Source organism: Vulpes vulpes, chromosome 10, assembly GCF_048418805.1.
Source record: "Vulpes vulpes isolate BD-2025 chromosome 10, VulVul3, whole genome shotgun sequence".
Taxonomy (NCBI): domain Eukaryota; kingdom Metazoa; phylum Chordata; class Mammalia; order Carnivora; family Canidae; genus Vulpes; species Vulpes vulpes.
In genome coordinates this window covers 1,591,927-1,652,417 of record NC_132789.1, presented here as the reverse complement: position 1 = coordinate 1,652,417, position 60,491 = coordinate 1,591,927, and the positions used below count along the sequence as shown (strand labels likewise).

Sequence of the window (60,491 nt, the reverse complement as noted above, 5' to 3'; positions counted from 1 at the left end):
GGTGGAAGGAGTCCTGGGAAGTGTTTTGCTTTCCTGATGAAGTTAGTGTTGTCCCTCTTTCTCCTATTTCCTTTCCTGAATACAGATTTGATGGCTGGAGCTGTGGCAGCTGTCTTGCAATTATGCAAGATGAAGAAAGGCCAAGAGAAGTATAACGACAGCCCTGATATCCTTGACCATTAAATCACGGCCAGCAGCTGCCTGGTGCCATGTGAGAAACTTCTTCTCACGCGAGAAAAATGAAGCCTTATTTGTTGAAGGCACTGTTAGCTGTGTATTGTTTTTGTCAAACCCATTTTTGATTGATATGACAATATTTTCTTTCCTTTTTCATCTTGGGCTCCAGAGAAGGGTTGTGATAAAGTACACTGCATCATAGTCTCTTAGGGTTCCTTCCTGTTCTCCCTCCCATGAGAAGGTAATTTTCACTTAAACTCTGGGCTAATTCGCAAGTCCTCAAACAGGCAGCACTCCCGTGGGGAATGTTCTCTGCATAAAGCTGATGATTCCTCCTTTCCTTCCCCAAACCCGGGATTTTCCACTTCCATTTAATTATTAATATGCTGCAGGTATATTTAAGATGCGACCCTAGCATAAAGTATATTTAAAATTCCAGCGAGGGTTTCCATTACGCTGATGAATAAGGGATGAACTGCTCCCGCCGGCCTTCCCCTGGCTCCCAGCTGCCCTCCCACACTCTCCTCAGTCGGCGGCCCGCCGCCTGGTCTGTTTGTGCAGCCAGCTGCTAGGTGGTAGTAAGGACCACACTCAGAACAGTTAGGAGCTCAGGGCTCCACGGGGAATAGCCAGTGCTAACGCCAACCAAGAAGCGGTGCACGAGGTTCGTTTGTCGACACAGGTGCGAAAAAGGAAGGAGACATCTGGAAACAGATTCTGTCCAGCCCATCTCGAGATGGGGCACAGGAAAGAGTCAACGTGGTGCTCGCTGCTTCCTCCAGAGCCTAGTGCATGACCCAGAAACAAGAGTAACCGCAACACCCAGGACTGGATCAGAAACGACAAAGTGGAGCAGAGCACCGGGAAAGCCCCACAAAGAAACAGCAGGGCAGGTGGGTCTCGTTCGGCTGATTGCTCATGGGCCGAAAATTCTGCCACTGACCAGTATTCATCTGGGTTTAGGTGTTATGATCCCCAAAGGCCCAAATAATTGGAACTTTCTCTAGATAGATTACAGAAGAAAGGTCTCAGGAACTCTACAGTGCTTTTATCAAATAAGGCAGAGAGCTAACCATGGAGGAATGGAGTACAGAATGGGCAAATTCTGGTAAAAGTAGAAAAATAACTAGTTTATCGGGTGGAGAAGCGATCATTGCACAGAGGCTCCTGTGGCACCAGGGGGACAGGCATAGCTGGCAGAGGTCTAGGGGCTGGGAGGTGTTATGGGAACAGACTCCACCAGAGATCCCGGGGACGCCAGGGCAGCAGGCGCCACTCCCCCGGATCCTGGGGACACCAGGGCAGCCGGCCTCCCTGATGACGATCCTTGCGGCATCAGAGGCTGACCAGATCAGATGTGTGAAAGATGTTTACCCAACTGGGCTTCCTCTTTTGCACCCCCTGTGTTGTCACACAAGGACCATGCCCTTGATAGCAGCTATGCTGTCAGCCCGTACCCCAGAGTGAGACAGGTGGCTGAGACCCTCACTGACCACGGAGCATGAGGCAGAGCCATCCCTGGGTGGCCAGCGTGTGCCACTGACCTTCAGCTGACCTCCACATCCCTGATCTGAGAGTTGATCTGGTCTTGGAGTGTTTGCCCTGGGGCAGCCCCAACCTGGCCCCTTCCTCCCTGGAGATGGGCTGCCCGAGCCATGGAAGGGCACAAAGCCGGTTGTGATCTGTGCTGGGCAGCGGCAGCCCTACTTGAGGTTTCCTGCTTCCATCTGCCTGTGGGAGGCAGAAAAATCATTATATGGTAGTGTTAGAGATTTGGGGCTCCACATGGTGATTTCCCCAAGGCATGCTGTTACACGTTCACAAACCAAGTATTTGTGTGTGTCACATGTGTCTGTGAGTGGGAGCTAAGGCCACCACGTGCTATCTGCTGGGTTACTGAGCACGCAGGGCATGGAGCCGGCAGGTGGCCCCGCAGCCTGGCTCGGCCATGACCCGGAGCCCTAAGCGCCTCATCCTCATGGGGGAGGGGGGTGGTTGCTGCTGGTCGTTCCCTAAACTCCGGTGGACCACCTCCAGGACACGCAGCCCTGGTCTCTCATCCTTTATTTGGAGCCGGGAACTCAAGAATTTGTGAAAATTTCACAGCTGGATCATATGGTCCACTCCTTTGCATGGGGGGGGGGGGTCCTCCATGTCAGAAGCTCTGCGCAAAATTCCACCGCCCCCCAGGATTTCTTTCCTTTTATTTTACTTTGGAAGAGATAATATGTGCTACACACCAACCCAGACACCCTAGCCACGTTCCCACAACATAACTAAGAAACAACAGAAGTCCCCCATACACAGACAGACTGTCACATCAGCAGCTAAAAAGTCATAAAACATCACTCCTGACTATCAGACGATTCACGTCATTGTTGTAACTGTGGGTTTGAAAGCGGTACCTCTGGTTTGAAAACGGTATCTGAGGTGTTTGGCCCTTCTGCCGACACCAGGCAGCCTTTCCAAAATACCTACGCACAACTTTAAGTTCCTGCCAATTGCATTTTAAGTGTATTTTGAGACCATGGATGCTTATTTTGCTTAAAATATTATTCGGGGGGATCCCTGGGTGGCGCAGCGGTTTGGCGCCTGCCTTTGGCCCAGGGCGCGATCCTGGAGACCCGGGATCGAATCCCACGTCAGGCTCCCGGTGCATGGAGCCTGCTTCTCCCTCTGCCTGTGTCTCTGCCTCTCTCTCTCTCTCTCTGACTATCATGAATAAATAGATAAAATCTTTAAAAAAAAATATTATTCGGGGATCCAGAATTTATTTTCTGGTTAAATACATATCTGAGAACTGATTATGTTTCTAGTGCACGCATGTCTATGAAGGAAAGGTGGGAAGTACAGTGCAGCAGGTGTGCTTCTGGGAGCGTCCTCACCAGTGAGGTGCTCTGGACAGAGCTCCACAGCTAGATTCTGGACTCTACCAGCGCTGAGTGTGAACCATGTGACTTCTACTCACAGGCTGCAGGACCCAAGGCAAGCTGTGCACACGGCTTCCTCTTGCTGAGAACAGAAGTAATCCCAGTGCCTACCCATGGCACCTCGACAGCTCAGAGAGGTACTACATCTGTCCCATGACAGGTGCTTCCCTTCCCGAGAGCATGGCACATCTGGAACATCCCTCTATTGACCGACCAGAGCCATGTGCTGTGCTTGGGCCAATGCTCTGGGGGGAGCTCTTCTTGGAGGGGGGCGCACCAGGTAAATGCTTTCAGAGCCCACAGTGCTTTTCCATGATCTACTTTCCTTGTGTCTATGACCACAGAAACATGACTGAGATGGACTTCCTCCAGCCCGGGTCCCTCAGAGCTGCACTGAGCAGAGCCCAGGGGCTTGAGACGGGCACACAGTGAGCAAGCAGTCGTCCTATTTCTAAGGCCCTGAGCCTTTCAGTATGCTTATTACGGCAGCACAAGCTACCCTACCCCGGCTGATTCCGCATAACTCGTGTTATGTGTACAATAAATTCCAGCTTTGGGTCCCCCCTGCAAAGGTCTTTCCAGTTTTACAGGATTCCATTCATCCCCTGTGTTGTGGAGGTGACAACAGCGCACCTGCCTCCTGGGAACCAGATGCAGCAGCGTGGGAAGCATGCAGCTGGGCCTGCATTCTGGGAAATGACGGTGGTAATCCGAGCTGCTATTACCATCATCATCATCATCATTTCAAACGTATTCAGTGAACATTTCTAGAATTTAGATGACCAAGACTTATCTATTCTTATTAATGGGGAAAAATTCTATCCCATTTCTTCCAAGAGGCCCAACCCATGCATATCATGTCCCCGCATCCAGCTCCAGGTGCCTGAATGGCCACACCCTGTAGACTGCACCTGTCCCATCGTCATCATCATTACAATTGCCGTTCCTCACAGGTAAGGGTCTAGACCAATGAGGTCCACTCTTGGTTTTCCCCGGTTACACTTCTTTTCCCTCAGAAAATAAGGCTGCCCAAAATCCTCAGCAACACTGCCCACTGTTCATCTCCATCAATCATCTTGATTTCTCTCGTCCACTATGTCATGTGTGCCTGAGATTATCTGATGTTTAAGGGCAGGCGTCTATAAAACCTTAGGTGCACCCGGGTGCACTTGATGATAGCTATTTGTCCTTATCTAGCTTGGCATTTCCCTGCGGCAGCCTCACTGCCAGCTTTGCCTGCATCACCTGGACCGGGGACTGCGCCCCGCTGGGGCTCTTGCACGCTCGCCCACTGGCACACCCACTACTGCATGGGCCACGGCTTGACAAGACCACTACCCTCTGGCGCCACCTGCTGATTCCCCTGCCCCTCCTCCCAAAGCCACCTTGCACTCAGAAATAAGAAAAAAAGTTCATTATTATTTTTTTAATGAAAAACAGTTTAGGGGATCCCTGGGGTGGCGCAGCGGTTTGGCGCCTGCCTTTGGCCTAGGGCGCGATCCTGGAGACCCGGGATCGAATCCCACGTCGGGCTCCCGGTGCATGGAGCCTGCTTCTCCCTCTGCCTGTGTCTCTGCCTCTCTCTCTCTGTCTATCATAAATAAATAAAAAATAAAAAAAAATTTAAAAAAAAAGAAAAACAGTTTAGACTGAGTTGCCTACATTCCCTTTTACCTGTTATGGGAGCAGAGGGAAGGCACCCCATTCCTAACCTAGTCCATTGACGCACGCCCACTGCAGAAAACACAAACAATCCCAAGATAAACAGCAACTACAACCACCCCCGCCCCCAGAAAGCCCCACTTGGAAATAATTACTGTTCACATTGTTTGGTATCTATCTTTCCAGTTTATTCTATTGTGTGTATTATTATTTTGTGTAGTTTATGCATTTTACATTTGTTAAGCATGTTTTCTATGCACATACAACATGAGAGGAAGATTATTGTTACTTCATTTCTCCTGGATTTTGTTTTGTAATCAGATATGTGCTATTTAACACTTCCCTGTAATACGAGCCTTCTTTTAAGACCATGGTGTTTGAACATTGTTGTTACAGAAACATTCCAGAACATCACTGAGTCTACAGTGAATATCCCTGGGTGCAAAGTTGGCTACACGTCTTTCATGGCAATGCTTTCCTAGGAGCCAATGACACAGGCATTTCTGTGGCTCCTGACTCACTTTGCCAAACTGCCTTCCAGGGTGTGTCAATGTGCATCCCATGAGCAGAGCTTCTTCCCTACATCCACACTGACAACTTGGCATTCACTACATTTTAGAAGTCATAGCCACCTGGTATGTCAGAAATGGTGCCCCTTTGCTTCCATCTGTGTGGGTGCCATGTGCAAACCAGCACTGGCCAGGTGTGCAGCCCTGGGCAAGCCGCCAGAACACTCTGTGCCTTGGTCTCCTCATCTGTAAAATGGGAGAACAGGTGCCTCACAGGTTTGCATGAGCCTGAGACGGGTCTGTTGAGGGTGCTCTCTCAACAGCCGGCTCAGGGGTCTGCATTTTTCACCCTGACTCATGGCAGCAATCCTAAAACCACATCATTTATTTGTGAGCAACATTGGGTCCGATGACCCATTAGGGAGATGCGATCTAAACTTGATGCAATGGCAATTAGAAACGACAAATACCCACCATTTGCTTCAACGTGGATGGAACTGGAGGGTATTATGCTGAGTGAAATAAGTCAATCGGAGAAGGACAAACAGTGTATGTTCTCATTCATTTGGGGAATATAAATAATAGTGAAAGGGAATATAAAGGAAGGGAAAAGAAATGTTGGGAAATATCAGGAAGGGAGACAGAACATGGAGACTCCTAACTCGGGGAAACGAACTAGGGGTGGTGGAGGGGAGGAGGGCAGGGGGTGGAGGGGAATGGGTGACGGGCACTGAGGCGGACACTTGACGGGATGAGCACTGGGTGTTTTTCTGTATGTTGGTAAATTGAACACCAATAAAAATTAATTTAAAAAAATAAAAAATAAACTTGATGCAATGGAGTGGAAAAGATGCTAACATGAGCCAGTAGCTTTCAATTGTGGGGCATGTTAGAATCTGAAAAGCTGTTTTCAATTAAAAATGATAATGATAAGATGATGAATTCCCAGACAGTGCGATGGCCAGGTGGCTAAATGTACGCAAAAGCAAATAGAGCAAAGTGCTCATTGTAGAATCTAGATGGTGGGCGTACCTGTGTTCCTGAACAATTCATTCCCGTGTTCTTTATGTTCGGAAATTGCCATAAAAATGGTTGATGAGGGAGCCACGTTGATGCCCTAATTCATTTCTTTGCTCTCGGACTCTGAACGTCAGGGGGCCTCACCTTTTCTCGATCTGCTTCCTCCAGCAAGACCACTCCTCGGGGGCTGTAGCCACGTGGCCCCGCTGACAATTGTGTCCTGTCTCCCAGCGAGGGCCACACAGCCAGCCAAGGTCCGCAGTCCCACTGGATCCCCACAGTCTTCAGCACCCTGGGTTGTGGCCGCGCAGGCCCACCCCGCGTCTCCCGTGGCTGAGAACTCGCTCTGGGCCGTTCACGCTGCAGCGGCCCTCAGCCACCTTCTCCTCAGGGCCGCCGGGAAGCAGCTCCGTCCTACTGAAGCAAGGCAGGCGCCCATCCCCATCCCCATCCCCATCCCCCTCCCCATCATCTCCATCCCCATCCCCATCCCCATCCCCATCCCCATCCCCATCATCTCCATCCCCATCCTCATCCCCATCCCCATCATCTCCATCCCCATCCCCATCCCCATCATCTCCATCCCCCTCCCCATCATCTCCATCCCCATCCCCATCCCCATCCCCATCCCCATCCCTCCCACCAACACCCTGAAGGGGCAAGTTCGTGCTCTTCATGTCACGCCAAGGGAAGGTGATTAGCAAGACGGCCGTCAGGGCCTTGAGTACACGTATGTGGCACAGGCGATTGGTTTTTGTGTTTTTAATCTTGGGAATTCTCAAGGGGCTCAGATTCCCACAGGGCCTCGGGCCAAGCCAACCGCTAAACCCTCAGCTCCTGCTGCGGTCACCCCCACGCCTCCCGCCGGCCGCGCCCATCTCCAGTGGGATCACTGGACGCCACTAAGCATTGTGGGAAACTCCCCGAAGCCACGTCTCAGGAGGCCTGGCTTATCAGAGCCCAGGCCCAGCCTCTCCTTTCACCCCTTGACCAGAGTCCCCGCTGTCGGGGGGATCCTGTGCCGGCCTGAACGTCCGACTGACAAAGGCGCCCCCGCAGGGGTCCTCCACGAGGGGCGAGGGGCGTCCTCCAGGTGACAGCGGTGAATTATTCACGTCCCGCTGGCTGAGACTCGGTAAGCAGCTCTTAAAGGGTCGGCAGGTCAGTGAGGAAATGGGATTTGATTGGCACAGATTCGATTAACCCCGCGGTTTCTAAGAAAACAGTTGCCAAGGACAAAAAGGAGCCGCGTCCCGCGGCTGGCGCAGAGCCTGGCCCGGGCCGGGCGTGACGGGGCGCCCCAGCTGCCCGCGGGCCACCAGCCCACGCAGGGAGGAAGTCCAGAGCGTGTCCTCGGGCCGCCGCGGACTCCCGAGTCCGGGGGGGGGGGGGCGACCACGGCTTCCTGAACACACCAGAGAGACTGTCTCCACACCATGCGGCACACCTGCTGGAAGGTAGCACCCAGCTCTCCGCCCATCTCCCTGGCCCAGAAAGCCCCCTCCCACCTGCAGCCCTACCCAGCCTCGGGCAGCCACTGTTCTAGTGGGGCCTCCGCGGCCTCTTGCGTCTGCCTCCCTTCACCTCGCTGGCTTGGGCTGGGTGGGTTCACTCCCCGAAGTGCTGGTGGTGTCTCGCTGCGTGGACAGACCATGTCTAGTGTCCCCTCTCCCTGGCCACGGGCATCTGAGGCGTCTCCAGTCTAGGGCCCCTATGCAAAGTGCTGTCGCAAAGTTTCATATGCAGGCCTTTATGGGTATGTACGTTTTCTCTCCCTGTGGGCAAATATCTAGGAGTAAATTCTGAGTCAGATGAGACCACGTTCACTCTTTTAAGAAATGGGCCAAATTTCTCTCCAAAGTAGCCACCCCATGAAACATTCCTACCAGCGGTCCTGCCTCCTGCCTCCTGCCTCCCACGGACAGGTCCCTTTGTCTGCATTCTCCCCAACCTGGGAGCTAGGGCACCACTGCAGAGGTTAACCCCAGGCTGCCCCACCTCTGACTCATATAAGGGAGTGGTTCTTTTTTTTTAATTTTTATTTATTTATGATAGTCACAGAGAGAGAGAGAGAGGCAGAGACACAGGCAGAGGGAGAAGCAGGCTCCATGCACCGGGAGCCCGATGTGGGATTCGATCCCGGGTCTCCAGGATCGCGCCCTGGGCCAAAGGCAGGCGCCAAACCACTGCGCCACCCAGGGATCCCCTAAGGGAGTGGTTCTTAAAAATTAAATCAGTTGCAACAAGATCCAGATGTCCAGCTTCTGAAACCTCAGAGGTGGATGGTTGGTGGAACAAGCTGGAGCTGGGACCAGGGGGCAGCTGCTTCTTCAGGTGGGGCTTGCATTTGCCCTGCTCCCTGCTGCCTCCCCATCACTGAGGCTGGGCACTAGCCACTTGTCCAGCTGTTTTACTTACCACCAGGTTATAATAAAATGAGACCTTTCCCATACTCCCATGTCTATCAATATTGGGAGGCAGAACAGCCCAGAGCTCCATCTATTTGGAGAAAAGGTGGGAGAAAACATAATTCCCTTGTGGAAGTGAAGGTCATATCTCTGTTCCATGCACCTGTTCCAGACGCTTATTTAAGGGGACGTTTGGGTTGGCAACTCCTAGCTCTGAGCCTTGACTGTTTTGCTCTTCTAACAAATATGCACTGAGTTTTAGAAAGTCCAAAATATGGCACAAAAAAATACACCAGCAATGGGTCATCAAATGCAGCCAGATTGCCTCATCTGAATGCTACTATCCACTTGGATGTGAGCCCTGCCCTGCTTCCTTCCAGCACCTGCTCTGAGCTATATCCCCTCACTTTGCTTGTCTTCCTCTTTTACCAAGAGACTGGTTTTAAAAGTTTCCTTCAGCCACAGGCTATTTAAATATCGTGCAGTAACTTCAAAAGCTTCGTTTTCAATTATTCATGCTTTATTCTCCAGTTTCAACACTCACTTCCGTGGAGGTGAGCAGGTCCCACGCTACAGACGTGTAAGGTAACAGCCCCAAATCAGGTAACAGGACCATGATCTCCACCCCTTTGGCCAGGTCCACAGGGAAGTATTCAAGCCGTCCCGTCCATGGGGTGTGGCCACACTAGGACATGCGGAGGCCAGCAGGGCACTGAAGGGTCAGCGTGGGCCCCTCTGAGGCGGGGCCTCCCTCGGGAAGCTGCCCCACCCCTGCCCTGAGCTCCTGGTACTGGACACCTCTGACGTCCCCTCTTGAGCCTGCACCCCCCCCACTCTGCAACAGCCCCCCAATTGTCTCCTGAGGAGCTTCCCCCAACTTACACGGTGCATTCTTTGGCTCTGCAGTCGTCCCATCTCATTTCTCTGGCACAGGGATGGGAAGGTGACCCCACCTGGGCGTGCTTGGCGGACAGCGGCGTGGGATAGAAGGAGGCAGGTGGGATGGACCAGCTGGGCCTCTGACACCCCACGAGAAATTCCAGTTTGATGGGGATCCCTGGGTGGCGCAGCGATTTGGCGCCTGCCTTTGGCCCAGGGCGCGATCCTGGAGACCCGGGATCGAGTCCCACGTCGGGCTCCTGGTGCATGGAGCCTGCTTCTCCCTCTGCCTGTGTCTCTGCTTCTCTCTCCCTCTCTCTGTGACTATCATAAATAAAAATTAAAAAAAAAAATTCCAGTTTGAGAAAATCATACATACTGTCTTGTTCACTGGCTACCATAAGGAAGCACACAAACCGGGCAGCTGGAAGGGAACGTATCCTCCTCCAGTTCAGAAGCTAAAAGTTCAAAATCTGGGTGTGGGAGGCACCAGGTCCCCCTCCTGGTGGAGGGTTTTTTTCCCCCTGTAAGAGCTTTATTATAATATAATTCATACACCATATGATTAACGCATTTAAAGTATAAAAGTCAATGGTTTTTAGTATATAAGCCTGCAGGGGACCCCCTCCACGTCCTCCCGCCCCTGGGAGTCCCCTCTCTGCCTGCACCCCCATGGGGCCTCTGTCCCTTGGTGACTTTCTCCATGAACTTCTTCCCACGAGGCCGCCAGCCACTGGGCTAGGACCTCATCTTGATGTGATCACATCTACAAAGACACTAGTCCCACAGGAGGTCGTGCTCATGTGTCCCACGGCTTAGTACGGGGACATACCCTTTCATGGGTGGAGGGCGCCATCTACCCCCACGGGCGTACTCCGGCCTGGGTCACGGAGGTTCTGCTGGAGGAAGCCTCCCGCACACCAGGCCAGCAGCCAGCGCACCAGACAGACCCTGGTTTCCAAGAAGCCCGCACTGCCCTGTCCCCTGGGGTCTCCTTACAAGGATGTCACCGCTGCTGCTGTGCAGAGGTGGTGTCTGTGCTCCCACCACTCGGACGCGAGCTGGCCAGTGATTATGCCGAAGTGACACTGTGTGACTTCCGAGCCTGGGTCATAGGGGAGAGCTGCTGCCTGGTCCTTCGGAGACGCTCACTTTGGGATCCACGGCCACGCTGTGTGGAAGCCCAGGCCACACAGGGAGGCCACGCACAGGAGTTCCAGCTGCTCCCAGCGTTGGCCGCCGGGACCTGCCAAACAGGAGAGACGAGGTCTCTGTGCAGACTCTACTCCAGCCGTCCCCCGGAGAGCAGGGTGGGAGGCCGTCAGCCCCAGTCGCAGGGGGTGTAGGGACAGGGCCACCGTGGTCGTGCACTTGCTGTGTCCTGGCATGGCGCCGGGGTCTGTTTTATAAGGGGGTTAATCCTGCCATGGGGGCCCCACCCTCAGGACTTCAGCCCCTTGCCCAGCCCCCACCTCCCAATACCACCGCACTCGGGGTTAGGTTTCAACACATGAATTTGGGATGCACAATCTTGCACCCAGTACCCATTCCACCATCTTACGGACACAAGGTCCCTCCTTCCTCTGAGAACCAGTGTCTGCCATGCTCCGTCCATGAACACAGGGGCCGCTGACCCCACGCCCCAGCTCCGGGCAGAGCACAGGACCGTGTCCCCCTGGCCGTGGTGGGACAACCATCCCGTGAAGTCTTCCCTTGAGAGTCGACCACAGAATCGGCTGGTGCCATTTGGAAACGGAGTGGTCTCTCCAAGCATTACGGGGACAGGGACACTACCCTGAGCAGCCGGGGCTCAGAGAAACTGCTGAGCATGAGACCCAGGAGGACACGAGGGTCTGGGGGGTGAGGGGGAGGTGGTCACCAGAGTCTGGACCCTGCAACAGAGCCAGGCCTTGGTGTCCAGCCGGCCGAAGCCAGGGCTACCCTTTGGACCTGTCAGTCACAGGAGCCAAAAAACTCCCTCCTTTGGCTCATGCCCTTTGACCTCACCATTTAGGCTGCAGAACCCCAAGCCCTGAACAACATGGAACAAATGAAGGGAGGCCCTGGGGAACAGGCCCTGGCGCTCCCAGCTCTGCCGAGGGGCTCGCCCATCGTCCATCAGGCTGGTGAGGAAGCTTCCAAACCTCACTTGTGCTCCAGTTCCTGCTACATCAGGCACGACCCCAGCTTCAGACCACTTCCCTGTGTGCCTCCTATCCACGGAGACCCAGTGCAAACTGGAGCGTGGTTAGGGAGTCTCATGCACTGGGGCCAAACACAGCGGAGAAGTGTGCCCACGGGTCTGCAGGCCAGAGGTCCGAAGTCAGGTGTGCGCAGAAGCTTCCTCCCGGGACTCAGCTGTAGGGCCCACTCCTCGTTCCTCACCAGCTTCTGGCGGCTGTTGGCTCCCCTGCACCCGGGCATGTGGACACATCACTCCCATCCCTGCATCCGGCCTCAGGGGCCACTCCCTGCGTCTCCTCTATGTGGACAGGTCTGAGTCTTTTCTCGTGTGAAGACACCAGTCATTGGATCAGGACCCACTCACCGCCGTGTGACCTGGTCTTAACTTCCATCTGCATAGACGCTATCCCCAAACTAGGTCCCGGGGGCTAGGGCTCCTCAGGACAGCTGATTCCATGCACTGGCTGGCTGCAAAACACTCATTGCTTCTCCTACCCCCCTACTTTCAGCAATGAAATGTCCCGACCACTCCCCTCTTGTCCCCTCAGGGAGGAAGGATCACTTTGGATGTGCCTATTGTATGAGTGGGAATTGAAACTAGTGGGCTCACAGCTCTCTCCCTGTGCTGGCATGGGGATGCCCCAAGGCCATAGAACCCAGTCTTTGGCCCCACTGTCCCTAGCACGTGGCCACATTTCCATGACTCCAAGAAAGCTGCCTCACTTCCTGCAAGAGAAACCAGGAGCTGAGCCCACGTGGCACCTCCCGCTCGCCCCTCACCAGCTGGGCATGTCACCTGCCTGACCCTGGCAGGAAGGAAGGCAGGACACCACCTGACCCCGCCAATCATGCCACTGTCCTCACTGGTCCTGCCTCCAGCAGCTGCTCCCCACTCCCATAGAGCTGGTCCCACCCCAGAAAGCACACTGGGCAGATGGCTCCCTCCTGCTTGTCATGCTGCCCCACTTGACCCTGCCTACGAGCCCAGAATTCCCTGGGCTCTGACCCCACACCACCCAGCAGAACAGGGTGCTTCCAGGGTCTATGCAGAGAGCAGCCTGTCAAGGAGCAGCGGGACCAGGGGGACATCTCCATGTGAGTTCAGTAGTTACCTGGTGAATGAACAGGTGAGTGTATGGTCTGTTGAGCTCTGGAGAGATCAGCACATGTCCCTACACCCATCCCCAGTAAAACAGGGACACCCCTGGACAAGCAAGCTCCCCAAGGCTGCGTTCTGCACAACACCCAACTTATGAGCATCCAAAGTCCATCTCTCTGCCAGAGCACAAGTTGTGAGCAACAGCGTCCTGCCCTGTCCATCCCCGGGATCCTCCTGCCCTGTCTGTCCACGGCCCCTAGGAGGTGGCAGGTGAAGGCCATCACCTGCTGGGTGGCCGGACACAACAGGTGGTCCCATCTGGCTGCAGACAGCAGCAGGGTCCACCAGGTGGTGCTGTCTCTAAGGAGTGCAGTGGAGCCGGGGTACCTGCAGGTGGGGGGTTTCCTGCAGGTGGTGAGGACCTCACTTGGGGAGAAGGAGGCTGGGGGGGAAAGACACAGGGTGTGACCCAACACACGCACAGCAGGCAAATCCACGCAGACAGTAGGTGAGAGGCTGTGGGGCACAGGGTTCCTCCAGTGGACAACACCAGGGCCCAGCGAGCCCAGTTGCCTGCACAACAGTGTCAACGCACCAAGTGCAACGATTTCCTCACTTTGACACAGTAAATAAAATGTCTAAGTTATGTGTTCCCCCTCAACAAAAACAACTATAAATAATATTAACTCTGTGTAAATCAGATAGAATCACGAAGTAGAATGGAAAACAGACCTTGTTGCCTGCTTCCTGTTTGCAGCGACTACAGCCGACCTCTTCCAAATAACCACCACAAGTGCATGCAACCGTCTCCACAAGGCCGGTGCCATCATCTCCATCAGATCCAACTCACAGACCAGGAAACTGAGGCCCAGGGAGTTGAGGCAACCCGGCCAAGGATGCACGTGGACGGTGAGGATGCAAACGGTAGACCTGGCACAGACGGGCAGATGTGGCGCAGGAATGGGGACGTCATGGGAGGGGACGTCACAGGCCATCAAACCTGCTAGAAAGTTCCAGTGATTTCCTCACTGCTTCCTATGCCCCGCCACTGACACCACGCTGAACCGTCTTCTTTATTGTGTCACAATACCTTTCAATGTTATTTATGGGAGATCCTTCCTTATTAGCTTTTATCATCAGAAATCTCATTTTCAGGGATCCCTGGTGGCGCAGCGGTTTGGCGCCTGCCTTTGGCCCAGGGCGCGATCCTGGAGACCCGGGATCGAATCCTACATCAGGCTCCCGGTGCATGGAGCCTGCTTCTCCCTCTGCCTGTGTCTCTGCCTCTCTCTCTCTCTCTGTGACTATCATAAATAAACAAAGATTTAAAAAAATGTTAAAAAAAAAAAAAAGAAATCTCATTTTCACTTTTCCTAGACGAATTGGAGAATCACTGGGTGGGGCGCCTGGGGGGCTCAGAGTTTGAGTGTCTGCCTTCAGCTCAGGTTGTTATCCCAGGGTCCTGGGATCGAATCCTGCAATGGGCTCCCCACAGGGAGCCTACTTCTCCCTCTGCCTACGTCTCTGCCTCTCTCTGTGTCTCTCATGAATAAATAGATAAAATCTTTAAAAAGAGAGAGAATCACTGGGTGGCATTTTCAAAAATATGGGAGGAAAAAAATCGCTCCTAAAATATCTTTCTACCCAGAATGCTGAAGCTTATCTCCATCCACTTTAAAGTCCCCTTATACCCCTGTTGCCTCTTGGTCTTCGTCAAACAAGCAAGCCATCCTCTGTCCTGCATACTCAGAAGTTCTCTCACTGACACCCATGTTAGCGAGACAGTCAAAATTGAAAACACTGTTTAGAAATGAACAAGGGTGGGCATCCGGGTCAAAGGACGATCATATCTACACATTTAAGACCCCAAAATGTAGATTCTTAGCTTCAAAGAATAAAGGTATGAATCATTGCTATAGGTTTTCAATATTCTGCAAAGGGAACGAACCCTCCCCTTCTATCTCGGGCCTTCCTGCCTCCCCAGACCTAACATCCCACACGTCCCCCTGATACCCATTGCCAGGGCCCACCTCACCCTTCACCTCCCCAACTCGGTCATCACCCATCCCATGAGCCCTGCCACCTTCCTTCACCCCGAATGCGAATGCGCCCCTTGGGGCCAACGCCCAAGAGTCTTTCTCTCCCCCTGATGCCAACAAGAGGCAACACTTCCTTGCTAATTTTTCTGCTTTTGGCTTTTTGAAAACGTGGAGCAGATGATATTCTGGATACTTTTTTTAAAAAAGGACACAGACTTTTTATTAATGTGATACCATGGCCTTATCACATCCAACAAAATTAACGCTGATTCCTTCCTATCAGCCCATAATACCCAGTCCAAATTCAAATTTGTCTGGTTATCTCAGAAATACTCCAGTGGATTTTGTTCAAATCGGGATCCCAGCATCATCTACATACACATTGTATCTGGCTCTGATTTCTCTCAGGTCTGTGTCTCCTTTGCCTACAGATGCATTTACCTCAATTAATCAGAAAAATGTGAGAAGGGCTAGTGAGCAGGATTTTAAACAAAAGAGCCTATTTGCCAGGGCAGGGGCCTAAGGGCACCACATGGCCCCTTGTGCAGGCATGCACCCTGTCCCCGGAAGGTCACAAGACTTGGCCAAGAGGTCCAGACAGCCTTCAGGGGCCTCCTGGCATCACAGGATGTAAAGAGACAATACATGCCCCCTGGTTAGAGGACCAAGGCCCGTGACCCTGGCTGTGTCACCTGGGTTGGGGTGGAGCTGTGAAAAGTCCTTCTGGAAGGCAAATACAGAGTACAAGTGGGAAGTCCTTGAGAAGAAACCCATTAATCGGTCCCTCAGGGCCAGCCTCGCTGGGATGCTCTTGGCTATCACCTCCAGGCTGGCTTCTTGCAAAAGCTCTGGGACACCTGACTCCTAATCCAAAGAAGTGCTTTCTTTCACTCTTTTTTATTTCAGAGTAACTGTAGATTTGCAGAGAGGTTGTGGCAATCTCTGGGGGTCTTTCTTTTTTTTTTTTTTTTAAAGATTTTTTTTTAATTTTTATTTATTTATGATAGTCACAGAGAGAGAGAGAGAGGCAGAGACACAGGCAGAGGGAGAAGCAGGCTCCATGCACCGGGAGCCCGACGTGGGATTCGATCCCGGGTCTCCAGGATCACGCCCTGGGCCAAAAGCAGGCGCCAAACCGCTGCGCCACCCAGGGATCCCTCTGGGGGCCTTAACACTCCAGCTCCTGGCACTTGGAAACCTCGCTAAGCGCCCCACCACCACCAAGGCTGTGGCCCTAACAGGCACCTCCCGACCGCCTTCCCTGGTTCTCCACCTCCCTGAGCCTCACCTCTCTTGTTTCCCTCTGCAGGCAGGGGTCCTCCCCCCTCCCTCCCTCCATCTCCTTCATAGGTGCAGCGTGGGAACCAGGCTCTCGCTAACTCAGGGGCAGGGGGCGTGCATGGCCGAGGGTCAGCCTGTCCACAGAGAGGGCTCATCCACTAACCTGGGAAACCAGGGACCACCCAGTTCTGTGCTGTTGCATTAGTTCCCACGAGCCAGATCGTGGAGGTCCGAGGCACAGTCAGTCCCACAGCACATTGTCCCCAGCAGGAGGGGATGGCCATAGGGCTGCTGTCACCTCTGCCAAGACGCTCCTCAAATATCCCACTCGGATTCCGCTTCCCAGTGAGATGGGCAGCAGGTGGGAGGGTGTGGGGCCCACGTCCTGCTTCCAGCCGTCAGCTGTGGCCACGATGAGTTGCCCAGCATGGGCCCCGGCCTCAGCAAGTGTCCTGAACCAGAGCCCCCAGACCCAGGCCCCGGGCCAGCACTTTCACGTATCTGAGGATCTCCTTACATGGCCTAGGGATCTGGCTGACCTTCTACTGTGGTCTGTGCAAGGTGCTGCCATAACCTCCTAACTGGCCCTTTTGATAGGTCTCAGTACTAGAGTCAGGGCGATGCCTTCAGGACACGAAAGCCAGACCAACCATCTACATGTGACTTTCCAACCTTCCATTATTGTCAGAGCGAGAACCAAAGTCCCTGGGAAGGCCTACAAGGCACTGAACGACGGGCTCCCCACCTCCACCCCCAGCACACACACTACTGTCTGATTCACATCCTGCCACCCCAAGCAGCCACCTGCCGCAGGGCCTTTGTGCCTACTTACTCCTCAGCCTGGAAACTCCTCCCCCAAAATCCAAATGGATCACAGGCTCCCCTGTTTCGTGCCACCACTCAGCTATCACCTCTAGTCCGATCTCCTGGACCTCCCTACATGCGTGTGTCTAAGGTCCACACCCTCCTCACCCCCTGTGAGACTGCATACTCTACCTCAGCACTTTGGTTATTGCCCGTCCCCCTCCTCGAGATGATAACCCTGTGGGCTCAGGGACTCTCCCCGGATGGCTCACCACTCTGTCCCTGTTACACGGAATACCACCTGGCACGCAGGTGTACTACATGTTGTCAAGCCAAAGAGCTGCATGTTTCAGGGGAACAAGGAGGGAGGAGCAGGCCCACCTCTTTGTTGGGGGGAAGGAGGCAGAGCTTCCCACATCAGAACAACACGAACTAAGAAGCAGGTGGAGCAAACCACAGAAGCCATAAGGATGTCTATACTTCCTGCCTCAGATGCTCAGAAAGGCCCAGAAGTCCAACTGCATGGCACCAGGAGTCAGCTGGGGAGCAGGGCTTTCCCACCTTTTTTTTTTTGCTGCGAACAGCAGGGGCCCTGCCCACTCCTGCCCCACAGCCTGCGTGTAGCCCGCCCACCCTCTGTCTCCCTCCCTACAGATCACTGTCTGGACGCCCACTGCACAGCTCAGAAGCACAGATGTCACAGCATTTTCTCTAGAAAAGTGTCTCCAAAGAACCCATGGAAGCCAGGGCAGGGGGAGGAGGATGCTCAAATCTGTCCAGGGTGCTGCCCACCCTGAGCCCCCAGCCCTGCACCCTCCGAGATGTCCAGCATTCAGATGCATGCTCCTGGGCGTCTCCGTACAGTGGGCACCTGCATCCACAGTCCCGTGACAACTCCTCTGGGCGGACACACGGGAAAAATCTGCTTCCACATCCTCCCACTGAACTGCTATGGTGCCACAGATTGGGGGGGTTGGGAACAAGCGAACCCTCCCTCTTATCTACAGTTGGAAACAAACCCCCAAAACCTCCTCCAGCAGCAACGACACCAGAAACTCCGCACAGCCACCAGAAGCAGCCAGCAGTGTCGCCCGACCCACCAGGACAGGCCGCAGCCAGGAGCCGGGGGCAGAGACCAAGTGGCAGCACCTCCACCCCCAGCTGCACTCCTGTTGGCACCTGTGGGCTCACTGTCCTGGGACAGAGGCTGGGACCTCCTGGCCATGCGGCACCGAGTGCCTGGCACCTTCCCTCTGCCTTCGGGACATTCCTCAGGTCCTGGACGTGGCTCTGGGACAACAGGGGGCTCGCCCCTGAGGGCATGACAGACTTGGTGCTGGCAAAGCAGAGCTCTCGGCTCTTAGCCCCCGACACCCCCTCCGCACTCCCCCTCGGCAGACAGCCCCACCACCGCCCCGTCCCCTGAGCCAAGCACCTGGCAGCCACCTTGCTTCTCTCTGCCCCAGACAGGGCCCTGTAAGAAAGAGAACTTACAGCAGAGAGCTTACACCAGGAGACGTTTCAGAGAGGGCTCCGCTCAGACGTAAGGGCAGGATGCACACGGATGCAGCAGGCTGGGGATCTTAATGTTCCCAGAGCTGGGGTCCCCATGTGGTGGGAACCGGAGCAGGACCCTGCTGCTGTGGTTTGAACATGTGTGTGTGTCCCTCAAATTCTCATCTTGAAATCCTAATGCCTGGTGTGATGGTGTTAGGTGAGACCTTGGGGGGGTGATGGTGTCATGAGGGAACTGCCCCCACGAATGGGATTAGCGCCCTCACGTGTGACCCACAGAGCTCCCAGCCCTTCTGCCACATGAGGCACAGGGAGATGTCTGTCCCCAGGACCAGGGCCCTCATCCTCCCATGCTGGCACCCCGCTCTCGGCCATCCAACCTCCAGAGCTGGGAACAGCACATGTCTATCATGTCTGCAGTATTTTCTAACAAACTCCCCAGCTGCTAACACAGATGTGGTCCTGAAGAAAGGTGGGGACAGCGAACAAACACCCCACCTGTCTCCTCCTCCTTGCGCTTCCCATTGGCCAAACCAGGCCAGAGGCCAGAGAGCAAGAGGCCAGGTGATGTGGCATGAGGGGTCAGCCTCCAGGGCATGGGGCAAGAGGAGGGCAAGGAAGGGGGAGGGCGGCATAGAGACTGCAAGCAGGCACACACACCCGGCCTACTGCGGCCCCTCACCCATCACGAAACATACTTTGGGGGGTCCCAGAGATAGTAAAAGTCATGGTGACCGGAAAACAGCCGACACTGAAAACACTGCCCACTGAGCTCAGATTCATCAGCAGAGAAGGGCAGCCCTCCTGGCTTGAGGTGGTTGAACCACTTCCATCAAATCATGGGCTGACCACTGACACATGCAGACAAAGGGAACCCTTTGGAGGGCAGACTTGAAGGAAAAGCAAGAAGTAAAGAAACAGAACTGACTAGGGAGCCAGGACAGACACAGCACGGAGGGGCCAGAACACAGCCACATTCTGCAGCCTTCACTGTGACAACACGCAGACATAATATGTTATCTGAAGTGTCCAGCTTTAAACAATAGGCTGTAAGATGTGTGAAACAACATTAAGGTGTGTTATGATAAAATAAAGGAAATTTTCCTTTTTTTAAAAGTTTATATATATATATATATATATTTTTTTTTTAACTTATTTATTCATGAGAGACACAGAGAGAGAGAGAGAGGCAGAGACTCAGGCAGGGGTAGAAGCAGGCTCCATGCAGGGAGCCCGATGTGGGACCCGATCCCGGGTCTCCAGGATCATGCCCTTCCTTGGCTGAAGGCAGGCACTAAACCACTGAGCCACCCAGGGACCCCCTAAAGATTTTATTTTTAAGTCATTTCTACACCCAACACGGAGCTCAAACTCACAACCCCGAAATGAAGAATCGCATGTTCCACTAACTGAGCCAGCCAGGCACCCCAGATAGGAAACTTTCAAGGAAATCTCCAACTTTAGGTTTGCAGGCCCTCCTCCCGGGCCCCCAGGGAAGCTATAACATCTATTGAGGTCAGAAGGACTTTGCCACCCCTCAAAGTAGGGACTCTGGTTCTGCCCTGAGCTCACACTGAACATCTGCTTTGTTAGCAAGTTACCTTAAGCGAAGAACCTCAAACATAAAATAAGAGTAAAATCTCCCTAAATTTCCAAAAGACGGAGCCATGCAGCCTCACATACTAAACACACAGGATAGTCTATAACTCTCTGGAATGTCTTTCACCATGATGATTTGTAACTTTATGTTAAAAAAAAAAAAATTCTAACCCTGCCCCAAATGTTCCTTCCCCAGAGGACTTTTCTTCATGAAGACTGTATATCCTGGGCAGCTGTCCTAGCTGGGGCTTGAATAAAATTCTTTTCCTTTTTCCTCAAAAAAGATTTTTAAAGGTTTATTCATTTTATGCCAACAGGTCCCTATTCAGGGAAAAAGCAGTAGATAGAGACTCTGTCCTCAGGTGCTCACTGTGCAAAGATTCAAAGCAGCTGTTGTTGTTGTTGTTTTTTTTTAAGATTTTATTTATTTATTCATGAGAGATAGAGAGAGGCAGAGACATAGGCAGAGGGAGAAGCAGGCTCCATGAAGGGGGCACGATGTGGGACTTGATCCTGGAACTCCGGGATCACGACCTGAGCCAAAGGCAGACACTCAACCACTGAGCCACCCAGGCATCCCTCAAAGCAGCTGTTGTGTATATGACTAAAGAACCAAAGGAAATCACGCTTAGGGAATTAAAAGTATGACAGCAATGAATCAATGACTCTCAAGTAGATGGAAATTATTTTTTTAAAAAAAACAAAGATCCAAATGAAAACTCCAGAGTTTGAAAAGTGCAGCATCAGCAACAGATTTGCTTTGTGGTGGATTCCAGGTAGTAAGGAATCAGAGCACCTGAAGTTACATCAGTAGACGTTACCCAATATGAAAAACAGAAAGAAAAAAATGTGGAAAAGAATGAACGGAACCTCAGAGCCAGGGGGGACAACAATAAGAATATCAAGATATGTATTAAAGGAATCCCAGAAGGCAAGAAGAGGAGGGGTCAGAAAAAATATCTGAAGAAATAATGGCCAAAAACTTCCCAAATTTGATGGAAAAAAAATATATACAGGAATTCCCCAAAGGCACTGCAGGTGTATTTTTCTCATTTCTTCTCTTAAGGCTTTGAAAGACACAAGTCACGTACAAACAATAATTTTATCCTGATCATACAAAGAACTCTTATAATTCAAAAAGACCAACGGCCCAATTTTTAAAAGGCGCAAAAGGTTTGAGCAGATATTTCACTAGGAGAGATCAATGAATGATAAATAAGCACATGAAAAGGTGCTCCACTTCACGAGCTGGGGGGAAATGCAGATTAAACCACAGCGGACAGCACAGTGCGGTGTCACACGAAGCACCTTGTGCTGGTGAGGACACGGAGTCTGGGGTCCCTGCACATTGCCTGCAGGGCTGGGAAAGGGTATTGCAGATGCAGTTTCTTAGCAAGTTACACCTTCGTGTGGCCCAAGAATGTCCCCAAGAGAGGACACCGTATGTCCACAGACACACATGCACGCAATGCTCAGGCAGCACCACTCACCATGGCTAGACGTGTGGTCGGCTCCAATGTCCATGATGTGCTGAGTGGATACACAAAGTGTGGTTTACACTAAAAACAATAAAAAGGAATAAACTAGGGATTCGTGGGACAGAATGGATGGACCCCACTAGTGGGATGTTGAAAAGCAGCTGGACTGAGTCCGTGTGCACAAAATGTCCAGAAAAGACAGAGTCAGTAAGAGAAAGCATTCTGCAAAGTTCCTAGTGCTGTGTGTGCATGTGCTTGTGTGTAAAATATCCTAAAGCCGGAGGGTGCGTGGTTACACAAGCCTATAAGTTTACCAAAAGTCATAGAAGTATACAGGCATCATAGATGAACTCATGGCACTCTGCTGCTCTGCCGCAGCCTACAGCACAAGCAGCCGTGGCCTGGGGCATCCTGGGTCCAGGTCCGGACCCTAACTGCCAAAGGAAGCCCAGGGGACTCGGGTGGGCGCTGGAGCTGCCTGAGCTGGGGGTGCTTGGTCCCAGCAGACTGAACCACCCCCTCTTGCAGGGAGGGTCTGCCCAGGGTCTGAGCCCTGAGACAGCAAGCCCCAGCACATGGAGGCAGATGCCACAGAGGCCATCCCTGCCACCTCCCACATCTGTCTGCCCTTAGTTAGGCCTTGCAGCCAGGGCACCCAGTGGGAAACAAGCAACATGCAGAGGCCTGGCCCGCTTGTGGGGGGAGAGGCGGTGTGGAACTCCTTGTCCACTCTGGCCGGTGGTCCCTCGAGGTTCTCAGTACCCCACACACCTCCTCTCTCAGAGGGGACCAAGGTCACACCCAGGGCAGACCTCTCCAGCACTCCAGGCAGCCTTTTCTGGAACTTACCCTGTGGGGAAGTCAAGGCCTGAGCCACCTTCTACAATTTCTGAGTGCACCTCCTCTCCTGCAGTGGCCCCAGCCCAAGGGCAGAAATGGAGGCATCAGGCTCTCCATGGCCCTGAGGTCAAGGTGGAGGGCGGCTGGAGCCTGGTAGCTCCAGATGTACCCATTGCCATCGCGGGCACCACCAGTGGGCTCTCCCGTGATCAGCCCTGAGCCCTGCATGTCTCCTCTGCACCGCGCACACGGGCCAAAGCTAACAGGGAGCAGCGGGATTAGCCAAGTGCAGGGTGGACTGCAGGCTGCTGTGGGAGGGGCCGAGGGACGCCAGGGATGCCCTCTGCACTGGCCCCGGCCCAGCTTGCACCCCTCAGCCCTGGCCCGCTGCCGGCCTGGGGCTGCCCTGCAACCCTGCAGGTATGAATTCTAGTCCAACTGGATCCTGTTTCAAGCTCATGGGAGGTGGTTACTTTAGATGCATTGAAATGTTGGCAGAGGTCACAGAGAGGACAGCCAACCCACAGCTGGGCCTGGGCTGTGGGTGGTCCCTCACCCTCCCATCCCTGGGATGGGGCTCCGCTGTCCTTCCCACAGTGGGAGAGTGGGAGCAACTTTCCAGGCCACAGCCTTGAGGGGCATGTGGCGCTGAGGCCAGCTGGATGGTGTGGGACCCCACTAAGGCCTCCCCGTGAACCCCAAATGCTGATGGACAGGGCCAAACCCTGCTCCTCATCACCTGGGACAAGACTGGAGGGAGTTCCCTGCCTGTTGCACCCACTGCCTATCGGGGGCCCCTCCCTGTCCTCAGAGTGGGCCAGTTTCAGACTCCCCCAGAAGCTCCAGAGGGTTCAAATGAACAAAATCCATTACTTTACCTTCTAAACTACATATAAGAAGTACAAATGGAGGAGCTTACTGCATGTGTACATCAAGATGGCAATTAGAAAGGAGACACAGTGAGGAAGGGGCTTGGCAGCCTGGCTCTACCACCTGCTCCCTCCAGGGCTGAGTTCACTTTCTTCTTTACAATTCTGGGTTTTGAACATCACTTTCTAGTACAGTTAGAATTTAAGGATTATGAATCTAGGAAATCCCACTTAAGAAAAATTCTGAAAGAGGATTAAGAAATACAGACAATGAACAGCTTGGGGCACTCCATCCCCCACCCCATCAACAAAGGAGAATCCGTCGAGTGGACATAAGCCTTTGAAGCCAGTGACTCTGAAATATAACCCAAGTCCCCTGAATTAGCATTTGTCATAAGCAGAGAACCCAGACAGGCCTCTCCACATGCACAGCTGACATCTGAGACGTGAGCACAGAGGAACTGTAATAACAACACAAATCATCAAATAATCAAAATGTATCAAGAGCCCTAACATCATCAAATCACATTACATTATGATACATAATAATGGCCACAAGTAATTTTCTTAGTAGAACAATTTATTAATGGATATGCAATTAAGTATCTCCCCAAAAATCTTTCCAGAATTGACAAGACAGAAAGTAAAGTTTTTTTCGGTTCTCTGGCAGTTTTTTTTTTTTAAATGTAAACATAAAATATTTGAAGAAATGATAAAAAGTAACACACAAACCTGTAGGTATATTTTTTAAAATCTCACCTCAAACAGGTGCTTGAGGCTTACACACACAGACGTGCTGCTGATGACATAAATGTTTATTTAAAAAGAAATCCGTAACTTCATCCACAAAAGCACAGATCCAGTGAGGCCTTCAGATGGAGGGTGAGTGGCCAGAACCACGCACTGGTATGAGGCAGAAGCAGGGCTGGAGGAAGACGCAGGCCGGTATCCACAGGGACGCCATCTGCACACGGACATGATTACACAGACAGGTGCACAGAAGCTGTACTAATTCAAGCATGATTGCTAAATATTTAAAGATCCCTCAAGGCATGTTTCCAACATATGCACATGTCAGTGAGCACACCCCATTCACAGGCCATTTAAAGGTTTTTAAAAACACACGTGATAGCCAGAACACTCCTCCCCTAACACTGAGTACACAGCGGTAATCGGCAAACAGACGAATGCATCCGTTCACACCTGAGTCTAAGCTAGGCCGCTGGATGCGGATGTTAGGGTGGAATGCATGATTGTATTACATAAGGACAGTCTCCAAACTGCTCGATGTTCACAACTACTACATAAAATCAAAAATGTCTCCCTCAGTCAGAACTGACATCAGAACAGAGGCGCAGACAGCAGTGAGTTAGCGACATTTTGAGCATCCTTCACGTTCATTTACAACTCTGACCAGCCGCTAGCTTGTCCACTCGCTAGTAAGACTCCTACGTTTTACAAGTCAAAAAATAAAACACATATTACACTAAAAAACATTAATGGGCAATACAAATGTTTGTTTATCATAGATTCCTATCAACCTTGTGAATTCACTTTTGAGGTTCAGCAGAACAGTAAGCACTTAAAGCGCAGTTAAGCAATCTGTGCACAGTTTATGGTTAGAAGAGTTAACGTCTGGAAATAATTTCTATGAGTTTAGAAAGTCTGAGATCTCGGTCTTCTCACCACCTTTGAAGTAAACAGGAGCACATAAACACTATTTCTAATGAATACACACAAGGCCGTGGTCGTTCACAGTGCAGTAACTGATTTATTATCTCGGGCAGTGGACGTGAGTACAGAGGAGTGGACAGGAGTACAACAATGAGGGCTTTCCTGGGGGTGTCAGGTGCACTGGAACCTCACAAATCAGCATCAACAGAAGGCACTTGAAAGACTTTTCAGGGGCTTTGCAGCCCATGTGTGCTATGCCAACGGCAAACTGTAAACAGCTGTGCAAAGGAGGTTCTGATAATATGAAGTTTCTTTCAAAAGGCAATACTCAATATATAAAAATGGAGTAAATTAAGATGTTAATATATTAAACAATATAAACATTTAAAATTATAGATATCTTACAAAACAGCTCTGTGATAAAAATTTTTGTTGCAAACAAACACAAATTAAACACAGTACAAAAACGTCTCAATTAGCATGTTAGCTGGGAGGGGACAGGGAAGGAAAGCTCAGACCCGACATCCACGAGCTTTCTAACAAAATATTCCTTATTAAACTTCACATGCATTTTTAACACTGAAATATAAAAAAAAAATTGAAATTTTCAATAATTCCTTATTTTAAGGCCATTGAAATAAGTTTCACATTGTTACATTTTTGTTGTGTGCTGCTCAGAGTCCAGGGATGTTTGGGGTAACTCGTCACACCCATCCCACACAGACTTCCCCTGAATGATGTGTCCCTTGAGTTTCCCCTGGCCTTCTCTGACCAGAGACCAGCACCCAGCACGACACGTCACAGTGCCTGGAGCTCAGTCCTGGACTGGGAGGACATGGACTTGCTGCAGGTGTGGTGTGACTCCAGGGAGAGTGGCTCTTGGGATCTGGCTGCTATGACAGTGTTGTTGCTAGGACAATTCCAAGGATCACAAGCAAAATAATTACACAAATAATAATGAACATCATTTTCTGAAAGATAAAGAAAAACATTAATTAATTTCCAAGGTATCCAAAGAAAGAAATCACTAATGTCATTTCTTAACAAAATCCTCCTGGAATTTGAGAGTTTAAAATACAAGTCCTCCAGGTCACAGACAAGGGAGAGGTGGACAGGAAATGTGCACGGGCCAGCTGAGATATGCACACGTGTCTGTCATGCTAAGGGGATGCAGTAAGTGAAAATAGGTGGTGTCAAAACAGCTACTTGCTCCCGGGGCAAAGGCAACGCCTCCCTGGGGCCCTGTGGGCCCTTAATGAACACGTCCTACTGATCATACTAGTTGCAGACTGCGATTCCTGGGGCGCACTGCACATCCTTTCAAGACTTTTTTTTTACATTTTTTAAATTTAAATTTGATTTGCCAACATACAGCATATCACCCAGTGCACATCCCATCAAGTGCCCTCCTCAGTGCCCACCACCCCTTGTTGGTTTCCTAGAGTTAGAAGTCTCTCATGTCCTGTCTCCCTCTCTGATTTTTCCTACCCAGTTCCCCTCCTTTTCCCTATAATCCCTTTCACTAGATGAAGGTCCCGTCTGCTGACAGCTTCCTTAGCGTGTTTTGCCCAAGGCACACGAGCAGTCTGTAAGAAACCCAGGAGGTCCAGGAGGGTCTTCCACCACGTCCCCGGACCCGGGCAACAGCACTGCGCTAGGTGTCAGTTAACAAGCAACCCTGCCCAGAGGGAAGCTAAACCACCTGTGGCTCAAGGAACCTGCTCTCATCCCAGGACTGGGAGAAGTCACAACAATGAAGGGCACCCTGCAGCACGACACTGAGGCAGGGCCATCTCCCTAACTGACCGTCAGCCCGTGCAGGCCTCACCGCGGCTCCAAGGCAGCATGTGCACCAGGAGCTCTGGCAGCCACCAAGCTCTCAACAGTCCATGGGCCAGGCCCTCGGGAACCTTTCAGTCAGCGACTCGGGGGGCGAGGGAGCATGGCCCTGGGGACGTCCCCTCTCGTCTGAGCTGTGCACGTTGCTGGCATGAGGACCACAGCCCCAGCCTCATCCCACCACAGCCCCGTGAACTCCACTCAGCACCTCGATCCGAGCCTGTGGTCCCATCTTCCTTCCCACCGGCAGCCACCCTTCAGGTTCAGTGCCTGCTCATGCACTTGAGGTCCCCAGGGAAAACCAGCCACCCTGCCCGAGAGCTCGGACTTTGCCTGCCCACAGTACTTGCTCTGCGGGGGTCTGGGCACTGTGCACACGTCTCCTTCCTTTCCCACTGGCTTGAGGAGGTGCTCTCCCAAACTCCCACACCCCAGATGCCACAGACTGCACCACATTCTTGTCTGACACCCTAACAGCTCCAGCCAAACACATGCCTGCCCGCCCCCTTAGTGGGCAGAGCACAGCCCAGGGCACTAGCCCTGTTCTGGGGTAAAGTCATGGCTTGACCCCCTAGGAGACATAAACCATGGGCACAGCACGCTCTCCACCTGTCTCCAGATAGGAGGACATCGACCATCCTGGCCACGCTGCAGGCTGTGGGATTCGGATCACCTCCACAGTGTGCCCACACTCTGTGTCTGGCCTACTGGGAGGGTCTGCTGAACTATTTGCTGAAAGAATAAGTTAATTTTTCCAAAGTATTATAGGTATCAACCACTGCATTTCTATAAAAAAAAATTGTTGGTGTGCACTTTGGTGTGTTTTTATTAATGAGGGCTGTCCTGCGTTCATATTGAAAGACATGAGGGTACACAGCCACGCAGGCCCAGGGCCCACAGTAAGCCCACTGCTCCCCCAAGGGTCACACTGAAAAACCTGCTTTTACTCAATGGCCTTACCAAACACCATTACTGGGTCCAATCTAAAAATCATTTTTAATCTTTGCTGTAACCACATTCAACCAACCATACTATGAACACCACGAAAAATTAAGAAAATACATATCCAAAACAATCATAAAAATATTTTTAAATGCAATTATGTTAGTGAAGGAAATTATATACACTATTTTTCCAGCAGAGCTAACAGGACAGCATCAGGAAAGTCACATCAATGTCCTGACAGAGTGCTAAGCCTCCTTCCCTTTTTTTTTTTTAAGCCTCCTTCCTTCTAAAGAACAAACTTCAACCAACTCACCATCCCCAGCCTATTTCTGAAACAAGTTCCAGTGTGATCTTGTGGCGCATGAGGGCAGCACATGGACCGCGCTAGCTTCTCCCCACACGCAGCACGCGCCCAGGGCCTCCGGGTGCACTCAGGGACAGAACTCTCACAGGCTGACAACAGTGGTGGAGCCGCACACAGGCCTCCTCTCTACTCTGCTGTCTGTCCTGGGGCCACAGTCGCTCTCACGACAAAAGAATGAGCTCCTCCAGGGCAGCCGTCAGCACCCCAAAATGGGGGCACCGACACGCTGGGCCGAGGGGCTCAGCACACCAGCCAGCATTCTCACCGGAGCGCTCCCATGGGGAGGAGGCTCCCAAATGAACAAGAGACCCGAGGGGAAACATAAAATGTATGAAGTTTGGGGAAAGGTGACATACGGTGGACAAAAACACTTTCATCAGTAATTATCTTTTCTCCTCAGAATCCCTGAACTACCAGGCATGCGAACTGAACAGTCTGCTTCTGTAAGGAAGTACGGGAAAATCACTGGAGTTGGCACAGGGGCACCAGCGAGAGGAAGGACTTTCAGGCCCTAGACTTTTCCAGAGAACTCTGCTTCCACTCCTTCCAACCCACAGTAACAGCACCAGTGGGTAGATCGCACAGAGCAACTTTCAGGTATCGCAGCTATTCCAAAAGCTAAAAACTTAAAAGGTACATTCAACTATTAAACGCCAGTTCAAGGAGAAAGTGCCTCTGTGTAGTCGCTACATGGAGCGTGAGTGCACCTTGGGCAGGAGTGCAAGGGACCCAGAGGCTTTACCAGGCCACATGAGATGGAGGCCTCTGTTTAGAGATGACCCTCTACCAGCCCGTTAACCTTCAGTACCCGTGGTAGCCGGACCGGCCTCTGCAGCCAGGGACACGCACTGCCAAGTGATACTCCTGGCCCCGCTCTGCTCTGCTGGCAGGCTGGGAGGACTTGTAAGTACATTAAAATTGAGCAAGCATTACTACTAGCTCATCAGCAAAGTTAATAAGTAGATTAGTTGTTAGTTACTTACTGCCTCGCTGGCAGGGGGGCATGCACATGGACGTGATCCACATCATCATTTGCCAACTGATAAACCAATAATTAGAGCAATTACAGCAACCAGAGCCACTGACACAGCTACAATTATCCACTTTTTCTGTCAAAGAAAAGCAAGCTGATTACATTATGGTAATTTCCTATCACACCACATTAGAAGACATCATTCACTGAAAGTAAAACAATCCACAGGAAGCGGTTTTAAAATCTAAGTTACAGGACATCTGATTCATTGTTTGACAGTCTTTAGTTATTAAAAGGGTGATGCTTAATTTCACAGGTCAGACGGCTTGGAGATGAACGGCTCTAGAACCCTGAGGATATCCATTTCCATCAATGAGATGGACACAGCTCCATCTACAGGTCACAGTATCTGGGTAAGTTTCCGGGGCTGAGACCCACGACAGTCCTGGGACAGAGCTACAGGGCCAGTTCAGGACAACAGGAGACCAGCAATGTAGGGAATAAGCTCACCCTCTTCTGTTCCTCTTGTGTTCACTGCCAGCAGTTAAACCCTTCACTGCTCCCACCATACCCCAGAAAACACAGCACCCCCAGTGCAGGGGAGAAATTAGGAACCCAGGAGGGGGACAGCTGCCATCCGGGGAGCAGAGTGAGAAGTCTGAACAAGCGGTGTCAGAGGTTTCCCTGCAGAGATGGTGACGATTCTTGACCCAGGCCCACCTCTCTGAGCAGGTGACACTGTGCGGCACAGTGAGGCTTGCCCAGTGGATAAGTCTGTACTTCCCAGTAGGGCTGTTATCTTTGTAAAACCCATCAACTGTTCATGAACATGTCCACTGGACTGATGTCACAGTGAAATGTCACAGTGAAATGAAGCAATCTGCCCTTGGTGAGTGACTTTCACAGGAAGTCGGCTAAGAACTCACCTGTGACCTCAGCACCTCACTTCATGGAGGAGTACTTTTAAAAAGTGTGAATACAGAAAAACATCAACAAGCAGTTCTCATGTTCCAAAGAACGAACACAGATATGCCCAAGAGAAAGCAGAGTGTGGTGCCCTACAGTTTGAGAGTGGAGCCCAGGCATGCCCCTGAGTGGAGGCCAGCACCCTGCCCAGTGCACTCTGCACCCTGACCCTTCCCTTCCTCCCAGCACTCTGGAACTGCCTCCTTACAAGACTGCCATGGGCAGTGCAAGGGAAACCACCCAACCAGAAAGGCCCTGTGATCCCTCACAGCCCTCTACCAGGGCAGGGAAGCAGTGGTGTGTGCTTTGGGTGGGCCTTCTCCACTCTGGGAAGAAGGAAACCAAGGATTACCAGACCAGGACCCCCATGGAACATAGAGAGAACTTGTCCCTGAGTCAGAGCTTAATTCTGTCATTTCGCTGTTTTCTTCGAAGAGCTTTGCTCACACACCACACACTCAGGATTCAGGTAAACTCATTCACAAAGCTTGAACTCGGAGCCACATAGCACACGTCCAGTCTCAGCAGCGCCCTTCACCCTCCAAACCAGAGAATTAGCAAGCAACCCAAGGAAAGAAGCCACGGTTCACTGAACAAAGTGTGTAACCAACAGCTTCTAAAATTCCCATCCTGTTAGTTCTCCATCCCCCTCCAGATAGTGGCGCAAGACACAGGGGCCTCTGGAGAAACATGAGGTCAGCCACTCAGAACATAAAGGTCACAGAACACATTTGCCTACGTAACCTTCAAAAAATTTTAGCAAAATCATCACTTCAGTTTTAAAGTGAAATAAGAATATAAGAATGTATTTACTGGAAGACCTTTAAAGGAGGACTACGTGGACATATTACACTTAAAGCCAAATGAAGAGAAGAATGCACTTTAATTCTTAAAAACCAAACTCACCCTTCTAGCTTTGCTGTGATATTTAATAGCTTTCTTTGTTTCTTCTTTAGCATGCTCTACGTAGTCTGTGGCGTTCATAACGTTTTTTTCTATGTTGTTGATCATTTCACCCTTAAAACAAAGTTTCAGACTCAGAGAATGTTTTTGAATGACCTGAGCACATATCTTAAGGCAGACAGAGCACTGATAAAGTCTTCACATGGATGTCATATGCAAGGAATGAGCACCAAATGTTGCTCACATTTACAAAAAGATGAGAATGTTATAAACATGCCAACACAAAGTAATCAAAATTTATACTTTAAAAAGACTGAATGGGGATGAGAGGGTCGGGTGACAATGCAGATGATTAAAGGCGTATCAAGCCCATTCTGAGAGGCGCTCTCGCATGGGAGTGCCTTTTGAAGGTGAGCACAGCCTGACACCTTCCCAGCACGCACGCACACACACACAATGTACAATGACGTCGTTTCCAGTGGGTGGAAAACTGTGGTGATTTCTTTAAATGTCAGTAAACTTAGACCACCATCTGCTTAATATTAAGTAGACTAGATGAAGGAAGAGTATGGGTGAGGAGAGTGCAGGGAGGTGGATGGGAGGGGAACCATACCTGCCTCCGTGTCCACAGCACACAGTCTGCAGCAGTGACAGTACAGCAGTGGGAAATGATGTACAATTACCTCAGTGTTCACACCTCAAGCTTACTAGCAGTTCTGACTATGCACACAGTTTGAGTTAAAGAAGTACAAATAACGCAATACCAACAAACTTCTAAAAGGAGACATGGTGAAACAAAACTGATACAGCCATTTTCCTACTGAAGCTTAAGGCCATACGTGGGGTGTAGAACCCTCAAGATCAAAGTCTCTGTACTCTAAAATCTTTCACAATTACTAACACAACATACTGTCCTTACTGCCTAGTGGCTCTCTTCAGAATACTCCCTGAAAATACAAAGCTGGCAGAAACTTCTAGTGTGGGGAAGCAAGGGCTCCACCCCATGAACCCGCCCCCTGCCCCAGGGGCTACTGGTTTTTCCCAGAAATCACACAGAACCTGAGATTTCCACATATTTTTATGATAAACCTCCTCAAAATCAACAGTGTTCTTCCAAAGGTCAGTGACATGGGGAATGAGTCCTACACAGGATGGACTTTCTGTCCTCCCTCACATAATCCAGAAAATAAACGGATCAGGTTCGAAACATCTCAGCAGACTGCTCCTCCCAGAGCAGATTCAAAACCAGCCTTTGGGGGCATGAGGACACAATCTACCTAAGACACGGACACAGACACTCCCATGGCATGGGCGTCAACACAATCCTAACCCCTGAATCAGTGGATGGCCACATGCAGGCCTCACTCCATCTTGGAAACATCACCAAGAGCCTGATATCAGGTCCAGGAGTCAGAACGAACATATCCACACACCTAACAGGACGCACCAACTTGTATCTTATGCTGGATTTTGGATTTTGTGAGGAACTGCCTATGCTCCTTCCATCCTCACATCCCTGGTTGATCATGAACTATAGCTCCCAGCTTATTCTTTTAAACATTTCTGCCAATTATCATTCTAACACACACTCCTTTCAGACACTTAAAAATACATGTACTTTAGAGAAGAAAATTAAAATCCCCACCATCCCACTGTTATTATACTATCTGGTATATTTCTTTCCTTCTATGAATACTATTTTATGGAGCTGAGTTCATGCCACAGACATACGCATGCGTGCAAGCATAATCTAGGATAACACAGATGTGTGTATACATAGACACGTAAGATTTTGTATCTCCCCCTTCACCTGTAATTCCAACACTATATTTCTATGTCTCTCTAAAAATAAAAATCCCTCTGAACTAAAGTCTGCCACCTGTGGCTGCCTAGTAAGTTGTCCAGCAGACACACGGAATTTAAGTAGGGAAGCCAATCCTGTACTGTTGAGTATTTAAGCATTCCTGCCTCACAATATAACTGCAATCAACTTCTGAGTTTTGAGACTGGATCCAAAATCCTGGCTTTCTCGGCTATACTGGAATCTCATGTGAGAGTTCACGAGTCCATGCCACCATACCGGAGACAGGGACATGTGTGCAGATACCTGGGTCTCCACGAACATAGCCATGTCCGTGAACATCTCATGCAGCTCCCGGATGCTGGTCTCTAGCTTCATGATGTCCTTGTGACGAGACTCAATTTCATTGAGAGCTTGTCTAGTAATTTGTGAATCTGATATAATCTTTGGAAAACAAACACAAAAGAGAAATACTGATGAACTCAGGGCCGCTTTGGAAATCAAATGCAGGTCAAGTGCATGCAGGCGTGCAGCTGCAGCCTCCCAGGTACTCACGTCTGCCGTGAAGACAGAAGGACTTCCGCTCTCCAGCATCTCCTCCAGCTCATCATCTGTCGTGGTTCTTCCAGCTGCAAGAGGAACAGAGCCTCCACTGAAAACATGCCAACACTTACAAATAACTTTTTCAACTGTTAAGTTAGCAACTAAAACTTGAATTGTCAACATTTTCAAACAATGTTTTTCTGGCAGATTGATAGAGGCTAGGGCTCCACAGAAAAGGTGCAGAGAGTGAAAGACCGTAGGTAGTTCTGGGGGCAACAAAGATGTTCTACAACTGTGTGATACACTAAAGCTGCTGACCTGTATCCTTTGCACATCATCGTCATGGCATATAACTATATTTCAGTAAAGTCGCTGAAATGCCATTTGATGAAGTTCCCACTTGTGGTTGTTCCAGGCTCCCCAAGTCCCTAGGGAGGTGTGCACAGCCCCAGTGGCCACCTAGCCCATCATGAGCTTGGGCCCCGGCTGAGGAGCCCTAGTCTTCGCTCACAGGGAGGTGGCACCTGACTGACCTTTAAATGATCAGCAAACTGCCTCCTGCCCAGAGGGAGGCCCAAGCCCCCCTTCCCAGGCTGATGGCTTTGCATGCATCCTCTTATGGCAAGCTGGTACAAAGGGCAGTCTGTGCTGCCTCGCCCTACATGCAGTGCCCTGAGGCCCACAGAGACCATATCTGCCCCCCTGTTGGGGGCAACAGGAAAGTGTGTGAAGTGATGATAGCTGAAAGTGTTCCAAATCTGATTAGCACTCTAAGAATAATGCTAATTAGAAAGTAATTTAAAACCCAGGGACACCTGGGTGGTTCAGCAGTTGAGCGTCTGCCTCCGGCTCAGGGCATGATCCTGGGATCCGGGATCGAGTCCCACACCGGGCTCCTTGTGGGGAGCCTGCTTCTCCCTCTACCCATGTCTCTGCCTCTCTCTGTTCCTCTCATAAATAAATAAAATCCTTTTAAAAAAAATCCATTTACCAAAGATTTTCTGAAGGATGTAAATAAAGAAAAAGTTTTGGTGATTCAATGAACTGGAAGCTATAAGAAAGCTTAGGTTTTGCAATATTGGCAAAAAAAAAGATGGAATGTTTACAGTACTTTGATGTCAGAACTTCAGAAAAAAAATATGCTTTTAACAAAAGTAGCATTTTCCTTTACTCACTAATTTCTAGCTGACGCTGAATCCGTCCTTTGCTTCGGTCCCGGAACAGCGTCTGTGCCTCGTTATATTCCGTCATCACTTCTACAAACTTCCGAGATAGTACAGAATGCTATTAAACATGGGAAAAATTAAATTAATACACAATAGTCATTTCTTCTGCTGAAAGTGACATACAAAACATTGTATCAGGTAAACTACATCTGTTACAGGAGCAGCAACCACACTGAGAGCTGCATAAGCACCACCGTGCTGGACTCTCCCAGCACCTGTTACTGGGTGGACATCGTGACTCAGAGCTTGCCACCACTCCCCACTGACCAGATGGAGCCTGGCACCTCGGCTGGCACCCCAGAGCCTGCACACTGCCCCCCCTTGTCAAACAGAAGCAAGCAGCCTGGACCCCCTTGTCTGCACACCACACCTCACCTCACCCCACACCCTCTAGGGATTCTAATAATTCAGATAACACTGCTCTCCAGAGCAGAACTCTGTGGATGGACGAATACATTTTTTCTTTATAATAAGGAAGTCATCTGTAGAGATCACCTCCTTTTCTGCAGAGATGTCGTAAGGATCAATGTGACATAAAGATGAATTTGAAAGGAAATAGAGGGCAGCCGGGGTGGCTGAGCGGTTTAGCGCCGCCTTCAGCCCAGGACGTGATCCTGGAGTCCTGGGACTGAGTCCCGCGTCGGGCTCCCTGCATGGAGCCTGCTTTTCCCTCTGCCTGTGTCTCTGCCTCTCTCTCTCTCTCTCTCTGTCTCTCATGAATAAATAAATAAAATCTTAAAAAAAAAAAAAAGGAAATAGAGAAAGACTTATACTTCACATCACTTCAGTCTGGATGAAGCTGACAAGCAAACCTGGGTTCTCCGTATGCGAAGATCCACCGAAGTCCGGTTCCCACTCTCATCCTGGTCAAAACTTTGCTCAATAGCTGAAAACAAACATGACAAGACTCACCTTTTAAACTAAAAAAATGGAAGTTTCTCAAGCCAAACCTCCAACTGCTTTTATCTTTTCCATTCCTCATAGACCTCAATAATAAGCATTAATTATTGCTACTATCACAAGATAAAACATGTCCTATCTTAACATTTAAAAGAAAAGTGAACAAAGAAACCACCTGACTGATGGAGATTAGAGAACTTAACTATCGATCTACAGGCAGTACAGAGGACTATGGGGGAAACCAACTTTCAAACCCTGAAGCATGGTAAATTCTAATGAACAATGTCCTGGCTTCTCCAACCAAAAGAAAAAAGTGGGGGAAAAGATGGAAGGAGAGTCTGAGTTTTAAAAACTCTAAGTGACATACCACCAATCATAGGGTATAGTCTTTATATGGAACCCAATTCAAGCATACTGTAAAAAGAAATTCAAAGGACAACAGAGAAGTGTAAATTCTGATGGGATATTTCATAATAACCACAATGATTTAACTTAGATACAGTCATGGCACTGTGGTTGTATTTCTGGGTGAAAATCCTTCTGTTTTGGAATACACTGATGAAGCTGCCATATGGATGGCTTTGAAGTGCATGGGCAGGCAAGCACCCCAGAGTGCAGGGAGAAGGGTGCGACCACAGCTACAGGTGGTCATCTCCCTGCCCCCACCTGTCTGAAATGTGCCCTAACAAAAGTTCTTTCTGATCCACAGAGATTGTCTGGATTCAGTGATCTTTTGTCAAATCAGATACGACGTGTCTTCCTGGCATCCCTGCTTACACCCCGAACCTCTCAGAAGCCACCTCTCAGTGCTGAACCTCCAGCACTGGAAGCTAAACTCCTGCAAATTTAAGGAACCATTTAAGAAGAATAGGAGATATGTATGAAAGGCTATTCACCTTCTCAAATATCTACGATTTAGCCAAAAAGCTAAAAATAGGCCTCTATAAGACAGCAACAATTTATAAGCAAATAATTAACCTTTTTGAATACAAATTAATTAACACTTCTATCCTAAATTGTGGGATCAGCAACCAGGAGCCTTGGCACAGCCCTTAGAACCACAGGTTGAAGAATTCTAGAACGATGCATCTCATTAAGGCCACTACTCCAAGTTCATACAGATCATTTAAAGTGCTCAGAGTTCTGACTTGAAAAAATGTCCAAGAACAAGACATTACAAAGGAAATACAGACAGCCCACATGCCACCATCACTGATGACATGCAGCCAAAGCCATGAACTCACACTTCAACTTGGCTCGGATTTTGTTAGCAGTTTTCTTGATTTCTCCGTTCAGATCTTCAAGCTCTTCTTTTATTTCTTAAAAAAAAAATAAAATGGCATCTGAGCTATAGTATCCAATGAACTTAAATGGAACAACATTCTCGGTAAATATTCAAGTGTTTAGTTGTCAAAGTGAGGCCCCCAAACCATGTGGGGCCTGGCAGACACGCACATTCCTGGGCCCACCCAGACCTTCTTTACATAGACCTCTGCGGCCAGCAATCCCACCTAATAAGCCCCCAGGGGACTGACTATATGTGCACCTGTACTTGAGAAGAGGTGGTATATAGCAATTAATTGATGAAAGAGTTCACTGAGTCCATCACTAACACATCTAGACCAAAGAGAGGAAGCAGAAATGTAATCATATTCTGGGAAAAAATTCTCTCATGTGTTTGATCTCTTTTGTGCTCATCTCTACCTAATCAGAGCAGGCCCTTCGCAGGTACGCTGGTCCCCACACCAGGAGACCTGAGGCTAAGCCCCTAGACCCAGGCACTGTGTCTGCACTGGGAGAGCCAGTACAAGAATCTATAGGAGAATGCACACAAAGCCAGAGAGCATGTGCAGGCATGTGATCCAGCTGAGGACAAGGCACACCAGACTCGGGGAATGGAAGGTGCAGAAACCTCCAAACTGAGAACTGAGCCTGGGGTGGATCAGAGCCCTGTCCCCACTGGTGTTCCCCAGAAACACATCCCCACCCCCCTTTCCTGCTCTGGACAAGAAAGCCGTTGGGCTGTTCGAGCACTCAGAGATCCTGGACTTCTTGCTCACGTGGGCAGACAGGGGCTCAGGTGTCAGTGAGGGAAATGAAAGAGGCATGATCATATCTGACCCTTCAAACTACAGAAGCGGCCATGAGGTTATCTTTGGCAAAGGAAGCATTTCAAACCACTGAGAAAAGGATGTGGTGTGATCAACATTCCTACTGAGATCAGGAAAGCTGGACAAAATACGTTTTTAATCAGCTTAAAGGCATACAAAGCTAAAAAGGCAGGTACGAAGATACAGAAGAAAGATACCCTAAGAGGGAAGCTAGCCACAGGAGTGGCCTGAGGCTGCAGGCAATGGAGAGGAGAGCCACACAGATGCAGACAGCCCTGCCCTAGAGGGGGAAGATGACGCAGCTCATCTAACCCTCGCACAGGGACCCAGAACTACTGCTGCAGAAATGTTTAAAAATCATCTATTAACAAAGAAAATCCTATCCACGGGCTCAAGTTATTGTCACAAGCTTTTATGCACAAAGCCCAGGGCCCAATCAAAGACAGCCAGGCAGGCAAAGAACCACAGATGAGGTATATAGACCCCCCCGCCCAACCCAGGGGCACCGTTAATGGACTATCAGACACAGACAGCAAAATCACGTTCAAAGGGGTGAAAGAGAACATCAGGAATTCTGTCAGAAAATCAGACAGTAAGGATGCCTGGGTGGCTCAGTGGTTGAGTGTCTGCCTTCAGCTCAGGGCATGATCCCTAGGTCCTGGGATCGAGTCCCACATCAGGCTCCCTGCATGAAGCCTGTGTCTCCCTCTGCCTATGTCTCTGCCTCTCTGTGTTTCTCATGAATAAATACATAAAATCTTTAAAAAAAAAAAATCAGACCGTACAGAAAAGAACCAAGTAAGATTCTAAGACTGAAAAATATCTCACCCAGAAGTATCAGGTGAAAAGAGGACTGTGGATGAAGCAGAAAACAGATTTCCCAACAGAAGGACAAGACAGTAGTGGGAAACAAAATGGATGGCTGGGGACCCTTGGGCATTGCGGAAAGGCTGGAACACACAGATCCCAGGTCTCCCGAAGACAGAGAACGGGAACAGGTCAGGGACAGGTCTCGAAGAGAAAGTGGCCCAGGCGGCCAGGTGTGCAGCCCCAGGGATCCAGGACACCTTAAGGAAAGCAGCACAAACAAAGAAAATTGCATCCAGAAACAGCAATGCAAAACTGTTAAACCAAAGACCAAACATCAAATATCTTAAAAGGTATGATTCAACACCTGACTTAAAAAAAAAAAAAAAAAAAAGGAACTGGAAAGATTAGTTCAAAATCTTCAAGAGGGTCAAAGAAAATAACTTCCCAACAGATTCCTACACTCCACAAAAACATCTTTTAAGAACAAGATTACAGACAGGAAATTTCAGAGAACTGTATATTCCCTACTAAAAGCAGTAAACAAAGGGTGTTTTTTAAAAAGAAATGATCTCAGATGGAAGTTGTGAGACTCACAGAAAAATAAGCAGCACTGGTATGGGTAGATCCAAACAGATGTTAATGGTGCAAAGCAGCCATAGTACAAATATTTATGTCACTTTCATCTATTATACATACAGCAATATGAGCACTAAAAAATGATGGGGTTAGTTTCCTAAGATCCTTGCGTTACCTGGAAATAGTAAAAATACAGATTTATATTTGACCTTAAGTCAAGAATGTGTAGTATAGCCCAGAGGACAACCATTAAAACAACAATACTACATATCAACAAGGTAGTGGTGGAAGGGATGAAACTCTTCAAACCCAATCCAGAAGAAAGCATTAAAAGAAAGAAGTAACAGAGAATAGCAAGAAAAATGGAAAGCACACAAGCTTACAAATGTCTGTCCCAATATATTAATAATATCAATAAATACCACCTAAAAGCACTTTGAGACAAAAAATGATGAAACTGGAAAAAAGACAAAGCCCCACAATATTTTATTCATAAGAGACAAGACGCAAGGCTACAGAAAGGTTAACAGGAAATAGCAGGACACCTATCCCACTCCCATTGAGCAAGGTAAACCAGGGAGCTCTGTTCACTCGGGCAAAGCGGCCATGAGGGCACAGAACATCCATCTGTGGGGACAGGAAAGATGCCCCCCATGACTAAGGGCCCAGCGCAGCACAAGACTTCACAGTTCTGAAGATATTCACCCCCAGCCCTACATGCACGTGTGCGTGGCCCGACTTGGAAGGAAGGAAACAGCCAGCTATGAAGGGCACCACCGGGAGCAGGCTTGAGATGAGAACAGGCTGCACATCAGTGTTACCTTCTCCCAGTTAGATGAACACACTGTTGGCATAGAAGAGAGTATCCTTCCGTGGAGATAAACACCAAGTGGGCACTCTGAAAGAGGTCAGCAAAAATAATGGGCACATGGAACACACGTATCAACACCACAGTGCGTACGGTGTGTGTCCAAACAGGCATGCACATGGGTACGTACACACACGTGCACAGAGCAGTTTGGCAGATGGGGACAGCCAGTGAGTCTAGGTGAAGGAAATCTGAATTTCCTTGTACCGTCACTGCAACTTCCCCATTGATCTGAAAATGTTCACACTAAAAGTCTGAAAAGAATGTTTAATGGTACCAGCCCTTGATCCCTCAGGTACAAGCCTAGGAATTGGGCACCAGGGTGCGGCCAGGCGCCACCTGCTGGTTCCTGTGCTCAGGCACCAAGCAGCCCCGAGGCTGGTGGGGCTGGCCACCCGGGTTTACCCATCTTGTATGACATCCAGGAGCCCAGCACCAGGAGTGCCGCCCCTCCCACCCGGCAGAGGGCTGAAAGGGGCATCAGCCTCCTGCCATCTGCATCACCTGGGCTCCCTATCCTGGGGGACCAGTTCTGCAGAGAGGAATTAAATAGGCACTTAGACACTGCCTCCCACATTTTGGTTCACGCAAAAGCAATAGTTTTATTTATCCCAGGGGAATTCTATCAAACGTTTAAAGAAGAAATCATACCTATTCTACTAAAGCTGTTTAGAAAGATAGAAAGAGATGGAGTACTTCCAAATTCGTTCTATGAGGCCAGCATCAGCTTAATTCCGAAACCAGACAAAGACCCCACCAAAAAGGAGAATTACAGACCAATATCCCTGATGAACATGGATGCAAAAATTATCAACAAGATACTAGCCAACAGGATCCAACAACACATTAAGAAAATTATTGACCATAACCAAGTAGGATTTATCCCCGGGACACAAGGCTGGTTCAACACTCGTAAAACCATCAATGTGATTCATCATATCAGCAAGAGAAAAACCAAGAACCAGATGATCCTCTCATTAGATGCAGAGAAAGCATTTGACAAAATACAGCATCCATTCCTGATCAAAACCCTTCAGAGTGTTGGGATAGAGGGAACTTTCCTCGATATCTTAAAAGCCATTTACGAAAAGCCCACAGCAAATATCATTCTCAGTGGGGAAGCACTGGGAGCCTTTCCCCTAAGATCAGGAACAAGACAGGGATGTCCACTCTCACCACTGCTGTTCAACATAGTTCTGGAAGTCCCAGCCTCAGCAATCAGACAACAAAAAGACATTAAAGGCATTCAAATTGGCAAAGAAGAAGTCAAACTCTCCCTCTTCGCCGATGACACGATACTCTACATAGAAAACCCAAAAGCCTCCACCCCAAGATTGCTAGAACTCATACAGCAATTTGGTAGCGTGGCAGGATACAAAATCAATGCCCAGAAATCAATGGCATTTCTATACACTAACAATGAGACTGAAGAAAGAGAAATTAAGGAGTCAAGCCCATTTACAATTGCACCCAAAAGCATGAGATACCTAGGAATAAACCTAACCAAAGAGGTAAAGGATCTATACCCTAAAAACTACAGAACACTTCTGAAAGAAACTGAGGAAGACACAAAGAGATGGAAAAATATCCCATGCTCATGGATTGGCAGGATTAACATTGTGAAAATGTCAATGTTACCCAGGGCAATGTACACGTTTAATGCAATCCCTATCAAAATACCATGGACTTTCTTCAGAGAGTTAGAACAAATTATTTTAAGATTTGTGTGGAATCAGAAAAGACCCTGAATAGCCAGGGGAATTTTAAAAAAGAAAACCATAGCTGGGGGCATCACAATGTCAGATTTCAGGTTGTACTACAAAGCTGTGGTCATCAGGACAGTGTGGTACTGGCACAAAAACAGACACATAGATCAATGGGGATCCCTGGGTGGCGCAGCGGTTTGGCGCCTGCCTTTGACCCAGGGCGCGATCCTGGAGACCCGGGATCAAATCCCACGTCGGGCTCCCGGTGCGTGGAGCCTGCTTCTCCCTCTGCCTGTGTCTCTGCCTCTCTCTCTCTCTCTCTCTCTCTCTGTGTGTGTGTGTGACTATCATAAATAAATAAAAAAATTTTTAAAAATTTTAAAAAAAATGGAACAGAATAGAGAACCCAGAAGTGGACCCTGAAATGTATGGTCATCTAGTATTCGATAAAGGAGGAAAGACTATCCATTGGAAGAAAGACAGTCTCTTCAATAAATGGTGCTGGGAAAATCGGACATCCACATGCAGAAGAATGAGACTAGACCACTCTCTTGCACCAGACACAAAGATAAACTCAAAATGGATGAAAGATCTAAATGTGAGACAAGATTCCATCAAAATCCTAGAGGAGAACACAGGCAACGCCCTTTTTGAACTCGGCCACAGTAACTTCTTGCAAGATACATCCACAAAGGCAAAAGAAACAAAAGCAAAAATGAACTATTGGGACTTCATCAAGATAAGAAGCTTTTGCACAGCAAAGGATACAGTCAACAAAACTAAAAGACAACCTACAGAATGGGAGAAGGTATTTGCAAATGATGTATCAGATAAAGGGCTAGTTTCCAAGATCTATAAAGAACTTATTAAACTCAACAGCAAAGAAACAAACAATCCAATCATGAAATGGGCAAAGGACATGAACAGAAATCTCACAGAGGAAGACATGGACATGGCCAACATGCACATGAGAAAATGCTCCGCATCACTGGCCATCAGGGAAATACAAATCAAAACCACAATAAGATACCACCTCACACCAGTGAGAATGGGGAAAATTAACAAGGCAGGAAACAACAAATGTTGGAGAGGATGTGGAGAAAGGGGAACCCTCTTACACTGTTGGTGGGAATGTGAACTGGTGCAGCCACTCTGGGAAACTGTGTGGAGGTTCCTCAAAGAGTTAAAAATAGACCTGCCCTACGACCCAGCAATTGCACTGTTGGGGATTTACCCCAAAGATTCAGATGCAATGAAACGCCGGGACACCTGCACCCCGATGTTTCTAGCAGCAATGGCCACAATAGCCAAACTGTGGAAGGAGCCTCGGTGTCCATCGAAAGATGATGGATAAAGAAGATGTGGTCTGTGTATACAATGGAATATTCCTCAGCCATTAGAAACGACAAATACCCACCATTTGCTTCAACGTGGATGGACCTGGAGGGTATTATGCTGAGTGAAGTAAGTCAATCAGAGAAGGACAAACAGTGTATGTTCTCATTCATTTGGGGAATATAAACAATAGTGAAAGGGAATATAAAGGAAGGGAAAAGAAATGTTGGGAAATATCAGGAAGGGAGACAGAACATAAAGACTCTTAACTCGGGGAAACGAACTAGGGGTGGTGGAAGGGGAGGAGGGCGGGTGTTGGAGGGGAATGGGTGACGGGCACTGAGGCGGACACTTGACGGGATGAGCACTGGGTGTTTTTCTGTATGTTGGTAAATTGAACACCAATAAAAATTAATTTAAAAAAATAGTTTTATTTAAAGCCCAGAAGGGACTACTGTGAAGCATTAAGAGTTCTACATGTATTCAAATATTAGTGCTATCTGCTATTTCTTGGCAGCAAAAGTTTTCTGGAGGTAAATTATTCAAAAAAATACACTAATATTTATTCAAATTTGATTTTCCCAAGAATTAAGATGTTAATAAGTGTTACATAAAAAGTTCTGTACGCAAATAAGTGTGTAAAACACTGTACACTAAGTTAAATAGGTTTCGTTATTGCAGGATTGCTCAGTCTTTACTGCTGAGGACACTGTAACTTCTCAAGAGGGGAGAAAGCATAATGGGCTCCGAGATGCACCTGGTGACACACCTCCTGTTTCACAGGCTAGCTGACAGCATTCATGCTCTAGAACACACTTTGGGAAATGTTCTTCTAAACTGTAAAATAAGGAGCTTAATGAGGGTCAAAGCATTGTTTTACAAGACATGAAAAATCTTAAAGTTAAAAACGTGTTCTTTTCCCGTGTAATATCTTTATTTTTTCAACGTAAGGCTATACCAAATAACCCTCTAACAAAATGTTGCTTTCAACTGTCCTCCAAAGTTGAGAATAAGTGTCCACGCAACCACTTCCACCTAACCCCATACCGGAGGTCATGACATATGCCCACTAAAAATAGAAAGCATAGAGCTAAGGGAAAAGTGTCATTCACAAATGACATGACTGGGTGCAGAAACAACCCAACAGAATCTACACAGGAGTTAGTAGCATTAATAAGTAATTAGGTGAGTTAATGGTGAGTTACATATAAACCCATCGTAATTCTATACAAAGAGAAAATAAAGTTTACAGCAAATACCATTCACATTAACGTCAAGACCTCAACCACCTAGCAAAGACACAATGTGGGATTGTGAGGTCCCTACACCAAACCCCGTGAAGCGCTACCAGAGAGATTAAAGAAGACGTAAATTGTAGAGGGACAGAACATTTTCATGGATTAAAAGATGCAGTATTGTAAAGATACCAATTCTTCCCCAAGATAGGTATGGATTCTAATTCACAATCTCTGGCTTATCTAGATCCATTTTACCTTTGAAATATTCAAAATTTATCTCTCCAGATCAAGGAAACACTTCCTTATAATGGCCAACGCCCCTGTTCTTGATTAATTTAAAATAATTTCTTACATGCTGTCCTTAACAGACATCCAGACAGCATACACCATACAAAAGCCTTTCCCAAAGACTTACCATTGCCTGTAAACCTACCCTAACAAATGCTGTTTTCCAAGTCAATTTTTTGACTTTCACTTATTTTTTAAAGATTTATTTACTTTAGAAAAAGAGGGGGAGTGCAAGTGGGGGTATGGGCAAAGAGAGAGACAAGCAGACTCCCCCACTAAGTGTGGAGGCCATGGCAGGACTTGATCCCAGGACCCCAAGACCATGACCTGAGCCCAAATCAAGAGTTGGACGCCCAATTGACTGAGCCACCCAGAGCCACCCATGCACTCCTCTAATTAACTTTCATCTAAACACAGAATTCTGTCATTCTTATTTAACTATCGACATAAAAAGTACCCATCTAGGCCCACTCACTGATAAGGCCCCACAGTTCAGCAAAGCCACTTCTGTGTATTCCTCTGGATAGGACACAGCAGTGGTCCCAGTCTGGCAGAGCACTGGAAGCACAGCAGCACAAAACCATCTGATTCTCTGGCTCATGCAGTCTAGGGCATCAGAACAGAGAGGCAGCCTGCTTGGTTCCAGGATTTTTACAAGCGCACTGCGTGACCCCATGCACAGTCAGGATTGAGGCCTATTTCACAAACAAGAGAGAGAGGGGCACCATTTTTAAAGCCAATGACTTACTGCCTTCTGGATTTGGTGCAGAAAGAATGATGCTGTGGTTTTTCTTTACTTCTTCAACATACTGAGCTATTTTAGCTGTACTGTTCCTGATCTCCTCGACCTAAGACAGATACAAACAGCCATTACTATTATGGCAAATTCAAATTTGCTCCCACTTTCCATTACCTAAAAATAAAGAAGTAAATGATTAAATACATGAAGAAATATCAGCTTTTCCATGCTCACATTGATAGTTAACTGAAAGATATAGAAAAATGTGCCGTGTTAAGATCCATATCCACATGACTAAGGCAATATCAATCAAGATTCACCAACAAAACCTACCAGGTTGTAAAAACCTTTACAGTCAAGACCCAAGTGTTATTACAAATGGTGTCAACAAGAAGCACACGGCCATGCATCCAGCACTCTCTGCAGTCAAGAAGGAAGAGGGTGTTTTAGCACTAATACTCCATGTGGGGAGGTGTTTACAGGTGATGGGGCCAAGCCTTTCAGTCATTGTTTTTACTTCTAATCATCTAAATGATTCAACACTGGGGATCCCTGGGTGGCGCAGCGGTTTAGCGCCTGCCTTTGGCCCAGGGCGTGATCCTGGAGACCTGGGATCGAATCCCACGTTGGGCTCCCGGTGCATGGAGCCTGCTTCTCCCTCTGCCTATGTCTCTGCCTCTCTCTCTCTTTCTCTCTCTCTCTCTCTCACTGTGTGCCTATCATAAATAAATAAAATTAAATAAATAAATAAATAGGGATCCCTGGGTGGCGCAGCAGTTTGGCGCCTGCCTTTGGCCCGGGGTGCGATCCTGGAGACCCGGGATCGAATCCCACGTCGGGCTCCTGGTGCATGGAGCCTGCTTCTCCCTCTGCCTGTGTCTCTGCCTCTCTCTCTCTCTCTCTGTGTGTGTGACTATCATGAATAAATAAATAAAATATTTAAAATAAATAAATAAATAAATAAATAAATAAATAAATAAATGATTCAACACTTGTTTCAAAATGTAAGGTACTCATCAGCGAGATTAATCCAGGTGGATCTATGCATCCATAATCACGACACTGGAAAAATAGCTTAAATATTTGACTCATTTTAAAGTAGCAATTACAAAATCATTCCACGTTGTGACAGAAGTCCACATCCCAATCCCATGAGTGTTTCCTTACCGGGCAAAGGGGACTGTGCAGACGGGAAATTATCCTGGATTGTCTGAGTTGCCCCGAAGCAACTCAATGGTTATGCTTATTATGCTAGCTACTCGGTAAACTAAAAACTATTAACTTTTAATATATTTTATTAATATGTTACACTTCTTAAAAAGATTTATTTGTTTGTTCATTTATTTATTTATGAGAGTGAGTCACAACCAAGGTGTGAGGGAGAAGCAGAGGGAGAAGCAGACTCCTCACTGAGCAGGAAGCCCAACGGAGACTCAATCCTAGGACCCTGGGATCACGACCTGAGCCGAAAGCAGATGCTTAATGGACTGGGCCATCCAGTGATCCGATATATTACATTTTTTTCAAATCTGCATATTGAAAGGTCCTTTCAGACTGTCCGTGGATTCAAGAGTCAATGGAAACTATTAGAGCAGCAGCCCCTGGGCCAATACCTCAAAGGAAGGGCAAGCTGACAGACGGCAAAGCAGTGTTGCCATAGTTATATACCTGCTTATGTATAAAACTTTTCAAGAGAGAAATTTAAGATTTGTTCGAGGATTTTAGAAAATATACAGTATGAGCTCTTTGACACATATGGTCACCATTTGGGGACTCACTGCCATTCTGGAATAAATGACCGAAGCATCACCGTGTGTACTCTGTGCACACCTGACTCAGCAGGCGTCAGCTGAAGGACACCCCTGCCACCAGCACTGCCACTTTCTAAAGGACCAGATAGCCTAGGGGAGAACACCACCAGTCCTCGGGTGAGAACTTGTGAGGCACAAACCTACCACAGGGCATGGCAGAGTCTCCCAGAGGCAGCCTGGCCTTGGAGGAACCATTTCATGGCATCAGCTCCACCTTACTGAGAAGCACCTTGCCAAGCACCACCCAACCAGGAGCATAAAGCTCCTCCTTGGGGAGGACAGGGGTTCTGGGGCTCCGGGTCTGCAAACCACCACTCCCACCAGCCCCTCCCCAAGCCTATACCAGGAAGAATGGCTCAATACTACCAAATATTTTCAGGGCACGAAATATCCTAGAGAATTTACATAATCAAAAGCAAGTTTTAAAAATATTACTTTTAGTATTATTTCAAATGTGACCACCATACAGTTACATTAACTGTGTTTAAAGAAGAAACTCTGGCAGGGCTTCACAGAATGGCTCTTACCTGATGGAAGAAATCATCCATGAAATGGTCCTTCTCAACAATAACACTTGTGTCCCCATCATCATTCTTTCTACACTAAAATAGAAAATACAAAAAGGAAAATTCAGATTGCAAAGATGTTCGTGTATGCACAAACATCGAACTGAAAGAGAAAAGCAACCCAACAGAGCACAGAACTATAACAAGATGGTGCTGTCTACAAGGACTTGGGTCTGCCCACTGTGGACCAGGATGTGGGGGGGGGGGGGGGCAGGGGCAGGGTGGAGGCAATGGACAGCCCTAGGGGGCAGCGTGGCCACGTCCTGGGAAACAACGGAGGAACTCCCCAGCGCTCCGTAACAGGGAGCTGTTCATTTGCGCCCCATGAAAGTCAACATGAAGTGAGCCCCTGGTACCGCATATTTGTTACAAAGACTAAAAACACTGACACCGCTAACTTTTCTAAAGCACACAATTTCCAAGAAACTTACACATGTTAACTGGCATTCCTCATTTTTCCCTAAGTGAGTAACCCCCAGGGGCTCCTGCAAATAATCCATAAGCACTTTAATAAGGAAACACTTAGCAAAGACCTTAGTAAATAAAATGCAGAAGGAAAAGAACTGTTCCAACCACTGGAAGAGCCATAGTGATGCCACACAGCAGTCAGGTTCTGTATTCTTCCACCAAAGAATATTCCAGGGCAGCTCTCTAACTTGAGTTGCAGGAGAATCATAGGAAGGCTGGGTCTCTCACTCAGCAGGTCAGGGTGGGGCATTCTAGAACACTCTAGAATGTTGCTGCACTCTAACATGTTCAGGTGCTGCTGCTGGTCCAGGGACCCAGCGTAAAGAACCACTTTCCAGGGAGGTAAACTATCTACCCGTGGAAGCCTGCACCAGGGAGACGGCAATGGCTGTACACAGCATCCTTGCAGAGCACCGCCAGCCGAGAGTGACCGTATGCAGCATCCCCTAGTGGAGCTGGCAGGACTAAGAAAAAAAGGAAAGAAAACCTGCCAGAAAGACAACGGAGGGAATGGCTTTGAACCACCTCCCTGAGCACACATCAGATGACTGACTCCACTCTCTGCCAACTCTGGGAAAGCCAAGGCAGCCATGGGTTTCAGAAATTCTCAGAACCCTTAGGAAAACTGAAGTCTTTACCTATTCAACCAAGTCTGGAGTGTGGCTTTACTGATCTACAGCCTAGGAGTAACTCGGAGACAAAATTCTACTAAAATTTGGCTAAGAAAAATCTGCAAATTTAGCAAATGTTCAAGAAAGCACAGGAAGCCTTCCCTCTGCATCAGTCCAGGACCCTCACTGAAACAAGGAGATCTGGCCTGAAAGTCAACAACAATCTCTCATCACTTCGGGAGGTCTCCGGATGTCACCCCTCTCAGCCTGGGGCCACTTCTGGGTGAAGATAAGCCATGTCTGCTGAGGCCAAGGGAAAAGAGAGGCTTCTCTAAGAGAGGAAGGGCTGACTTAGAGGAGCAGCTTGTAGGAAGAGACTGTGAGGAAGCTGTAATCACAGGGTGAGCGTGTGGATGAGCAGGACAGTGTGCAAAGGGAAGGAGAAGCACCACACAGCATTAGCCTGCACACTCGCTGGACTGGGGAGGGACCTGCTGGCACCTCTCAGACAGGCGTGGTCACACGCTCCCTTAACCCTATTTATTCCCTTTGCCCTGGCTCCCTAGAATGGGGGCTCCCCAGAGCGTCCATTCTTTGTGGCTTTCCCAGTAGCATCTTGAGTTAGACTGAGCCACCACCCTGCTCTCACATGACAACAGTTGTTGAGAAAGATGCCTGCAATGACTGCTGAGAGTGTCTTGTTTGTGCTATTTTAACAGGACAAGTTAACCCCAGAACCTCAGCACATGAACCACAGTGGAACACAGCTGTGCAGGTGGCATAGATACATGAGGTCCTGCCAAGCAAGGTGGGCCCTTCATCCAGCCACACAGGGAAAGATGGGCATGTGACGAGACGCACCCAAGGACCACCAGCCCCACCAGAAGCTGCAAGGGCAAGGAAGGAGCCCCCCCATAGGCACCGAGGGAGCACGGCCCTGCTATGCCTCCATCGCAGGCTTCTGGCCTCCAGAGCCAGGAGAACCATTCCTGCCATGTCTCAGCCCGTTTGTGCTACTTTGTTCCAACAGCCTGAGGATAATAACCCAGCAAGTCAGGGCTGCCGAGCACTGGCCTCCCTCTAGTAAACCAAACTCACCAATCAAGACAGTTTTCCCAGCCTGCTTACTGGCAGCGGCTGAACCTCCAAGTCTCTGTCTCCTGGTGTGTGAAACACGGGCTCCCCCGGCCCCAGCTCCTACAGACAGGTCCTAAGCACAACCATCTACCCATGTGACCAAAGGGGCCTCAGTGTGACAGGGGCACATAAACTGGCAAAGGCTTTCGCATCATTCTAGCATCAGCTGTGAGCAATGCTGAACTTAGAGACAAACTGGCAATCAGAAAGCATAGCATTCCGCAGAAACCAACGTCACGGTGAGCCACCAACTCTTCCCTCCCCCCAGGCTCACGCATCTTGAGGAAACAGAGCACTGCTAATGGCCTTGGAGAGCCTGCGCACCAGGCACAGGGCTCCAGCTGCCTCCCACGGCCGGTGTCAGCGTCCCCAGCCATGCTCCGGAACACAAAACACACGGGGAAGGCAAAGTGCTCACGTCCCCAGAGCTCAGACGCCTGGGCAGGCATGGGCATCCACAAAACCCTCTACCGACAGTCCCACCGCCTGACTCTCGCCGCAGGGGCTGCTCTTCATCTCCCGCTCAAGCACCCCGCAATGGCCCCGTTCACTGTCCCCCTGCTGCCCGGAAGGAAGAGGTGGAGGTGCCGAGGACAGACGGACTGCCCTTGGACTGGACTCCAAGTGCCCTGGCTCTGAAACATTCACCACCCATGCCTCGGAGGAAGCAGCCTCCCCACAGGCCCTCCACGCCAGACAGGGCCCAGCGGCCAGGCCCTCCTCCCAGTCCTGGCGGCAGCCTCAGCCCTGGCCTTTGGGAAAGCATATTCCAGGCTCACTCTTCTTAACTCGGCCCTATGTGACTCTACTTCCCAGTGGCTGTTCATCTTCCTGCCTCTGCTCTGGGGTCTCAAGGAAACGGCTGTCATGTCCAGCTCCAGGCCAGGAACCGCGTGAAGCAGCATCACGCGAGGAGCCGCTTACTGTGAAGGGGAGTGAACTCGGGTAGGACTTGGTGCCGGTGGAGCGCAGGGAAATGAGAAAGGCACCTGCCCACCAGACCCTCACAGAGCAGCCCAGGTCTCACTGCTCTGAACGGAATCCTAGACTCACACGCACTGGCTTTTGTTTTGCTTTTTCGTATTGAAGATTGCAAACCCACACAAAGCCGAAGGAATACTACAATGAGCCCCGATGTACCCATCCCATGGTTCAACCACCATCTCCCCGCAGCCGGTCGCCCTCCACTTGCTGTCCCCACGCCCACCCCCAGGGCACTAGGTCACCCCAGGCAAATCCCACACAGAAGATGCCCGCTGGGGGTTCCCACTCAGCAGAAGACTCCAGCTGCCAGTCCAGGAGACACGGCTGCCCGCCTTGGTGCTTGGGGAGATGGGCAGACCCCATTCCCCCAGGGGAGTGCATGTTACCGCCACACTGTCACACAGTACGCTGACTGCACTCCATGCATGGGGCCGCCAGTAAACCTGACCCAGGAAGCCCGTGTGGCCTCCGCCCTTGGACACAGCCTCCGTCGGACCCGTGCCCTGCCTTGATCCCCAGCCAGCCCTGTGGGTGACAGACCGCCCTCTCTGCCCACAGCCACGAAAGAGAGGACTAGGAATGCATTTCCTCCACTTTCTCTATCCTTATCTTACAACCTTTACTTCTACTTCTTATTTCTAATGGGAATTCTCAACGCTATTCTGTAACCGGAGACAGGCTTCATATGGCTCTTAGCTTCTCCATTCCTCAAAACGGGAAACAGAGACAGAGCAGCCAGGGCACTGCTGCCTCACTGAAGGCACCTTACAGCCCCGTGGACAGAGCGCCCTCGTCCAGTCCCTCTGGTGGGGACAGTGGGGCGTGGGCTTCACTGTGAATAACAAGACGATTCATGCCAAAGCATTTCCTAAAGGCAGTGGGAATATTCCAAGATGACACACTTGATTTCCAGAGTGTCAAAGTGCAAGATAAACATTCAAATATCAACATTCCATTTGTTAGATTTTAAAAGAGGTCTCCTTAAAAGTAGCATTATATAAAGAATAAAATTCTCCCAGTGTGACTACTGTCAGGAGCAGACAGTGAATAGCTTCCGTGTTTAGAGACCATTTAACAGACGTGAATAAGTCATCACTGGAATGCTCAGTGTTTAGATTTCAATAGAAGCTGAATTATCACAAATTAGTAGAATCCAAGCTTGAAAACACACTGACTTCTTTCTCCACGTGCACCTACAGGAGGGCCTTGCACAGATAGTAATTTTGGGCATATCAACTAAATCTTCTCAAAATATATTCAGCACCTATACCTCTGCTGCTTATAACTTATATATCACCTGAAGAAGAGAAAAGCGTGCCTGTAAGTGAATACAGGTGAAAGCTGTCTACTAGCCTTTGTATGTAACATGCCTTCCTCATGTTTTTATATCATAGGGTTTATGCCCTATGGTAGGATGTCACATCGTTTCATGTTTTTATGTTTTTACTCTAGTTTGTCTCCACTATTAAACATCATACAAATACCTTCTACAGGTCCTGAGCCTTTACATAAACAGAACTGTACTGCACAGATGCTTCTGCAATTTGACCCTGTCTTTCCCCATGACTTGTTTAAAGATTTCTCCTTCTCTCTCACCTTCACTCACGGACAAACTAGTCCTCTCTCCTCCTGCAATGCCAGCTTATCCCCAGCTTGCAGCCTCAGGGCTCGTCCCCCTCCTCATTCAGGCCTCAGCTCAGAGACTCTCCCCCATTGCCCCATCCCAAGCAACCCACCTACAGCCCCACATCCTGCTTTCCTTGGCTGATTCCTGCCCCACTCCCCACAAATTCCACAAGAGCAAGGACAATACCTATCTTCTCACAGCTCGTGCATCAGGCCTGTGACAGTGCCGGGACCCACTCAAAGGGAGCAGTTGAGTAAATGAAAAGAAGGGGGATGAAACCAAGGTGAGGGCAGTGAGGGTGGAAGGACAGAACACACAAGAAGCAGAGATGCACGCATGGCTGAGACAAAGCAGGTGTGACCTGGGCGGAGGTTTTAGGTGCTCACTGGTCCCGGGTTCTACTCCTCAGAGGGTCTGGCAGCACACTCTGCCCTCCAACTCTGAGGCACCCTTTTAACTTGTAATCAATCTCCCTCCCTTCTCTCTTGTAGCTAATGGGCTTCTGCACTTTGCAACCCAAAGAACGTTGAGGACAACAGACTCCACTGTCATCTACATTTTTCTCACCATGGACTCTTCAAACAGACACACACCAATTCAACACCTGGCAGGTGCTCTGTGCAGAATACTGAGGCTTCAGAGTAGAACTGGCCACCCAGGTCCGCCCTGGAAAGGGTAAAGAGTCTAGAAGAAAACAGGACTGCATGGGCGCTCAGAGACAGGAGGATAGCCATCTCTGGAGACATCGGCCATAAGACCTCTTATGACATGGGACATAAGAGGAGAGAGGACAGAAAGACCTTACAGTGGTGATGCCTGCATGCACTGAGACCACGAAGGTGTGAGGCAGGCTGAGAAGGGGGAATGCATGGGGAACAGCAGACAGCACCCGATGAAGGGACCAAGGCAGCCGTGGGAAGTGTGCACCAAAGAGGAAACCTTTTTATGAACAGGCTTGTTGTGAACTGGTTCTCTTAGGTTTGCTATTCCTTAAATTCACAACAGACCTGAAGTTAAAAACAAGAAGTATTAATCTGTAGAAATGTCAAAGTTTTGTTGTCTCAAAAAAAGTCATTTTAAAAAAGAGATATTATGTATACCAACAAATATATTTATTATAGTTAAGAATAGAGGACCCATAGATTCCAAATGGGAGAACTGTTTCTATGACAACAAATGAAATATAAAAAGTTGGCAGGACCAAATAAACCATAAAATTCTAAATTATAAACATACGCATATAGGAAATTATAAATCTACTATATAATTCTTAGTGTTTTAAGTTTCAGTGAAGTGATTAGAAAAAATGCTTCATTTTACAAACAGGATTCTGAATCTTTCTAACATTCTTCACCACATGTGCAGGTTAAGCTGTCAAAAAATAACTTTTAAGATATCTGGGCAGTTTTTCTTGCCCCTTAAAAAACTGTATTTGCAATTCGTCACCTTGAATCCACGGATTAAAAATACTGATTTTTCTCATTTCCCTTAGATCTACTAATAAAGACATGTAAGGACCGTGTGTTTGTGTTCATTATCCTGTAAACAATACCCACAGTTGAGATCATAGCTTCTCTCCTCTTTACTATAATAAATACGTCTACTTACATACACAAACTTTTTTTTAAAAAGGCAATCATAACACATTTGGAGTCCCTGTCTCATAGAATAGATATTCCACTTATATATACTTACATCCTGAGACATATGCCACCCTGCCTCTCCAACTCCTCCCCTGGCCATATACCTCTACACATGCACCCATATCAGTTTTGTGGATGCAGTTTCTCTGCATCTGGCACATCACCTTGTAGACACCTAGCACTCACATATCTCTTAAACAGAAGGTTCTTTTACTTTCTGTAAATCAGAAACACATCTTTCTAGATTTAAAGCCTGTAAGATCTTGGGCAAGTCACTTAAACTTTCAACACCCAAATAAATTGGCTGCTCAAAAAGAGAAAATAATTGCTTAGAAACAACTAAGTCTGTATTTGATAAATTGTATTGGACACACTAACATGTAAGTCTTTTCCAAATGGTTATCAGTGGTAATCTTCTCGGGAGGAAGCACTCATAGCTAATAAAGGAAACTTTTTGGAGGTTTCCAAAAACAACTATTTGGCCAGGTTAGACATTGTTGATGGGGTATGTTAATTACCAAATTAAAATTTAAAATTCACCTAGTAAAAAAACATGAGCTGTTTAGGAACATGGTTATGAACAGACATTCAACTACTCCAAGGGCGCCAACTAGGGCCCGGCAGAATGGTTCCCGCAAAGAAGGGTGGCGAGAAGACGGGCTGTTCTGCCATCAACAAGGTAGTGACCAGAGAATACACCATCAACATTCACAAACATGGGAATCCCTGGGTGGCGCAGCGGTTTGGCGCCTGCCTTTGGCCCAGGGCGCGATCCTGGAGACCCGGGATCCAATCCCACGTCGGGCTCCCGGTGCATGGAGCCTGCTTCTCCCTCTGCCTATGTCTCTGCCTCTCTCTCTCTCTCTCTCTGTATGACTACATAAATAAATAATAAAAAAAAAATTTAAAAAAAAAACATTCACAAACATGTCCATGGAGTGGGTTTCAAGAAGCGTGCCCCTTGGGCACTCAAAGAGAGCCGGAAATTTGCCATGAAGGAGATGGGAACTCCAGCTGTGCACACTGACACCAGGCTCAACAAAGCTGTCCGGGCCAAAGGAATAAGGAATGTTCCATACCGTATCCGTGTGCAGTTATCCAGAAAATGTAACGAGGATGATGATTCACCAAACAAGCTCTACGCGCTGGGCTACCTACGTACCTGTCACCACTTTCAAAAATCTACAGACTGTTGTGTGGATGAGAACTAATCGCTGATTGTCAAATAAAAGTGAAAAAAAAAAACAAAAACACAACCTACTCCAAGGGCTACTTGGAAAGGATAATTTCCTTAAGTAAAAGTTTAACTTTTATTTCTGATAATTTTCAGATGTTTTTAAATATTGTTATTAAACTTTAAAAATGTCAAATTGCATTTTAAATTAATATTTTACTCTAGATAGAATAATGCTTTTTAGAACTTCCAGCAAACATTAAAAAAAAAACAAATAAATATTAATAGCACTTATAATTACACAGCACTTTCTCCCACCTTCTCCCAGAGTGTCACACACAGGAGATAATTTCACATTTCACAACTCCTTCTACGACTAAGCAAGAGAGGTATCATTATCCCCACTTTATGTACAGGAAAATTAAGGTTCTGAAAGCCTTAAAAATAATTTGCCCAAGATTAGACAACTACATGCGTAGAAACTTCCAGCAATCTGCTCTACAATTGCTCAGTGTCTTTATCTCGAGCAGGATGGTACTGGACTAGAGAAGGCCACTTCTAGCTCTGAAATTCTAGATCAAAATAGGTCACATGCTCTTCACGCTGCAGCAGAGAAAGCTGGAGGTCACATAAGCTTCAATGGTGGTAAATAATTGCCCAATTCATTTTTGCTAACCAAGCCAAGAAAAGCTGACGGATTTTTCTTACTATTCTCCAATATTACACACATTTGGAGTTCTTCTGTTTGCCAAGACAGTTACAGTTCTCATGTGCAGATACATTCAGCATTTGTTTACTCAACAAATATTTGAGCTCATGTCAAAGACATTCTATAGGGTGAGGTAGTGGTTATTTGTTAAGTTTAACATGATGCTGTTCATCTGCAAACTGCAGAGATCAGAGTATCGTCTGACCATTCACAAAAAGAGAAGGAAAAAATCACTTTGAAGAAAGGTTCTTACAATGTGTGTGGAGTGTAATTTCTATGATCCCAAGGGAGAGTCAACCATTGCCTTCTTGAAGCACAACTATTCCCTCTACTTTCCAAAGCATGGCCTATAACCAGCTGCCTTCCAGAAGCAAAGAAGAGAGAAGGTAGTTCACCACATGCCAGGATGCCTTGGGCGGCGGCCCACAACCTGCTCTGGGGCAGCCCTGCCTGCACAGGGCACAGGCTTTCCCTCTGCGCTGCGACACACTAGTAAGGACTCGGCACTAACCGCGACTTGCATTTGTAAGAAAAAAGTCATCATTCACCGTTGGCATAAAATGTTTCATCCCTCCCACATTCTACCAACACCCAGCGTGGTCCCGCTGCCTGTCCGACGCCGGAGCTGCCCTAATGAGCACAGGCCAGTACATCACAACTCCCTGGGTGGCTCAGCGGTTTGGCGCCTGCCTTTGGCCCAGGGTGTGATCCTGGAGACCCAGGATCGAATCCCACATCGGGCTCCCTGCATGGAGCCTGCTTCTCCCTCTGCCTATGTCTCTGCCTCTCTCTGTGTGACTATCGTAAATAAATAAAAATTAAAAAAAAAAAAAAAAAAAAAGAACTCGCCCATTACTCTCAGGTAGTAAAGGGTAACTCGCCGAGGTCACTGGCGGGGGCGACGCCCTGGCTACTGCCAGGCCCGGTGCACGGGCCGCTAGGAAAGGGCGCAGCCTCTCACCGGGAAGCGCTGGCATCGCGCAGGACCCGCCCGTGCCCACAGGCAGGTGGCACCACCGAGTGCCTCCCTGCTCCCACGGGCAGCGCCCCGCCCCGTGTAGACCCCAGGGACTGGACAGGCGCACCCGCACGAGCCCCTGCTCTCGGGGGCTCCCACCCACCCACCGCACAGTGACTTCTGGTGGTCCCAGCTGCTGCAGAGGGTCCAAGAGGCGATGCCACGGAGCGACCTCAGCCAGGACAGCAGCTGGCGGGCGCGGCTCAGAAGGGGCTTCGGAGCCCAGCCACTGCCCCGTGCGCCCCCGGCCCCGGGCTGACTCAGTTTCCCCATCTGTCAGCGACAGAATAAGCGTTCCTGCCTCTCGGCTGCGGAGGGGGGGGGCGTCCAGAACACCGTGGAGACAGTGACCCACCAGGGGGCGGCCAGTCCCGAGCGCCGCCACCCCCACCCAGCCCCGCCCAGCCCGGGGCCCCCCCTCAGCCCGGGAGCCCCCGGAGCCCCCGCGACCCAGCAGGCCCAGTCACCTCCCCCTTGCCCAGTCCCGCCCTCCCTGGGGGTCCCCTGCCCTCCCTCCCCACCCCCCCCCCGCCCTCCCTCCCCACCCCACCCCCGCCGGACCCCCGCCCTCCCTCCCCACACCCCGCCCCCCCCCCCGCCTTGTCCCGCCCTCCCCGGGGGCCCCCTTGACCTCAGCACCCCTACCCTCGCCCCCCGCCACCCCTCCCCGGCCCGCCCTGTCCTGCTCTCCTGGGGGCCCCCCTGCCCTCGCCCCCCGCCCTGGGCCCCCCCCCGCCCTCAGCACCCCCGCCGTCCCTTCCCACCCGCCCCCGGGCCCCCCCGGCCCTCCCTCCCCGCCCCCCCCGCCCGCCCTGTCCCGCCCTCCCCGGGGGCCCCCCTGCCCTCAGCACCCCTGCCCTCCCCCCGCCCCCTGGGGGGCCCCCCGCCCGCCCTCCCCGGGGGCCCCCCTGCCCTCAGCACCCCTGCCCTCGCCCCGTGCCCCGGGGGCACCCCCCGCCCTCTCCGGGGGGGCCCCCCTGCCCTCCCTCCCCGCCAGCCCGGGGGGGGGGGGCCCCTGCCCTCCCTCCCCGCCCCCCCCCGCCCTGTCCCGCCCTCCCCGGGGACCCCTTGCCCTCAGCACCCCCGCCCCGGGGCCCCCCTCGGCCCTCCCTCCCCGCCCCCCCGCCCCCCCGCCCGCCCTGTCCCGCCCTCCCCGGGGCCCCCCTGCCCTCAGCACCCCTGCCCTCCCCCCGCCCCCTGGGGGGCCCCCCCCCGCCTGCCCTCCCCGGGGGGCCCCCCTGCCCTCCCTCCCCGCCCCCCCGCCCTCCCCGGGGCCCCCCTGCCCTCAGCACCCCTGCCCTCCCCCCGCCCCCTGGGGGGCCCCCCCCGCCTGCCCTCCCCGGGGGGCCCCCCTGCCCTCCCTCCCCGACCCCCGCCCTGTCCCGCCCTCCCCGGGGGCCCCCTGCCCTGTCCCGCCCTCCCCAGGACCCCCTGCCCTCCCTCCCCCCCGCCCCCCCCCGTCCCGCCCTCCCCGGGGCCCCCCTGCCCTCCCTCCCCGCCCCCCCCCGCCCTGTCCCGCCCTCCCCGGGGCCCCCCTGCCCTCCCTCCCCGCCCGCCCTCTGGGGCCCCCCGGTCGCCCCCGCCCAGTCCCGCCCGCCCCAGCGGCCCCCGCCCCTTCCCCCGCCCGCCCCGCCGGCCCGAACCGCTGTCGCCGCCCGCCCGCCGCTCACCGCCCTCAGGTCGGGCAGCCGGTCCCGCATCCCCACGGGCGCGGGCGCCACGCCCCGCAGCTCAGGCCTGGCCGGCGCCGCCTCCGGCCGCCGCGGACTCTCAGCGGCCGCGCAGCCGCCTCAGCCTGCCGGTCGCCGGCTCGGGGCGAGCTCTCCCGCCGCCCTCCCCTCGGACCGGCGCTGCCACGGCAACCGCGCCGGCCCGCTCTGCGCATGCCCAGCCCACGCAGCCTGCGGGAGCCTTCGCGGTGAAAGCCGCGGCCGAGGGGCGGGGCCGGGCGGGGCGGGGCGGGGCCCAGCGGCGAGGGAACGCACAGGGCCGGGCCGCGGGGGGCGGGGCCTAGGAGGAGGGCGGGGCCTGGGGAGGGCGGGGCCGCGCGGCTGGGTACAGGCCGGGGTCGAAGGGGAGGGGCAGGGGCAGGGCCCGGGGGGAGGCGGGGCCTGGAGGCGGGGAGCTGACGCGGCCCGGCGCGGAGGGGGCGGGGCCTAGGAGGAGGGCGGGGCCTGCGTGAGGAAGCGGTGGGGCCTGGGGGCTGGCCCGCAGGGGAGGTACCCCCGGGTACCCTGCGGAGTTGTACAAGAACCGCCTTGGCCTTTCCTTCCTCCTTTTTTTTTTTTTCAAGATTTTATTTATTTGAGACAACCCAAGCACGGGGAGGGGCAGAGGGACAAGCAGGCTCACTGAGCTGGGAGCCCACGTGAGGTCTCCATCCTGCTGGGATCCTGACCTGAGCTGAAGGCAGATGCTTCACCCGCTGAGCCCCCCAGGCTCAGCCCCGTTTCGTCCCTTCTTGATTTACTTTGGTTTTTTTTGTGCTTTCGCACGCATTTTATTTATTTTTAAAAATCGTGAACACACTGGTGAGCAATTCAGCCAGGCTGTGGGAAAGCACAGCTGGGTGCAGCTTTGGACACATGCACCTGGAGGGGCTCTGGCTCCTCAAGGACGCACACCACTTTCCTTGGGAACACTGGGCAGGTGCAGGGACGCCCTGCTGGAGGGACACCACTTGGGGCGATGTGGGGCACCAAATGACCCTAGCAAAGGTTCTTCTGGACAGCACTTACTTCGTGAAAACCCAGTGATGTAGCCCGGAGTGCCCCTGGAGCCTGAGTATGGCATCCAAGTCTGCAGCGTGCCCAAGTCTGCAGCGTGCAGGTGCCTCTGACACATGGGAGGCCCCAGTCCAGTCCTGATTAAGGCATCCCAAAGAACATCTATGACCACAGCATCACGCTTAAAGTCCTCTGTGTATAGTTTCTCATGCCCCATGTCTTACCTCCTGTGAGTCCCAGAACTCCGTGGGTCCTACACATCTCCAAGACCACCTCCTCCTGGGCCCTGCACGCCTCCAGGACGTGGCCCTGCAGGTGGGCCAGCACCCCTCTCTCAGCACAGAGGGCTAACCCTGTCTCTGGTGAGTGCTGGTCCTGCCTCATGTCTTCCTCATGCCCCAGCCCAAGCACGTAACGTGGACAGCAACTGGATAATGTCAAATTGTCAACCAGAACTTTCTTACCCTGCCAGGGAAAGATTAACAGTGTGAATATTAGTACATAATGTGTCATTGCTGTCTCTATCACATACATACATATGCAGTGTGACCATGTCGCCTCATGGTGACAGGTGATGGACTTCCCTGGGTTATGGGGATGGGCCAGGTCTAACCACTTGAACCTTCACAAGCGGAGGACTTTTCTGCAGCGGAAAGAGGAGACCGGGCAGAGGGGACATCAGAGAGACCTCCAACTGTGGTAAGGATTCAGTGCTCCACTGCTGGCTCTGAAACATGGGGTCCATATACAAGACTGAAGACAAACTTCTAGGAACTAAGGGTGGATGCCAACTGCCACCTGACAGCCAGCAAGCACATGAGGACGTCATGTGTCCTGAACTACAAGGACCCACGCTCTGCCCGCACCCTGCCTGAGCTTGGGAGCTGATTCATCCTTGTGGCCCCCAATGACAGTGAAC

General features: G+C 50.2%; 1 protein-coding gene and 1 long non-coding RNA gene across 5 annotated transcripts; both read right to left on the bottom strand.

Moving 5' to 3' along the window:
- Positions 1–8,542: 8,542 nt before the first annotated feature.
- Positions 8,543–22,811, bottom strand: LOC140594320 (uncharacterized). The gene is made up of 5 exons (XR_011995042.1): positions 22,434–22,811; positions 21,597–21,665; positions 10,585–10,831; positions 9,589–9,909; positions 8,543–8,797 (listed from the first exon to the last, which is right to left on the bottom strand). It is a non-coding gene; the product is annotated as an uncharacterized lncRNA (long non-coding RNA).
- Positions 22,812–23,855: 1,044 nt separating this feature from the next.
- On the bottom strand, positions 23,856–58,707 carry STX2 (syntaxin 2). Of its 4 annotated transcripts, none has more exons than XM_072722609.1 (11): positions 58,517–58,707; positions 47,437–47,511; positions 45,108–45,207; positions 36,672–36,746; positions 35,340–35,413; positions 34,477–34,585; positions 33,314–33,387; positions 33,065–33,202; positions 30,961–31,071; positions 29,099–29,224; positions 23,856–25,938 (listed from the first exon to the last, which is right to left on the bottom strand). In XM_072722609.1, the coding sequence occupies exons 1-10, from the start codon at positions 58,544–58,546 to the stop codon at positions 29,144–29,146; spliced, it is 867 nt and encodes a 288-aa protein (XP_072578710.1). In that variant the 5' UTR covers positions 58,547–58,707; the 3' UTR covers positions 23,856–25,938; positions 29,099–29,143. The 4 variants fall into 4 exon arrangements, with proteins under 4 accessions (XP_072578710.1, XP_072578712.1, XP_072578711.1 ...); XM_072722611.1 differs by lacking the exon at positions 58,517–58,707 and adding an exon at positions 56,954–57,012; XM_072722610.1 differs by lacking the exon at positions 29,099–29,224.
- Positions 58,708–60,491: the final 1,784 nt, after the last annotated feature.

What these genes read in the sequence shown, in the direction of transcription:
- STX2 (XM_072722609.1), bottom strand. Translation starts at nt 58,546, where the DNA reads ATGCGGGACCGGCTGCCCGACCTGAGGGCG. An exon ending in TGGATGATTTCTTCCATCAG is followed by an intron (nt 45,208 to 47,436) that starts GTAAGAGCCATT and finishes TATCTGTCTTAG; the next exon opens with GTCGAGGAGATCAGGAACAG. An exon ending in ATCACAGCAAAGCTAGAAGG is followed by an intron (nt 29,225 to 30,960) that starts GTGAGTTTGGTT and finishes TTTCTTTGACAG; the next exon opens with AAAAAGTGGATAATTGTAGC.